This window comes from Carassius auratus, chromosome 38 (assembly GCF_003368295.1).
Source record: "Carassius auratus strain Wakin chromosome 38, ASM336829v1, whole genome shotgun sequence".
Taxonomy (NCBI): Eukaryota; Metazoa; Chordata; class Actinopteri; order Cypriniformes; family Cyprinidae; genus Carassius; species Carassius auratus.
In genome coordinates this window covers 353,189-414,136 of record NC_039280.1, presented here as the reverse complement: position 1 = coordinate 414,136, position 60,948 = coordinate 353,189, and the positions used below count along the sequence as shown (strand labels likewise).

General features: G+C 36.6%; 1 protein-coding gene and 1 long non-coding RNA gene across 2 annotated transcripts; one reads left to right on the top strand and one right to left on the bottom strand.

Moving 5' to 3' along the window:
• Window positions 1-15,428: 15,428 nt before the first annotated feature.
• On the bottom strand, window positions 15,429-29,526 carry LOC113056584 (uncharacterized). Its single transcript, XR_003277721.1, has 2 exons — window positions 29,338-29,526; window positions 15,429-16,191 (listed from the first exon to the last, which is right to left on the bottom strand). It is a non-coding gene; the product is annotated as an uncharacterized LOC113056584 (long non-coding RNA).
• On the top strand, window positions 24,163-27,056 carry LOC113056583 (interferon regulatory factor 2-binding protein 2-A). The gene is made up of 2 exons (XM_026223346.1): window positions 24,163-25,116; window positions 25,960-27,056. Exons 1-2 carry the CDS (start codon window positions 24,351-24,353, stop codon window positions 26,658-26,660), a joined length of 1,467 nt encoding a protein of 488 aa, XP_026079131.1. The 5' UTR covers window positions 24,163-24,350; the 3' UTR covers window positions 26,661-27,056.
• Window positions 29,527-60,948: the final 31,422 nt, after the last annotated feature.

The following is a 60,948-nucleotide window of genomic DNA, read 5'->3' as shown; positions in this document are numbered from 1 at the left end:
TATAATCATTTATTAATCAATTATCATTTTGACTTAACTCTTTTCTTTATTTAAAGGCTGAAATGGGAGGTTTTCAAAGCTTTATTTGAACATTTACATTAAATATTTGAACATGCTATTAAACTGTTGCTAGTCAAGTTGCAAATTGGTAGTGTTATTTTTATAATAATAATAATAATATTTATATTTTAGAATTTATATTTTATCTCCGCTTTTGTCCAACAAGAAAAAAAAAAATAAAAAAAAAATATAATAATAATAGTAATTAATGATTTAGTGAGAGTTATTTTAAGATAAATACTAGTTTAGTATTTACAAGTATTTTTAATTAGCTTTTATTTTGATATTTTCATCATTTCATATTTAGTCATTTTATGTGCTTTTGTCATTATTACATCCCCCCCCCCCAAAAAAAAATTTATATCTTTAAAAAAAAAAAAATATTCAGTTTTTAATTTCAAGAATTTAGTACTTAAACTTATTTCACTTAGTTAAGGCAATATTGTTTAATTTCTAAAACTTTTAAGCTTAGGTTCTTAATGTAATGTTATATATATATATATATATATATATATATATATATATATATATATATATATATATATATATATATATATATATATATATATATATATATATATATATTGTACTTCAGCAATATTTCAACAATAACAACCCTGTCAATAATCATAAACATTTGAAATAATCTGTTTTGCCTGTATTTTTTTGTTTATTTGTTCGTTTGTGTAAAAGTAAAAAAAAAATATATACAGTATTATGTTAAAATCAGCTGTTGTTTTCCCACCAAAATGATGTCACACCCTGAAGGATGATGTCATTTGGGTTCAGGGATCTGATGAAAGACTTACAGGAAAAACCTATGAACTTATGTTAAACTAGTGTGATTTAAAAAAAAAGGTAACTTTAATATTTTATCCTATATATTGTGTATGGTTTATGGGGACATGAGAATGTAGAAGTGAAAATGAGATGTTTGCAAACCAAAGCAGAAGTGAATGAGCTTGTATTCTGAAGCAATGGAGATGTATGTGCTTTCTCTTTCAAATGGGATATTTCTGTTTGAAATCTGGCGATTATTATGAAGAGCCATTTGCTTCGAGGGGAATTTCAAACACCCTTTGCATTATCGCAAAAATAGTTTTTGCCTGGGAAAACACCTGCGAGTCAGATGATGAAATGCACATGGGACAGCACATGGTTTCATAATTGCTCTCTCTCTATGTGTATGTGTGTGTGTGTGTGTGTGTGTGTGTGTGTGTGTGTGTGTGTGTGTGTGACCTCATGAGAGGCGAGCTGCCCAGAAATTCATAGCTGACTCATTTCTCTGTGACCGTTTATCTGCTCTGAAGAGAAATTCACTTCACAGCTCGCCAGTGAACGGGAAATGTCTGTGTTTTTGAATGTCTGCAGATTGAGAGTAAATGTCAGGCTGCTTGACAGAAACAGCACGGACCAAAAAATTAAAATCTAAAAATCTAGTTAAGTAAATGTGATTTGATGCAAAACTCTCAGCCATGATTTGCATCCAGCCTCCAGTTCAGGGTTCTGAGTGCTTTTTAGATCACTCAGAACCTTTAAAAAATAATTCTTACTTAAAAAATAAAAAAATAATGAAGATGAAAAAATAAAACCTTTTGAAAAATGAAATCAATCTAGATGATTTGGCTTATTGGCTTTACAACTGAAATTGTAATATTACATTTGTCATTTGTACTGTGTTGTACGAAGAGGGTTTGGGGTTTCTAGGGTGTTGCTAGGGTGTTCTGGGTTGTACTAAGAGGGTTTGGGGTTTCCAGGGTGTTGCTAGGGTGTTCTGGGTTGTACTAAGAGGGTTTGAGGTTTCTAGGGTGTTGCTAAAGTGTTCTGTGATGTGCTGAGGGGGTTTATGAGGTTTCTAGGGTGTTCTGGGTTGTACTAAGAGGGTTTTGGGTTTCTAGGGTGTCGCTAGGGTGTTCTGTGATGTGCTGAGGGGGTTTGAGAGGTGTCTAGGGTGTTCTGGGTTGTACTAAGAGGGTTTGGGGTTTCCAGGGTGCTGCTAGGGTGTTCTGGGTTGTACTAAGAGGGTTTGAGGTTTCTAGGATGTTGCTAAAGTGTTCTGTGATGTGCTGAGGGGGTTTATGAGGTTTCTAGGGTGTTCTGGGTTGTACTAAGAGGGTTTTGGGTTTCTAGGGTGTCGCTAGGGTGTTCTGTGATGTGCTGAGGGGGTTTGAGAGGTGTCTAGGGTGTTCTGGGTTGTACTAAGAGGGTTTGGGGTTTCTAGGGTGTCGCTAGGGTGTTCTGTGATGTGCTGAGGGGGTTTGAGAGGTGTCTAGGGTGTTGCTAGGGTGTTCTGAGTTGTACTAAGAGGGTTTGGGGTTTCTAGGGTGTTGCTAGGGTGTTCTGGGTTGTACTAAGAGGGTTTGGGGTTTCTAGGGTGTTGCTAAAGTGTTCTGTGATGTGCTGAGGGGGTTTGAGAGGTTTCTAGGGTGTTCTGGGTTGTACTAAGAGGGTTTGGGGTTTCTAGGGTGTTGCTAGGGTGTTCTGTGATGTGCTGAGGGGGTTTGAGAGGTGTCTAGGGTGTTGCTAGGGTGTTCTGAGTTGTACTAAAGAGGGTTTGGGGTTTCTAGGGTGTTGCTAGGGTGTTCTGGGTTGTACTAAAAGGGTTTGGTGTTTCTAGGGTGTTGCTAGGGTGTTCTGTGATGTGCTGAGGGGGTTTGAGAGGTTTCCAGGGTGTTTGCTAGGGTGTTCTGGGTTGTACTAAGAGGGTTTGGGGTTTCTAGGGTGTTGCTAGGGTGTTCTGTGATGTGCTGAGGGGGGTTTGAGAGGTGTCTAGGGTGTTGCTAGGGTGTTCTGAGTTGTACTAAGAGGGTTTGGGGTTTCTAGGGTGTTGCTAGGGTGTTCTGGGTTGTACTAAGAGGGTTTGGGGTTTCTAGGGTGTTGCTAAAGTGTTCTGTGATGTGCTGAGGGGGTTTGAGAGGTTTCTAGGGTGTTCTGGGTTGTACTAAGAGGGTTTGGGGTTTCTAGGGTGTTGCTAGGGTGTTCTGTGATGTGCTGAGGGGGTTTGAGAGGTGTCTAGGGTGTTGCTAGGGTGTTCTGAGTTGTACTAAGAGGGTTTGGGGTTTTCTAGGGTGTTGCTAGGGTGTTCTGGGTTGTACTAAAAGGGTTTGGTGTTTCTAGGGTGTTGCTAGGGTGTTCTGTGATGTGCTGAGGGGGTTTGAGAGGTTTCCAGGGTGTTGCTAGGGTGTTCTGGGTTGTACTAAGAGGGTTGGGGTTTCTAGGGTGTTGCTAGGGTGTTCTGTGATGTGCTGAGGGGGTTTGAGAGGTTTCTAGGGTGTTGCTAGGGTGTTCTGGGTTGTACTAAGAGGGTTTGGGGTTTCTAGGGTGTTGCTAGGGTGTTCTGTGATGTGCTGAGGGGGTTTGAGAGGTGTCTAGGGTGTTGCTAGGGTGTTCTGGATTGTACTAAGAGGGTTTAGGGTTTCTAGGGTGTTGCTAGGGTGTTCTGGGTTGTACTAAGAGGGTTTGGGGGTTTCTAGGGTGTTGCTAGGGTGTTCTGGGTTGTACTAAGAGGGTTTGGGGCTCCTAGGGTGTTGCTAGGTGTTCTGTGATGTGCTGAGGGGGTTTGAGAGGTGTCTAGGGTGTTGCTAGGGTGTTCTGAGTTGTACTAAGAGGGTTTGGGGTTTCTAGGGTGTTGCTAGGGTGTTCTGGGTTGTACTAAGAGGGTTTGGTGTTTCTAGGGTGTTGCTAGGGTGTTCTGTGATGTGCTGAGGGGGTTTGAGAGGTTTCCAGGGTGTTGCTAGGGTGTTCTGGGTTGTACTAAGAGGGTTTGGGGTTTCTAGGGTGTTCTGTGATGTGCTGAGGGGGTTTGAGAGGTTTCTAGGGTGTTGCTAGGGTGTTCTGGGTTGTACTAAGAGGGTTTGGGGTTTCTAGGGTGTTGCTAAAGTGTTCTGTGATGTGCTGAGGGGGTTTGAGAGGTGTCTAGGGTGTTGCTAGGGTGTTCTGGGTTGTACTAAGAGGGTTTGGGGTTTCTAGGGTGTTGCTAGGGTGTTCTGGGTTGTACTAAGAGGGTTTGGGGTTTCTAGGGTGTTGCTAGGGTGTTCTGGGTTGTACTAAGAGGGTTCGGGGTTTCTAGGGTGTTGCTAGGGTGTTCTGGGTTGTACTAAGAGGGTTTGGGGTTTCTAGGGTGTTGCTAGGGTGTTCTGGGTTGTACTAAGAGGGTTTGGGGTTTCTAGGGTGTTGCTAAAGTGTTCTGTGATGTGCTGAGGGGGTTTGAGAGGTTTCTAGGGTGTTCTGGGTTGTACTAAGAGGGTTTGGTGTTTCTAGGGTGTTGCTAGGGTGTTCTGTGATGTGCTGAGGGGGTTTGAGAGGTTTCTATGGTGTTCTGGTTGTACTAAGAGGGTTTGTGGTTTCTAGGGTGTTGCTAGGGTGTTCTGTGATGTGCTGAGGGGGTTTGAGAGGTTTCTAGGGTGTTGCTAGGGTGTTCTGGGTTGTACTAAGAGGGTTTGGGGTTTCTTAGGGTGTTGCTAGGGTGTTCTGGGTTGTACTAAGAGGGTTCGGGGTTTCTAGGGTGTTGCTAGGGTGTTCTGGGTTGTACTAAGAGGGTTTGGGGTTTCTAGGGTGTTGCTAGGGTGTTCTGGGTTGTACTAAGAGGGTTTGTGGTTTCTAGGGTGTTGCTAGGGTGTTCTGTGATGTGCTGAGGGGGTTTGAGAGGTTTCTAGGGTGTTGCTAGGGTGTTCTGGGTTGTACTAAGAGGGTTTGGGGTTTCTAGGGTGTTGCTAGGGTGTTCTGGGTTGTACTAAGAGGGTTCGGGGTTTCTAGGGTGTTGCTAGGGTGTTCTGGGTTGTACTAAGAGGGTTCGGGGTTTCTAGGGTGTTGCTAGGGTGTTCTGGGTTGTACTAAGAGGGTTTGGGGTTTCTAGGGTGTTGCTAAAGTGTTCTGTGATGTGCTGAGGGGGTTTGAGAGGTTTCTAGGGTGTTCTGGGTTGTACTAAGAGGGTTTGGTGTTTCTAGGGTGTTGCTAGGGTGTTCTGTGATGTGCTGAGGGGGTTTGAGAGGTTTCTAGGGTGTTGCTAGGGTGTTCTGGGTTGTACTAAGAGGGTCTGGGGTTTCTATGGTGTTGCTAAGTGGATTTCTGCCCCGCCCCACTCGTCACATAAGGGTTCACAGGTAATTATTGAAGTCTAACAAAGAAACCAACATTTTTAAATCCCAGACTGTAAACATGCAAAATAAGCACAATCACATTTAAGCTCAGAGAAGAGCTGAATAAAGCTGTCCACAGTGACCTTGTTCATCCTGTTCAATGTACCGACTCTGGATAAGAGAAGTAAACAATATAAGCATTCACAAGCCTTTCCACCTAAACCCACACTGATTCAAGGTCTTTATGGAGGTTTAGTTGTAGCCAAGCTAAAATAAGCAGAATAACTATCAAAGCAGTAAACCACGGGAGACCATGTTACTGTGATGTTACTACACTAAAGGTATTATTATTCCTATAACTTTGGTAGAATCACCCCACAGCCTCAAGAGAAAAACTGTTTTTATAACAGTAATCCACTCACAAATTTGGCACATATTTGTTTTATTTACAATGTAAATATAGCCGTTTTTAGTCTTTTGTGTTTCATAATGTGAAGCTGTTTTTGCACTGATGTCATGCTTATTATTCATTTGAAATGAATCATCTGATGAATCATCTGATATGATATGGTTTGTCTAAATTCCAAAATGAAGGCAAATAATCATATGAAATTAATCTGTAACTTATGTAATGCACTGCATTATAAAAAATAAAATATTTTTTTAATGATTTTTGTGTGACCAAAATATATTTTAGGAAATGTCCTTTTATCCTTACTTCTAATAATCCTGTCAACTAAATCAGTATAAAATAAGCATATAAATCATTAATTTTTAATATTTGCTGTTTTCATTTAGATATTTAGAACTTTAATTTGGAATTTGGAGACCAATCAAATCTATTAAATTCACATTGTCAAAATAAGATACAATTTTATACTGTAGTATTGTATGACTAAAATAGAATATAAAATTCTTAAATAATTTTAAGAAATATGTACTAATGCTTTTATTATTAAATATTTTTTAATAATTTCAGTTGTTATTAAAATACTTAATTAAATGAATAGTAAAATTTGGAAGTGGCTCATAAAGCTGACTAAACATCTATTTATTCCACATTCATCAAATTGGGCTTTTTTTTATACTAAAATATTATTTAAATTACCAAATTATATTTTTTTTAGCTAATTTTATAACAACCACTTTATTTTCATTTGATTATTTGCTATTTATATTTACAACTTACATTTTAGGTAATTATTTCTTTTTATTTTGAGACAATAGCTCCTATTGATTCCACATCGATCAAATCGGGTTCTAGTCTTTATTATAAAACAACAAAATAGTATACTGATAATTGCATAACTTATTTGTTTATTGCTTGCTTGCTGTGATGATAAACAATTAAACCCAATTAGTCCAATGTGGAATAAACCGATTTGAAAGGCTTTGTTTCCCACAGATAGAAGGCAGGTTTATATGAGTCAGACAGGGATTCAGCTCTACAGAGACTGAACAACAACAACAATGAAGAAAAAATAAACAGATGTAGATGTGTGGTGGGCTTTATATAACCGCAGTGCTGTTGGCGATTGTGCAATGCGGCGCTGCAGTCGCTGCTGATGTAAACAGAGCCGGCTCATGATTCCAGGAGACTCCAGCCATGAGCTTTGATGCAGATGGCCTACTTTCATAAATCAGCGGCGTGTGGGAGGAGGAGAGCGGAGAGAGCAGAACAAGGCTTAAATTGATGTTCCCAGCACAGCTGCAGGCCTCAGCTGACTTCACTGGCCTCGCTGGCCTCCCTCCCCCCCGCGTTTATCTGCTTAAACTGTGACCTTTCTGTTCCCGTTCGTGCCGCTCACAGTGGCCTGGCTTTAACTCGACCGCTCCTCCTCCATCATGCCCTCCAGATCCGCCTCATGCCAACTCCAGCTCGGCTTCTGCTGATACAGTGGCCGTTATTCACTTTCACTTCCTGTTTCCTCTTTATCGTCTTGCAGCCATCAGCAGTGTTTATTCCTGCGCTGCAGTACTTGTGCTTCACAGAAAGACGTCGAGTTGGTTAACTCTTCTTTTTTTTCCTCAGTCGAGCCCTCTCTATGTAAAATATTTACTTACAGCCTTCCCTTAATTAATTTGATACTTCAGAATTTAATTAATAGTAATATTTCAATAATTTCATGCATCTGCATGTTCAAGGTTCTCTGATTCAGGAATATTATAGTTACATTACCTTAACATTTCTCTCTATCTCTCTCTCTTTTTTTTTTTTTTAAGTTCATACTAAAAAACTACATTATAAATTAATAAAACTGAGTCTGGCACATGTTATAGACATTTAAAAAATGGTATAAAACATATACTAAAACATTAATAATTTTTTTTTTTTAATAAAAACATTCAGAATATTCATCTCAATGATACTAAAATTGCATTATATTCATTTTATTTATATTTATTTCATTTGTATTTATATATTGTTATATATTTTATTTTTTATACAGGGCTTCACAATTTGGCCCAAAAATATTGTGTGCTTATTTTGTCACTTATTGTGGCTTTAAATAACTTGACCATTACTTAAGTTTGAAGTAATATTAGTACAGTCTTGCTTTTCTTTTCTTCTTTTTTTTGATCAAATAAATGCAGCCTCAGTGTGCAGAAGAGACTCATTTCAAAAACATGAATCCAAACTTATAGTACAGTGTTTGTTTGTTTGTTCATTTATCTTAATTTCGTCAATGTTTAAAACTCTTTTACCCCCGTAGGTTGTTGTTCAGTCGATTTAGTTTTTTTAGGTTAGTTGAAAGGGTTTCCTCATCCTGTTAAAATCCCTTCAAGCAGCCTGTTCCTTCATGACCTCATCTTTCAGGATCATTTTCTGGAAGGAAACCGACAGCACAGACACCAGCATGACTTTTTTTGTGCTGTTTGAAACCCCTTCTGAATGCAGCCCTCTCCTCTGCGTTCAGCTCACAGATGTGAGTGTTTGAGGTAAATATTTGACATGGTCTTGCTTTAGTGGGTCTGTGTGTGGAGCTTCAATGCTTTCAATTCTTCATTGTCTCATTGAGGCATACAGAGCCGCCATAGACGAATGTCTGTCTTCAGGCTTATAGAGCTGTTCACATCTCTTTCATTCACGTGCCTTCAACCTCTATTTACATCTAGTTTGTGAACAGCTGGATCAATGGAAACGCTGAATGAGTGTTTTTGCTCAGGCAGGATTACTGTATGTGAACAAACAGAACAATGTTTCCTCAAATCAAACCCCTTTAAGGAGAGGTTCGCTGTTATTTGCTACTAGAAATGCTTGAGACTGTATTACACAACCCAGAGATTGTCAGTCATTTAAAGCATCTTGTGTGTTACTGAACATGCCGTCCTCAAGACACGGTCTAATTAGTCTGGCACTGATGTTGAAAAAACTGTTCAATATTCAGAAGGGCATAATTTCCATATTAAAGAGCAAAGCATTGAGCATGCAGATATAAGAGACCATGATCAGACTCAATCAGCAGCATATATCATAAATGTCACATGTTGTAAACTATAACATGAATTCCATTACTACAGAAGCCTGCGGACTTATATACAGGCATTTCCTGTCTATTTTTAGCTTGTATTTTAGACCGCCTATATGTTTCCTTCTCGTTGGGTACTTTACAGAAACAAATGCTTCCTTTTGTTTCCTGTTGACTGTGAAACTGAAAGTGGGTGTGTGGTTAAAGAAATTAAAGGTTCATTAAATCATAAAAAAATGTTAAGCCAAAAATTCGCTTGTTTGTGCTTGTTTGTAGGGCTGATGAACTAAAACTAAAATAAAAAATTAATAAAAACTGTAAATACATTATTTTATAAAATGAAAATTACAAAAACGCACAACAAAATGACTAAAACATTTAACTAAAATGAAAATATTAAATATCAACAAAAAAAATGAAATGTAAAAAAATATATATATATAAAATCTTAATCACACTAAATTAATGCTGCTCTGATGTGTTGGTTAATGGTCACAAAATAAATATGTAAACATATATATGTGTATATATATATATATATATATATATATATATACACACATATATGATTTTGACAAAAATGACTAAAAATATTTTGGAAATAATTATTTTTGTCAATATGAATCATTTGAGTCAGTTCGGGAGTTCAAAGCGGGTTCGCGAATCATTTGAGTCAATTTGGGGATCGCGAAACATTTGAATCACTTCGGGAGTTCATAGCGGGATCGCGAAACATTTGAATCACTTCGGGAGTTCATAGCGGGATCGCGAATCATTTGAATCCGTTCGGGAGTTCGGAGCGGGATCGCGAATCATTTGAGTCATTTTGGGGATAGCGAATCATTTGAAGCAGTTCGGGAGTTCGTAGCGGAATCGCGAATCATTTGAGTCAATTTGGGGATCGCGAAACATTTGAATCACTTCGGGAGTTCATAGCGGGATCGCGAATCATTTGAGTCAGTTCGGGAGTTCGTAGCGGAATCGCGAATCATTTGAGTCAATTTGGGGATCGCGAATCATTTGAATCACTTCGGGAGTTCGTAGCGGGATCGCGAATCATTTGAGTCAGTTTGGGGATCGCGAATCATTTGAATAAGTTCGGGAGTTCGTAGCGGGATCGCGAATCATTTGAGTCAGTTTGGGGATAGCGAATCATTTGAATAAGTTCGGGAGTTCGTTGCGGGATCGCAAATCATTTGAGCCAGTTCGGGAGTTCGTAGCGGTTTCGCGAATCATTTGAGTCAGTTTGGGGTTCGCAAATCATAACTGTATATGGATAGGCATTTTTAACTAATTTAGTAGCTAGTTCTAATTACGTTTTCCATGCTTGTTTAGGTGTGAAATGTGAACTTGTATTTTTTTGTTTTAATGATGTGCCTTTTAACAGTATCAAGTATTTTTTTTTTAACTAAACAAATCATGTACATGATGAAGTCATACTAGTGCGCGTGTGCATTTTGAGTGCGTTCTTTCACTGCATTATTCTGTGTATTCAAATTAATTTATGAATGCATGTGAATGATCACAAAATTCAAGATATGAACCCTTTGTGCCAAATTTCTTGTCATTATAGAACCTTTTTAGCATAAAAGGTTCTTTGGAGTTGAGTAAAGAACCCTATGGTTCTAAATAGAACCCCAATGATCCATTTTTTTCTAAGAGTTTGTTGTCAAATTAAATAAATATTAAACAAAACAATAAATATTACTATGGAATGATTTCTATTTATAGAAAAAATATATTATTATTTTATAAAACTTTAAATTCAATGCAAGTAAAATGCAGTAGTCATAATAAGCGAACAAAATAAAAAAGAAGTTTTGACTGCAGCATTAAATGTAGATCTACTCATTGTTGTGCCATGATTCTATTTACATGTTTTTATAGTGTTGTGCATAATAACCAATCACACACGAGTCATCGCTGAGCTTTTTGTTCGGAGTGCATGCTGTCTGACTGAACTCTGCTCTCTTGTGCATTCTCTCATCATAACAACAAAGTGCAGATGTACGAATGATATGAGCATGTGATTCATTCATCAAACAGTGTATAGAGAGCTCTACTGATTATAAGTGGAGTTTTTAGTGAGTGCTTAAACTCGCGCTAGTCAGTTCCTCGACAGCGTAAATGTTCTTTGCCTTGCTTTCTCTGTAGAATTTATTAGCTGTATGAATAACTTTAGAAGGTACAGGCAATTAATTATTATTTTTTTTATATATCCGTGAACATTTAGCATCATCAAGCTTCGCATTTGTTATCATTTTAAAAATGCGAACTCTAGTGCTGAAAACTTGCGCATTGTGCCTCTAAAACCTCAGTGAGCCCTTAAAGCTTATAAGCGCTTCTCATTACATCTTTGGGAAGATGCTGGGCGGTTTACGTTCAAAAATGCACGTCATTATTGACGGTTATTTGATTAAACTAGTTTATTTATCAATATTATTTCACTGAATTGTGCGTTTACTTCAGTGCTGCCGAAGGGGAAATTCATAAGGCCTGAAGTTTGTTTATAGCTGTGGTGGTTTCTACTATGGAGGAGGGGAGAGCTCACAGCTCGCAGGCCGAATGTCAGCCTCATGACTAACCTTCAGCCATATTTCCATTCAGCTGGTTTAGACTCAGAATGGAAACGAGAGACTTCCCCTTTTATGAGGTCAGGAGAAGGTGTTCGCGCTCTGAGTCATCCGTCATCCTGTGTGTGACTCATGCATGCGTTCGGATGAAGTAAACACACAGGCTCGCTGTACCATACTCCGCTATATGATCCTGCAGCGATGCATGGAGGCTTTTTCTTGCCACGCTGTGAATCGATTGGGCTGCTCACTAGACTGAATGGAAATGCGGCTAGAGGGGGAAATGTGTGTTTGTATGAGTGGGCAGCACTTTGCATCAGCAGATGGGAGAGGTCTGAAGTGTTGCCAGCGATTGCTAACCCCACCGTGGTACTGAGCATGCTCAGTGAGGCCCTGTTCAGTCAGTGACTGAGATCTGGTAAACACAGCCGCTCTGCCCTCTCAGTCTTGCCATATCGATATTAGAAGTGCTGTTCTTCTATAATATGTTTGGATGAGTTGCACACCTGTAGAAGTGAAGTATGCATGTCTGAAATCCCATGACCCAAACCTTTGTTTATGCAAGCGAAACTCTACTCTAAATGGCTATTAGCTCGGAAATTATGCAGGAAAGCATGATATTTAGTGATGTTTTCTAAACAAATAATCTAAATTCCTGAGAGCGCAACCGTGGATGCCCACCAAAGTATTTTTTTCTAGAGTCATAAACCATAAACCAAACAGCTCAGGTACAAGGTGAATTGCAACATTATAATCATTGATTTTGAGCGAAAAATAAATACTTGAAATCGGTTAAAGATGAGCGACTACAATCCCAAGAAGCCCTGCAAATGATGCAATCAAATTAAAAACGACAAAGATAAATCTATTGATTATAAGATGTGTATAAAGAAACAATGTGTTTTACATTTATAACAAAAAAATAAATTTTAAATAATTAGTTTGCCGCGGTTTGCTTGTTTCGGTTCTCTGGTTGGTGGAGATTTCTCTGTGAAATCTTGGGTAATGTAGTTTTTGCACCAGTTGTTCAGTGTTGAAAATAAGCTTCAATAATACAAACTATGATTTTAACGGAAGCATATTAAATCGATTTACAATCTCTGAGCTCATATCTGTCTCTAATGGCTTGTAAGTTGTTGTTCAGAATTGTTGAATGGGATTTGAGCTTCCAGATCCAAATGTTGTGCTCTATTTCCTCAGGGGTTTAAGGTTTGTTCAAATTCGTGAGTGATTAATAGTGATGTCAAATGGGATATTCAGGGTTAACCTTTTAACACCAATGATAAGCACAGGTTTTCTAGGTCAGTTGTGTTTGGGAGTGCAGCACCGCCCATTTGAGACACAAGCGAGAACAACATTTAGGAATGATCCGACACGAGTGAGATGTCTAATAGTATATAAAGAGCTGATGAAGTCGGATGTTTCTCCGTTTATCTCACATGTCTCCTGTTGAGTTTCAGGTCTGTTTATACTGAAGTCTGTAATCAGAATCTTAATATAAACCAGACATTTCCTCTGAATCGGAGCATAAATTTTTTTTATCGATTGCTAATCATTGACTCATTTGTGTCTGTTTTTAATTCCCCTGGTCTTTAATTTCAGGAGAAGAATCTGAATGATGCAGACAGAGGTGAATACGTGACAGACAGAGTGTTAAAGGCCGTCTGCCGTTGAATCGTTTCTTTATTGCAACCATGCTTTTCTATTGTTTATGTTCTGTTTCAACAGCCACTGAAACCCTTCGGCGGTTTGTGTGTGTGTGTGTGTGTGTGTGTGTGTGAGGGGGAGGGGGAGGGGAATGTGCTGCTTTGAATGTTTGAGCGATAACAAAGCGATCCTTCCATGAGGTCATGTGTTGCTGACAGGGCCTGTGGTTTAACTGGGTGGGGATTTTTCTTTTGGACTTCCCTTGTGCTCATATATCTACCGCTGGCCCAGTTTTTCTGGCTCTCTCACTTTCTCACTTTCACAGTAACTGTAAAAGCTGCGGTTAAGCTACAACCATGAGGCTGTACTGAGACATGCATGCCACCCATAAAAAATGTTTGTTTATTAGAGATGAAACCGCAAAGATAAACGGCATGTAACAAATATACACCATTTTTATACATGCAAACAGATATAAAAACATAAATAAATGTATAGGCCCATTTTGGAGAAGTCTAACGCAATCTCCCATGTCATCGTGAGAGAATTTTAATTTTATTTAATGCATTTCATGCAAATAGAAAAATGTAAATGGCATTTAGCTCTAATTTTGACAGTTGCGATATTTGCATAATTTAGTAAAATATATCTGTTGCTTTAGTTTATTTTAAACTAACAAACACCTCTTTATGTAATGTAGAAGCCATTTATTTTGTCCTAGTTATTTATTTATTTATTTATTTTAGTTCTGTCAAATCAATTAATTGCGATTAATTGCATCCAAAATAAAATGTTTGTTTACATGATGTGTGTGTACTGTGCATATTTATGTTTATATAAATACACACACATACAGCTGAAGTGCATGTTATTGTTTATTTAGTACTGACCTGAATAAGATACTTCACGTAAAAGATGACCCCATTCAAAAGTTGATTCTGAATACGGTGTTGTTCGCTGAATGATCCACAGCTGTGTTTTATTGTTTAGTGATAGTTGTTTATGAGTCGCTTGTTTGTCCTGAACAGTTAAACTGCCTGCTGTTCTTCAGAAAAATCCTTGGTTTTACAGCATTTTTGTGCATTTGAACCCTTTCCAACAATGACTGTATGGTTTTGAGATCCATCTTTTCACACTGAGGACAACTGAGGGACTCATATGCAACTATTTCAAAAGATTCAAACGCTCACTAATGCTCCAGAACGAAAAACCATGCATTAAAAAGGTGAAGATCAGGGTAAAAATGTACTTATGTTGTGTTCTGGGAAACATGTACATATCTTCTGTAGCCTCTGAAGGGTAGTACTAAATGAAAACATATGATATTTAGGCAAAATAAGAAAAATGTGCAATGTTCAAAAGTTTTTGGGGATTGAACTCCTGTCGTTGGTGTTGCAAGCTCCATGCTTTACTGTTTGAAGAACATCTAATGCATTAACATTCATGTACTTTTAATTGCTCTGAAGTGGCTGTGTGAGTTTCTTTGGTATGTTGTGTCAGTGTTGTTCAGGAATGAATTTGTCTCTCATAATTTTTCTCTGTCAATGTCTTCCTGCACATTTCACCCACGTTGCAGTTTAACAGCTTCCTTGTGATAAGAGCTGCAAGGTTGTTATGGTGGCTGGGACATTTTACTATTGTATACTCAGATGCTATTGTTTGTGCTTCCTTACATCCATCCACACACACACACACACACCGCTCAATCATATACAATTCACTTGATCATTTCCCTCTCCCATGGAGATCTAGATAAGCCACCATCCATACACAAAAGTGCATGTGGGTCGCATGAATAATGGATATGCTACTTGAACTCCCACTGAACTCCAGCTTTGTCAAATGGAGATCTACATGAATACATATCCTGCGATGTGCTGATGCTGTCGTTCATTCATGTGATGTGTGTGTTTGTCAGTGCTCTGGGTGCGACTGATCGGCTGACACTCTCAAACAAGGTATGCATGGCGTTTGTGGTCGTGTACGTCTAATGAGGATAGATAAACCCTATATACTGAGTCCTGGGAGAAAGGTGACTGGGGTTAATGTGTAAAACACTGGAAGCTGCAGGAATTAACTCTTCCCCGTAAACATCTGAGTCACATGATTCTTATTAAGCTGGAATATTTCATGTTATACGCTGAGCTTTGCTTTGTTGTTATTAAAAACGTTGTTAGCGGTCATGTGAGCTAGTATGCAGTCACAAAGCCACACTGACAGTGTAAAGTTGACAGTCTGACAGGAAGTACATTAGACATTGAACTGTTGTCTTTGACTTGATCCAAATGAGTCCATGTTAAGTGTAGAGCAAAGTGTCTTGGGTTTGATGCCACGAGTCCAGATCTTTCAAAGTGAGACTCTGTTTGTCTGCCGTCACTGATGATGATGATGATGATGATTACTGCCAAAGAACGAGGCACTTCAAACAATGTTTTAACATGCATAACAATACAATTATATATATGTTGACGTCTACATTTTATTACTTTTCAATCATTTGATAAAAAATTTGATAAGACAAAGGACAGATAACTAAAAATGTCATCCTCATCTTAAAAATCAAAATGCAGTATAATATACACTACTGTGGCAGCATGCTGTCATGTTTAATATTTTATTGGTAGCAGTAGGTGGATTTATTGCAGCACATGTAAACAAATAGCTGTGAGCAATCTGATTATGATTACACTGTTTCTGTGATGTCAAATCTCAATAACAAGATCATATTTCAACCACAATGCATGTCAAGTAGATCAAAACATATTATAATAATAAACTTTATTTCCAGACCCAGAGGGATCCATAGTACAATACACATACATAGAAGAAAAAACAAAACAAAAAACAAATAATAAATATACAAGAAGTAAAAATAATTACTGCACACGGTCCAAAACCAATAGTCTATTATCATTATGACTTATCAAAGCATTATCAAAGTGATGCATGTGTTTGATCTTTTAACCTCTGACCTCTCAGCATTTGGACCAAAAGTCCAAAGTCTTGCTGTATGAGAACACATTTGGCCTTTTACTCTAGACATGTATTACCAGCTCTTACGTCACTGTCTGATAACCCTGCTAAAGTGGGTTAACGCTAGTTAGAGCGCTAGCATGGGTAATGACAGCCATGGCTGGAGATGAAAGCTGCCAGAGAGAGATTATTCGTACACACCAGAACATTCTCTTTCAAGTGTCTCGCTCGATTTCGTTCTGTCACTCGCTTCTGAGAGAAATCTGCTTGAAAAAGTCCACACTCTGAAAGTCGACTAACAGCCGTATCCTGACACGTCTTCTTCTCTGCTTCTAGTCATTGGTGTAAGTGGCGGGGTGTGACACTGATTTCCAGCGGTTTCTGACGCAACTGAAAGGATCCAGAGAGAGAGTTCATGTTCACATATATCAGCTAGGACGACAGGAAATGATTTTGATACTCAGCTATACAGGAAGGCAATAAGTCATAAAGAAGATGACGTGGAATATTATATTACTGTGTAGAAAGATTTGTGACCTGCGGTGTAAATATGCTTTGCTGCCATTCCCATGAAGTTATGTAATAGTTAGTTATTTTTCGGAATGTTCTATGAATTTTTAAATCGTTTTTTATTTTTTGGTTTTTGCTATGCATACATTAAATTTAACCATTTTGCAAACACACATCGTCCTGTTTTAAACCTGTTTGTTTTTATGCAAACATTACAGGAGCTTTCGTAAACATTACACCATTAAAAGTTTTGTTTTGCTTTATTTTAATGATTATAATCATTATAATGATTATCAGTGCTTATGAAAACGTATAAAACATGACAGCGTATACAAGCTAATCTGTTATTAATCATGCATAACAATTACATGCTATATTCATAATACCGAGCTTAACAACATTTTATCATTTAGTGAACAGTTAGTAGGGCTGCACGATTGTGATAAAAATCATAAATGCCAATTATTCCATTGAAATTGTAATTGCGATTGTTAATTACGATTATCACAATTTACATTGAATGATGTTTATACCATTGTTTGGTGCAACTGCATGCCATATTTTTATATGAAAATAAAAAAAGCTGAAAACACTCTAACTGAAAAATCTTTGTGCTTTTCCATAGTATTAAGCCTTAAAAGTCAACTATACATCGGATTAGTATCTTCTTTAAATTATATAAAAAAAGTAAAAATATGAATGGTATTATAATATCATTCTAAAACTAAAATTTTTAAATATAATGCGTAGAAAGAAAGAAAAAATGCATTTTAAGCACACAGAATAACAAGTGGACTCTGAACGATTACGTAATTGTGGCATCCATAATTGTAATCACCGTTAGAAATTTGATTAATAGTGCAGCCCTAACAATAAGTGAAAGTAAGTTGTCTGAAACCTCACAAGTGTCCGTTGAATAATTTTTGTCTTTTATGACTAATTCCACAACGTTTCAGAAAGCACTTGAATATTCCAAAAACAACTTCAAAATATCTTTAAAGAATTATCTGTAACAGTGTTTCATAATTGATGATAGTTCTAAAATATACCTGACCTATATATTTACCAAAATATTGGTGCTACGTGAAAATAAACAGTACGATAATAATCAACACCACAGAAGTAGAGAAGAACCATTAAAAAAGTAAGTGAAACAAATCTTTGTTACATTGAGTTAAAAAAAAAAAAACATTTCTGAATCTTCTCTGAACGTTCAAAATGTCTTGTTTTAAAAACTTTTGGTTATGCATGAATTATTAAAACGTTTCAGAATGTTCGTTAAACATGCTGTTTTAAAAACTTATGTAGTCGTTATGGGAACATTCCATTTCATAATTTTCAAACATTATGGGAAATGTTACTTTTGAATGTTCAATGAACATTCCGAAACAGAAAAAAAAAAAAAAAAAAACATTAGATGAACATCCAACTAAAAAGTTTTAGAAAAATGTTCCATCAGTGTATAAATGTTTTTGTGCTAAAGTTTTGAGATGTATCGTATTAGCTAGGCTTAAGTCTTTTCAAGGTATTCTAGCCAAGCCCCGCCCACTAGATGATCTGACTGATGGATGTTCTTCAGGATAAGCTATATCATAGCTTTATACAAGGATTGATATGTGCTCAGTAACAAATATTGAAAGTGTTTACAATTATTGAAAGTTATTCTGATTACCATCAAATATAAGCAAAAATTTAAAACCCAGACAATGGCTAAAAAATAGTTTATGTGAGATTTTTAATGATCAGATCATGTACATGCTCAGTGAAAATCAGCAAATATGCAAAATGTAGGTGTGACTCTCTCTGTTGGCATGACCTGACAGGTTGTCGAGTTAAAAGGAATAATCATTGTAGAATAAATGCAGTCATTTTTGTCAAGTAGTTTAAGGCTGAGTAAATAGTAAAGCCTGGAAAGTATGAGCTGAAACTAAAATAAGCACTGTTATTGTTACGACATTTATGATGGTGAGTGCACATTACAAAATGTTTCTATGGCAAAACTGGTTTCTAGTGATTCACTCGCTGAAAGCAGGCTTGTTCCATTAATGCATGTGAAACCAAATGTGTGAAAAGTCAACACCACACACACTTCATTTACATAGAGCTGTAGCTGTCATCACACACACCTGCCAACTCAACCCCAGTCACGTTACATGCAAGTTTGTGTATAGATCTCATTTACTTATAAATCTGGGGAAATGTGCTCAAATTTAAGTAGCTTATTTGTATGTTTTTGTTTCTTGATTTCTATTCATTATTTTTATTTATCTGTTATACATTTGTTATAGCTTGTTTTTCTATTCATTCATTTTACTTTTTTTAATTATGTATTTTATTATTTGTTTTCAATTTAATAAATTTAGTTTGAATTGAATTTTTTACATTTGTGTTGTTGAATTTGTTTGCTATTCTTTTTTTCTTTTTTTTTGATTGTTGATTTATCTTTTAGTAATTAGTGAATGTATGTATATATATATATATGTATATGTATATGATTTTTTATTTTTTTTTAATAAATAAAACAAAGAGCCTCGACTGGTCATATTACGCATGAATCTAACTGGATTCATTTTAAATAGCATGTTTTTATTCCGTTTAACTGCTAACCACTTAAAATCTTGGCCTTAGCTATGCTGGCTATTCAGAGACCTTATTTTGGCTGCACAACCCCTTTTTACTCAGACGTGTATTTCCTGTACAAGTCAGTCGAGCTCAATTATCACAGTTAAATGTGAGTTTTTCAGAGGGTATGTCATGCTGTATGTGCAAATGACAGGGGATTTTGACAGGAAACCACATCTCTTCTCATCTGGCAATGACAGCATGCTTTTCATGAGCTACAGCAAAGACAACATGAGAGCGTCTGTTTTGCCAGAGCTGTTTTAAGAAGAAAACCTTTCAGTTTTTTCATCTTAATCTCCATTATTGATCAAACTTGAGGTTAGTGATGTGATCAAAGAGTTGATTTCAAATGTATCAAGTTAAAAAGAGCCGTGCTGTTACTTTGTAACCGGACTTCGGAATGTTTGCTTGTAACATTCTAAACAACTCCTTGGCAACACCCTAGCGACTGTTAACAAATGGTTTAGTGTTCTATTTTTTATTTTGCATCAATTTCCCAGCATTTTCAACTCTCCTAACAGGCACAATTACCAGACTAGACCTCCCTTTTCTACTTCATCATGCTTTATATATATATATATATATATATATATATATATATATATATATATATATATATATATATATATATATATATATATATATATATATATATAAAACTGTTGCACATGTGGCACATCTGGCACTCTGCCTGAATCATTACTTATTTTTTATGTTCGGCTCGCCGTCACCATGGAAACTGCTGCATGCTTGGCAGCGAGCCTTTAAAGGAGACGGGAGAGCGAGATCGGCCGCGTGCAACAGAGAGGATTGCAAGCTCTCAGGAATTGGCCTACATCCAGTGTAATCATGGCGGGGAGCTGAAATGAGGCTTTTGGCAGCACACCAGGTTTCAGAGAACAAAGATGTGAGCCACTAATGTTGGCTGCAGAGCCCGCTTGGCATCCTTTACCATTTCCCAGCAGCCCCTGCCACGGCTGCCCTGCCAAGCCGCCCTCCCTCCCCTGCTGGGACTGCAAAGAGGATCTGAATACAGAAAGAGAGTTGTTTTTCTCCAGCTCCTCTGCTCCAATGACATCACCCCTCTGCAGCCTCCAGCCCCCAGATTCCAGACGCCCGGCACATTTCTCCTGCTCCTCTCTCCCAAGCCCTCCATTTTGACTAAATTCCTCCATTTTATAATTGCTGGACCTCCTCGATGTCGCCAAATATGTGCTGTTTGCACCGACCAAGTGAGAGCGCTCCGAGTATTTTTTGACCGTACGCAATGTACACAGTTCATAACAAAAACATAAATATATGCCTGTTTAGAGAATATCCAGAGTTTATTAGTAATTTGCCAAAGCAATTTAGTTATCTCTCTCTCTATCCATGTATGTATGTATATATTCTTACGTATGCACATACACATAATCACACACATACATATATATATATATATATATATATATATATATATATATATATATATAGAGAGAGAGAGAGAGAGAGAGAGAGAGAGAGAGAGAGAGAGAGAGAGAGAGAGAGAGAGAGAGAGAGAGAGAGAGAGAGAGAGAGAGAGAGAGAGAGAGAGAGAGAGAGAGAGAGAGAGAGAGAGAGAGAGAGAGAGAGAGAGAGAGAGAGAGAGAGAGAGAGAGAGAGAGAGAGAGAGAGAGAGAGAGAGAGTTTCAGCAAATCTGCTTGCCATTGGCCCCAAAATACTAATTATATTCTGAGAGTATATAAACAAAATGTGACACATTGCTTTAGTTCCTCTATTGTAAGCCACTTTAAGTTGAAAAACATTCATCTTTACTAGATTTATGCATTTAGCAGATACTTCTGTGCAAATGAACAAAAGCCAAATGCTGAAATGTAAATGTATGCAGTACAGTAGTGGGGTAGTATGTAAATAATTAAGGCTATTTCTGGCTTTTTGCAAGTGTATATATTCTCTGTTTCTTTCTGTATTTAAGTGCATATATGAAATAAGTGGTTTATGTAGCCGACTGCATGAAATGACCCTAGACGGCTCAGTGATCCCAAAACTGAGGTCACACAATAGACTCGTAACTCGCGACGAAAACATTCTCAGATGAATTAGTGCGCTGGAGAGAGAAAAAAATAGCAACGCAGTAAACAGGATGTTGCCTGTCAGTGGGGCTATCCTGGTGAGCGCAGGGGTTGCTATGGTTACCATTTCCTGAGAAATTCACAGCCAATCAAAAGGAGGAAAGGAGATTTTACAGACTGTCTGCATGTGCTAGGAAACGCAGTGACATTGTGTCAGCGGGTTCACTCGACACACTCCAGCGAACCCAAAAGCACAAAACACGTTTTATAGTTGAGACTGGTGTTGTTTTATGCCGTCTGCGTCTCTGTAACTGCGTCTGGGTCCATTTCCGAGACCTGAAATGAACCTTTTGTAAACATGTTTTACAAGCTTTAAAATGAGCTTTGCATTTGTGACTTATATAACAATGTCAATATTTAATTTGTGCTGTTTTCATGCACAGTACCACGTCCTTGAACATCTGTAGCGGATGAGTTATATAACACAGAAAATGGGCCACGTTATGGAAGAGGGAAAGACAAAAACACAAAAGCCTGTGTGAGAAGTAACACATAAATGAATAAAACATTGTGTGTCTGAAAACAAAACACTGATACGCTCTGGTATCAGTATTTCCTTCTCGAGTCAAACCTGAATAATAAAACACGTTTGGTTTTGATGGTTCACATGTTGTGTTTCTGGAGCCTATCTGTGTTACGTCTTTTTTCCGACGTGTTATTTTAACTGTGTTCCACAATGAGGCATTGCTTCAGAAGTGCTGAGTCATGAGCATGTAAATCTGTGTTTCTCAACTGGTTTTGCTTCAGGATGTGGAATTTTATTTTGTTACGCAGCGCCAAAATTGTAAATCATACAAATGTGAAAAAAAAAAATAATCTAACACTGTGTCTGGAATGTATTAATACGTCCAAAATGTGATTATTATTATTATTATTATTTCAAGATGGATTATGGTTGAATTAAAGTCAGATTTGAGATTAATCGTTTGTCGGATACGACTAGTTACAATTTGAAGGAATCAGATTTCATTCATTTTAAATGGCATATTTTATATGCTGCTGACTCAACATAACACCAAAGTTGTAAAATATTAAAAACATTAATATTCCCAAGCTGCATTATGATGGAGTCAAAACTCTGATTGGAGATCTGTCAAATTATGAATGATTATGAGTTGATTAGTTCTATATAGCATATTTTATACAGCACCAAAACTGTAGGTAAACCAAAAAACATCAAACACTGAACTTTATATGAATCCATTTTATTTGCATAGATTTGTAATAACAATTAATTTCAAACTTTTCATAACTTAAGTGTGATTTTTCGTTTTCCAATAACTCATCACACAAACACATTGCAGTCGACACAGAGCATGTTTATTTTGGTTCATATTTCCTGTCATCCAGTCTATGCATATGCATTATTATTGTTTCCATTCAGCATTCTTTTTCCCTCTTTTGTTCATGACTGACCCATTTTTGAGTCACAGTCTGCCAGTTGATATAGAAAACAATATCAAGCGATGACCTATCTCTGAGACGTTGCCCTTGAGTGACACAGCCATGTGAAATACGATCGGCCTACCCAGAATGCAAACTGGAGGAAGTAGTTGTCAGGCCGGAAAGAAAAGGTGATATTTACAGTTTCTCTGGTACAAAACACGCCCAATTCCAGGAGGAGGGTTGATCATAAGCCTTGGCTGCGGGCCAGCAGATTAAATGTTCGTTGAGAAGGGCGAGGCGGGCTGTGGGTACGTGACTAAACAACTTACTTCCTCTTTCCAACGTCACGAGGGCTTGCACAAACACATCCTGCCTTGTGTCTGCAGATTTCAGACGCATTGCTTCACCCAAAGAGCCCTGAAGCTGCACTCAACTGGAACACAGCCAAAACAAAAGGGAAGGACCTACAGAGTTGGTTCTCCTCACACTGTGGACATTTTGTACCCAGTGACGTTTATTACCATCTAACCGAGAACAAAAATGTCAGGTTTTGTGTGGTGGAAGTGAAAGTGTGAATGTTTTATTTCAGGAGTATGACATATATGATGAAGAACGGAAAAATGTAAGCTGAATTTTGAGTCTGAATGGCGTGTTGGTGATTCTGTCAACTATTCGCAACTAGGGGGATCTCCAGAAAAGGCGAACAGTAGACATATTTTCTTGCTATTTTAATGCAAGAGTGAACCCAGATCATCTTAGATCATCTTATTTTAGTCTACATCAGCCAGCATCTGAATTTCCAATAATCATAATAAATTATAATAATTAAATTATGATTAAAAACAATTATTTATATATATATATATATATATATATATATATATATATATATATATATATATAAATATTAACCATTAAACTTTAGTTGCAAAATACGTTTTAATTAAATATTATGAATAAATAACCACACCTTTTCCATGATTTCCAAGTCGTTTGTGATTTAATGTATACGAAAAAAAAGTTTATAGTGCATTTTCTTGTTGATTACCAGAAATGCAATCCACTACATACACGATTTCATTAACATCCACTTTCTCATGACTGTAAATCGCAATTATCTCATATTTCCATTTTTTCCGAGATCATGGAAACCAAATTCGTATGAAATAAAATAAAAAAATCCCGACGTCCCTTTCGGTAAGGATTTGGCTGATTTGCATATACCGTTCGTCGTACGTCAGCGAGTCTGGTCTAAACACAGCTTTGAATTTTGAAACGTTTCCAACGCGTCTTTGGTGAAATCGAAAGCACTCTTTCGCTCATTTCCTACTTCTCGCAACGATTCAAGTAGAGTTAAATAAAGGAAAAGAAGACGGGAGGGGGTGACGAGAGCAGGGTTGCCATGTGTTTTGTTTTTCCGCGGAATTGTGCAACTTGAACACTATAAGCCGCGGGTTGAAGCGACCCGAATAAAGGTAATATAATACATAATAATAAAAAATATATTTTTGTTTTGAGGATTAACGATACTGATGATGGTTAAACGCGTCATCACACGCACAGTCTTATGAAAAGTGTTTTAAATAGCACTTGGGAGGGTTTTGAGAAAACCTGGCAACCCTGGTCGAGAGAGCGCTGTCACCGCGCATGCGCCGGAGGGGGAGTTCTATCGAAGAATCAAGTAAATAGAATGGGAGCGTCTGTGACGTCACTGCTCCACATTGCGCTCCGGTCTGGACGCGGTAGTAGAGAGAGAGAGAGAGAGAGCGAGAGAGCGCGAGCCTCGTAGTAAAGCGCACACTACTATGAAGTTCTGTTTGTAACTCAATTATTACTCGAGAGGAGCCTACCTCGTTTTCCCGCGAACATTTCTGACAGGATTGTGCTGTACTTCGGAGGGTTTTCCAGCTATAAGAGCGATGTCGTCCGCGGCGGTTGCTGCTTCGAGGAGGCAGTCGTGTTATTTATGCGACTTGCCCCGCATGCCGTGGGCTATGATCTGGGATTTTACCGAGCCCGTTTGCAGGGGATGCGTGAACTATGAAGGAGCAGACAGGATCGAGTTTGTCATTGAAACCGCGCGGCAGCTCAAAAGAGCTCATGGATTTCAGGACGGCAGACCGGTGGGGAAACCGTTATCTGGGAAAGAGATCCAGGCGATGAATCACGCGTCTGGAGACCCGGGCTCGCGCCCGCCGCAGCCTTTGGACCGCTACCCGCTGTCCACGGAGCGTCCACCCAGACAGGGTCCGGAATACCAGTCTGTGCGGCAGGCGAACGGCATCCCGGTCCCGAACGGATTCTCAAAACCGGACGATCCTCCGGAGCTCAACCGCCAGAGTCCAAACCCGCGCAGGACTAGCGGCGTGCCGCCCAACTTAGTGCCTCTGGTGAACGGCAGCATGGGTCACGCGATGAACGGCAGACCCGGACTCAGCACCGCTGATTTCGGCGGGAACAAGCGGCCAGCCTCGGTCTCCAGCACGGAGCACGACAAGGACAAGCACCGACCGGACAGCATGACACCGGAGATCAGCGACAGCCACAAAACTCGCACAGACGACTGGATCAAGGGCAAGACGTCCCGGGATTTAATGACGCTCAACGCGTACGACAGCAGGTTTAAGAAAGAGCACATGCAGCAGAGAATCGTGTACGAAACCAACGCTCCTGCCTCCAAATCAGGTACATTTTTTAAATATTTTTGGTATGCAGAAATACGTACATATGTATATTAATTTTGTATTGTTAGATATTATGTGTGACCCTGCACCACAAAACCATTCATAAGGGTCAATATTCTTAAATTGAGATTTATGCATCATCTGAAAGATGAATAAATAATCTCTCCATTGATGTGTGGTTTGTTAGGAGGACGATATTTGGCCGAGATACAACTATTTGAAAATCTGGAATCTGAGGATGCAAAAAAATTAAAATCTAAATATTTAGAAAATCATCTTTAAAGTTGTCCAAATTAAGTTCTTAGCAATGCATATTACTAGTCAGAAATTAAGTTTTGATGTATTTACTGTAGGAAGTTTAAAAATTTTCTTCATGGAACATGATCTTTACATAATATCCTAATGATTTTTGGCATAAAAGAAAAGTCTAAAATTTGTCCCATACAATCTCGTTTTGGTTATTATATATATAGACTGATAGATAGATGCATTCAGTTCAATACAATGCTACTGTAGTCTCACAAATGGCGGCTGCTTTGAATGAGAGCACTATGGCATGAGTCAGCTGCAAGAAATTTTCCGCTGATCAAAGCTCAACGTGTATTTGCATGTGGTGCATTTGCAGTCAGCCTCATTGTTACGTCTGGCACTACAATGCATCACTGCGTCTGCCACATTGTCATCGTTGCATGAAGACGCATTGTGTGCTGTAATTAGAATTAGCTGCAGGTCCAGTCTGGCCAGAGGAGAATGAGAACTGTTTCCCTGGTTAATACTTTAAACACCGCTTTGACACAAAAGGTGACTTGACTTGTAATTCATGCATGCTCATGCTTTTTTGCAGATCGGGGCAAACATCCCAAGAATCTGAAGAGAAAAGCTTCACCGGAGCCTGACGGAGAGGGCGGCACCGCCGCCAAGATTAACGGAGACGGACAGCAGTGGCTCCCGGCGGGAGACGGATTGAAAATGCCCCCAGTGCCACCGCCCAGCTTTGCCTCTGTGCCCTCCACGGTATCCCCTCACCCTCGCACCACCCCGCCGGAGGCCTCCGCTCAGAACGGAAGTTCGCCCATCGCAGCGCTCATTCTGGCCGCGGACAACGCCGGCGGAAACAGCTCGCCCAAGGACGCCAACCAGGTGCACTCGACCACACGCAGAAACAGCAACAGCCCGCTTTCTCCCAACCAGCGACGGCTGGCGCAGGGCACCGTGACGCCTCACGTTCCGGGCATGGATCAGGTGCATCCGCAGAGCATCCCAGACTCCTCGGTTCCCAACAGCATCCCGCTGTGCTGCACGCTTTGCCACGAGAGGCTGGAGGACACACACTTTGTGCAGTGCCCTTCGGTGGCGTCTCACAAGTTCTGCTTCCCTTGCTCCCGGGAGAGCATCAAACAGCAGGGTGCGACCGGAGAAGTGTACTGTCCGAGCGGCGAGAAATGCCCCCTGGTGGGCTCCAACGTACCGTGGGCTTTCATGCAAGGCGAAATAGCCACCATTCTTGCAGGAGACGTCAAAGTAAAAAAGGAGCGAGACACTTGATTGTGCTTTCTTTTTTTAAATATTCTTGTCTATATAAATATCTCATGCATACCATCCAGACAGAAACTAACGGACTTGTATATAAAGGACATGAGGGACATGCATACTTGGTAAACATTGCTGTAAAAAAAAATTTTTTTTTGATTTTTGAATATATTGTGTTTCTATATTTTTTAAAGATAAAAGGTATGTACTCATTATAACGGACTACGTTCTACTTTGTCGATGTTTAACGATTTCTTGATGTACTTCTAGGTATGGTGGCAGTTCCTGTTAAACGTAGAATGTGACTAATGCAACTCTACGAGCACTTGGCAAACATTGGAAAACGCTTCTATCTGTACTTGTATGCACTTGTTTAAAATTTGCCAAATACATTTTCTGATCTTGTATTAATGTAGAGTCTCTGCTTGCTTCTTCTGGGGATCTGAGCGCTGGAGCGGTTGCTTTCACTGGCTGTGTGCCATTGCATCAAATGTATGTCGTCTCGGATATGTTTTTTAATTATGAAGTTCAACCGGGTCACGCTTTACGTTACAGGGTTTGTGTTTCGGTGCATTTAGTAAACGCTATATCCTGGTTAATATATAATTCTAATTTTCCGGAGTAGCTTGTTATTGCAGTTGTAGGTAAAGCAATGACGTGTAACATGAGCACTGCCGTGTAAATCATTACCATAACCAGTTCTCTGAGTGGTGTTTTGGGTCGTTAGGTAGAAGGGCTTTGTGTATTGTGTGCTGCAGGAAATTGCCTCGTCAGACATGGGTGGAGCTGGGTGAAACGACTTGCATGTGTTGACTAATGCTGAAAAACCATACCATCTGTTTCGTCATCTCAGCTACTCAAAGCTACTCGATTTAAGAATTTAAACCTGTTTTAGAAGTATATTTCATATTTTGCAACAAAATGCAAATCTGATTTGTTGCTCATTATCTTGGTGTTATATAACAGTGCAGTGTTTTGGAAAGCATGAGTACAAATCTTTCCACACAGGCCTCAAGAGAGATGCGATTATTATGGTAGTTTGTAAAACAACACGTGGTCAATTCCCGAGTCACCGTCCCTGGTTTACTCTTGATTAGTATCAGGCTGTCAGTAGGAGCCTATTTTAACCCGTGAGATCTGTTTTAGCTTTACATGGAGAGTGTTTGGTTTGAGTTTGCATGTTAAAAATATCTACTCCTGCATTTATTTATAGTAGTTTTCAATGCATGCATTATATTTTTCTACATAGTATCAATGCAAAGTTACATAAAACAAAAAGGTAAAACAATGCAGTGAAGTGGTTTGACCATGAATGTAAACTCTCCCAAAAAGTGCTTTAAAAATGCGATGAATGTGTTCGCTTGTGAAACAGCGCTTGGTCACATGCTCAACTCTGGAATTCCAAAGTCACAGTCCCTATTTTACACTCGTTACCTTGACTATGGGAATTTAACGAGGCCTGTGTGTTTTTGCATCGTGTTTTTGTTTGAATTGGCATGCTAAAAAAATACCCACAAATGCATTCATTTCTATCAGTTTTAAATGCATGCAAACATTTAAATGGTTAGTAACAGCAGTAGTTTAACAATGAGATGAAGTGGTTTGGCATACATTCATATAAAGCTCTCCACACATGCACAGAGCCTCAAAAAAAAAAAAATGCAATAGATGTAAAACAACACTCGATCATATGCATAACAATGAAATTAGAGTCATTCTCCCTAGTTTACTCTTGTTTGTTTTTAATACCACACAATTAATTCAGTTGGCCATGTTATCAAATTAAGTTGGGCATAAAGGTTGTTTTGGCTTGAATTATTGCAGTTTTAAATGCATGAATCCAAAAGAGCATCAGATTATGTACAGTTACATAACAGGAGTATGTGTGTAGTGTGACGTACATGAATATATATCTCTTCCCAAACATGCTCAGAGCAAAAGAAATGCAATGCATGCGGTAGCTTGTAAAACAACACATGCTTAACACTGGAATAGCTGATTCACTGTCGTCTAGTTTACTTGTGTTTTGTATCTTGACTGTAGTGTTCTGAAGGGTTTGAATATAAGTTTTTTTTTATATATATATATACCTTTATGCATATTTTTTTAGTTTTAAATGCATGCATGGGTTTAGAATGCAAACAGTTACATAACCGGAGCCATACAATAATGCAAAGTGGTTTGACATCCAACAACATAAATCTCTTCCCAAACATACACACAGCCTCAAAAGTAATGCAATGAATGTGGTAGCTTGTAAAACAACACGTGCTCACATGCTCAACTCTGGAATAGCCATGTTTACTTATGTTAGTATCTCAGCTGTAGTAATGTATTATTGCATGCATTGAGTTTTTTTTTTGTCTGAATTACCATATTTAATTCAGCCTTTATTACATCTGTAAATGCATGCATCCATTTGAATAAGTATGTTAAAAATGCATGCATGATGGATTTGAGCCTTTATAGTCCTAAGGATAAAAAGTAAAAGTATTACTAAATACCGCATATTCCTTCAGCATTTCAACAGTAACATTTCTCAACCCACATGAAACCTTAAGCAAGGTTCATTCAAAGATGCTTTAATGCATTAGTGGTTTCAGCAGGGGCTGTTACTGGAAATGCACGCTCAAATAGCAAACCGCTCATTATTTAGTGCAGGATTATTAGGAATGCGTAGATGAAGCCATACCGTCTCCACCGCAGATGGATATTGTAGTTGGGACGGCGAAAGGAAGATCATGCAATCCTGACTCGTCAAGGCATGACAATGCTAATTTAGGAAGATGAGAAATAGGGAGTGTGGAGCATTGGACGTCTCAGAATATCTCTGTGCGGTCTGGCCCATGGATATATTTTCCACGGCTTGCAAGTTTGAAACATAAACAGCTGTGTAGGCTTTGATCAGCGTCTTTTGCGAGTGTTGAAGTGACCTTTGCTTCCTTCCTCCCAAAATGTACCATCAGACTGGGCTTTGAGCTTCCTTTTTGGTGACGTTGCTTCCATTATTGGTTCTTTTTGTGTAGGTGAACAACAAAAGTGCATGCATAAATGTTATCGACTTTAATCCAGTTCTGTGGCATCTTGGAATAGTTTCTTCTAGAAGAAAAATAACAGATAAACAAATCACATCAGCTGTTACTAGTGATTGCATAGAAAAGTGTAACTTTTAAATTGATTTTAGCCAAGCTTTGCACAAACACATATTGTGGCAGTGTTATTTCTAAAATCATTACATTTTTGCTCTTTATTTTTTTTAAATGCATTAAGTTATTAAAGCTGTTGTGCATTAATATCTGCTGTTAAAGTGAGTTGTTTTGGCAGCGCTCTTTATGAACATGAACGTGCCGTTGCCTGGTTATGCAGTCGTGTTGGTTTATTAAGATCAGGGAATATCAATCCTCTGAGTTTTAGTGCCTCTTGACAGCATAAAGAAAGCACTGTGCCGCTCTGGGAGTGCTGTATTTTTAGCCGGTACCCAAAACGTTACACCACAGATTTCCTAGTGCAAAATAAACTCTGCTGCCAGTGCATTGAGGTTTCTAATGTTCATTTATTAGTCAGATAAGAGTCTGTGTTCAGAGGTTAATCAGTGTCCTGCTTATGAAAGCATGCTTGAAATGAGGAAAGCACACTCCGGTCTACTATTAAACCAAACTTGGCCTTCGAACCCAGATACTGTGCTGTTATCTGATGCAATAAAACATTGATATTTCAGAGGAACTCGAAGGGTAACCATGAGTGACCTTTCAAAAAGCCTGTTTAGCTGGTTAACACAAGATAGATTATTAGATAACAGATAACCTGATTTAGATGAGAAATGTGAGTGTTTTAGCTGTTGCAGAAGGTCACAGCAGCTTTTAAATAGAATAAACAGACTGAATGCATATCATATTTCCATCCCCTAACTGCTGCACCATCAGGAATGTTGTTTTCCTGACGTGTCACCTAGCAAGTATTTTACAAACCAATTTGCATTTCGCAATTCAGCACAAAAGCGCCGTGTCGCCCCGTTTGGCTCGCTGCCTGTAAGACACTCCCAGCATGCATTTTCGCCAGACAACATCATTAATCAATGCATTGACTCTGGTTTGGGATGTTGTGGCAGTTCAGTTGCATGAGATTAAATGGAGATGTTTTTAATTGAAGCTTTCAGGGAGAATTTCTGATGGCATGAGTAACGTCTGCGCTGTGGTCAATGAGTAAAGTTAGCATGCTTTTTGTTTTGTTTTTGTGGGTCAAATTATCTTAGAAAGCAATCTGACGAGATACTGATCTTTATACGATCTGGTTATTGTGTTTTATTATGAAAAAGGCCATGATTATTGTGAATATAGTCAAAGCTGAAGGGCCATTCAGTACCTGCAAAACTATAATGCGACTAGAACTAGAAAAATATCAAGAGGCACAATATTTCACTACAACATTAAGCAAATCCAGTCCTATCCTTTCACCAAATTCATTTATAACATACAAATAATAATATATTTTACGAAGACATACCTGAAGATGCGATAGTTGCAGGAACAGATGAATCGATTCAATTGAGCGAGTCATTTATGCTGTAACCGCTCTGATTGATTCTTTGATTCACTAGCACTATTTTTGCTTTTTATCACTTAATAAGAAGCACCACATATTCAACTGTCATCTGTTGTAGGGACTACTGAACAGACATTTAGAAGTTGATTTTAAAATGCAATGTATTTAAAATAAATATAAATCTCTGTCAACCCGTGCATTTTTACAAACCACAAGTGTGTCCCATAATGAAAAGTTCTACACACACTTGTGGTCTTCATGCTTGCTTGAACACTATGGCCAAATACAGGAAATACATCACATGAGTAATCAAGTGTTTGGACAGGGACCACTCTGGTTGTTATGTCCCCATGTCCTCTTGACCTTAACAGTATGATTTGTATAAGTCTTATTAAAACCTCTCTGTTGAGGTGATGTGTTGTCAAGAGGAAGACGGCAGGAAGCAGTGGAGCGTCTGACGCACTGAACTTCAGATCCTGGAAAATCCCCACAAAGTCTGTGAAACTGAACATCACAGAGCTGGAGCAGACGCTTCTCGTCTCGTTCCTGTTTACACTGCTCAGGTAATAATTACTGCCTCACTCGGCTCAGGCCACAAACACACCTCAAAAGTGTGAAAATGCAGGTGTGGGTTCTCAGCCAACATGCTGCAAGTGTGTTTCCGTTGCGCATATTTATTGTGCATGACAGAAAAAAATTCAAACAAAAGTCTCCCTTTGTGAAGAGTTGCTGAAAATACAAAACGTACTTGCATTATGCATTAAACTGCATTTGCCTTCACACACACACACACACACACACACACACACACACACACACACACACACACACACACATACACATATATATATATTATAGGTTTTGCAACAATTAAAAATTAAGTTTTATATATATATATATATATATAAAATTAATTTTATTTATGAATGAATAAAATATTTTATATGTATTTTTCTTATTATTATTTGTTTTTAATTGTATTTTTTACAATTCTTTCAAGTATATCAAAATAAATCCTACACTTAATCTATTAATCTCTTGAGATTTGTTTATATATAAATGAATGAATGAATAAATAAATATTACATTTCCTTTTTCGGTGGCAGAACGGACAATATATTTACAGGTTTTACTTTTATTTAGTTCATTTTATATATATGCAACAATTAAAAATTAAGTTAAATAATATATATATATATATATATATATATATATATATATATATATATATATATATTTAACTTAATGTTTAATTGTTGCAAAACCTACTGAGCTGCCTACATAAAATGTAAAAACTATTGGTCAAAGATGAAAATACAATAACAGGAGAACAGGAAATCTTTCTACTTGAAAACGCTTTACTTGCTGTTTTTTATTTACTTTTTTAATATTAGTTATGAAATATACTAGCTGTTTTTGAGTGGAGTGTGTTTCAAAATAAATCCTGCACTTGATCTATTAATCAGTACATTTATTAATATATTACATTTATAAATAAATAAATATGAGATTATTATTATTTTATTTATTAATAATTTTTTGGTAGCAGACTATATTTATACCCTTAATTTTTTGATTGCATTTTATATTTTTATTTATTTTGTTTTATTTTGTTTCGGCAGAAGAAGAACTTGCACCCCTTGTGGCGAGTCACTGAAAATACAACACATCCTTCCATTGTGTTTTGGATTGCATTGGCGATAACTGTCGAAATCAGTGCATTAAATGCGAGTTCTTGTGCATGCATGTCTTTCTGTCTGTGCTCATGCACGCTCTTTCACAAAGACTGTTGCCATCCAGAATTCACTAATTCTAGGCCACCTATTCTGTGGGATCTAGGCCATTATTTATTTCTTTTTTATAATGGAATCTGGTCCACATTTGCCAAATCCCAGAATAGACGATGCACCGGTTAATTTAGGCCTGCCTTGGAAAAACAAGGTCGCCTGCAAAATTCGGAATCGAGGACACCTTGGAATCCGTCTCTTTTCATCAATCAGTGCATCCCTTTAGAATTCGACCCCACTTCAGGCTCTAACGAAGTCTTTTCCTCCCGCTGCTCAATGGCTGGGGCTCTGACTGCCAATTAGGTTGTGTGGGGCATATAAGAAATTCCCCTCTGATTGCAGGGTGGACGAGGATATTGAGCTGGGGTGGGTTCTTCCAGGGTATTTAGCCGCTCTTCCACATAAAGCCCCAAATCAGTAATTTTACAAAACATTAAAGAAGAGAGCACATGAAAGGAACTGGGGTTTCGTTCTGTTATTAGCTCTGTTTCTAAACCTACTCCACTGCCTACATACAGCATAAAAATGATTGGTTGAAGATGTAAATTAAATTACTGGAGTATGTTTTACCAGAAAGAACCTTTTCAGTCTTTCTGTTTTATAACTGAATCTTTTATTCAGTGTTTTACTTGTTTGTTTTTCTCCATTTTTGAGTGGAGAGTATCTATTAATCTCTTAATTTATAAAAAATACACTAAATTTAGTGCCAAAGTATATGGATAAAATTGCAAAGAAATAAAATAATAATTATTAAAAATTAATAAATAAATTACAAAAATAAACCATGCATAAATAAAATAAAATTAAAGTAAATAAATTAAAATGAATTAATTACTAGGCTTGCATTTGAAACACTTTTAATTTGAAACTGTTAATTCCAATTATTTTACAAATAATTACAAAGGAATAGCAAGTATAACATGGAATTAAATGTGAATTTTTGAAATAATAAAACATACTCCAATAACTTTTATTTACATTTACTGAACAAAAAATACATAAAATTAGTAGGCTTATTAAACAAACACAAAAATAGTGCAGTGTAATTAAAAATGTATTATTTTAACAAGCATCCGCATGCCATTTTTTAGTGTCACTAACTAAGCAATGTTTTAACACCAAATTCTATAAAAAATAGTGAACTTCGGTGTACAAATGCATAACTTGTTGCCTACACGCACAAAATAAATAAATAAAAATGCTAGAATTGCTGAAGAAATCAATAGTAGATTTCACAAATAATTACAAAGAAGTAGAAACTAACACATTGCATTAAACATTAAATTTTGAAGTAAAAACTGAAGTAGTATTTTCTGTTGTGAGCCTCATGTACTGTGTGTTTTTTCTATTTCTATAATAAGGATTGACCTCTAAAATCCATCTATAACCACATTAGAAAATCAGGCTTTTAAAAATAGAAATTAGAGCTCAGTCTTCTATACACGCCATGTTTCTTTTTGTAGACATCAAAAGCGCCTGCGTGCTTCCAGTGTTTCCATTTCCAATCTCAAGGCGCTGCCAAATCCCAAAACTGGAGCACTGAATAAACGGTTCCCGTACAGAACAGCTGTTTTTAACATTAATGCTGCACTTGAGCTGAGGACTGAATGTGGAAGAGAATATGCTTTCCGCTAAAAGTCTGTTGCTGAAAATCCTGTGTATGTTTTGATATGAGTATGTGCTGTTTCTGTATGAACTAATGCTAATGACTAGTTAGTGTCTGGAAACTGACTCTTTTGGACACATACTCGCTCTAAGCGAAGATTTCTACTGTTAGACCAGAACTGATGCCTGAAGATTGACGTCGCTAATGATTTTGGGGCTGATTTGACGAGATTACACTACTGTATGTGGCTTAAAATAACTGTGGGACATTGGCTGTTGAGCGGTTGTTGATGTCAGATAACACTGAGATGAGCTATTCCTGTCCGTCAGCTTCAGGCCACGCTGGAACCGAAGAGAAGGTAATAACATACAGGAGATTGCTTGTCCTCTTCTATCAGGGACAGTTCGGCCCTCGGGGACAAGTGCTTCATTCAGACCGGAAGATCTTTTTCTGTTCAAAAGCGAACAATAAAAGAGACAGTGTTATATTTGGAGACAAGTTTCAGATTTGTGCATATTCTGAAGGAAATGTGGGTTCTGTTTGCCTGTGCAGTGTTTTTTAGTTTTATTTGTTGCCTGTTTTATTGTAAGTATGAACACTAAAAAACAAATACATCACATATCTTTCATTAACAAGTGCACTACCAGTCAAACGTTTTAACTGTAAGATTTTTAGGTTTTGTTTTAGAAGTCTCTCCAAGTCTGCATTTATTTGATCCAAAGTACAGCAAAAACAGTAAAATTCTAAAATATTTTCACTATTTAAAATAACTGTTTTCTATTTGAATATATTTTAAAATGTAATTGATTCCTGTGATCAAAGCTACATTTTCTGTATCATTAATCCAGTCACATGATCCATCAGAAACCATTCTAATATTCTGATTTGCTGAATGTTTAATTATTATTATGCTGAAAAAAAGCGGAGTATAATTTTTTAAAGGTTTCTTTGATAAATAGAAAGTTCAGAAGAATTATTTTCTTTAGAATTAATTTTGATCCATTTAAAGCATCCTTGCTAAAAAAAAAATAAAAAGTATTAATTTCTATAATTTACTTCCTCCCAAAAAATATAAAAATAAATAGTAATAATTATCTTCAAAGCTTTTGAATGGGAAGACTTTTTATTTCAGATAAAAGCAGATGTTTGGATCTTTCCATTCATCAAAGAATCTTGAAAAAATTCACTTTTAATTTTTAGGTTTTAAGTTTTAAATATTGATAATAATAAATAGAAATATTAGAATGATTTCTGAAGGATCGTGTGACACTGAAGACTGTAGTGATAATGCTGAAAATTCAACTTTGATCACAGGAATAAATGAGATTTTAAAATATATTCAAAAAGAAAGCAGTTATTTTAAATAGTAAAAAAAAGCACAATATTTTAGATCAAATAATACAGGCTTGGTGAACAGAAGAGAATTCTTAAAAAAAAAAAACTTGGCTGGTGTATGCTGCTCAAATCAAAATATAGAACTTTGCTTTAAAAAGAAGACTGAAAGTAGAACAAAAAACAAACAAACAAACAAAAAAAAACCGCACTCAGCTTGCCAGCATAGTACTATTATGTAACCAGCTGGGATGAACCAAAAAGCCACAACAAGCAAGATATCAAAGACAGTACATCTGCTGTTCCTCCTTCAGGGTCAGCAGGGTTCTGCAGCATGTTCCTCTTCCTCTCGCAGCTTTCAGAGCAGGAAGAAGCGCTCGTGGAGCTCTGTCAGCGCATGCCACTAACAGGTGTGCTCTCAAAAGAAGCTCTCGAAGCCTCAAGAGCATTACACAAACACAAAGCATGAAGAGAACCCAAAATAGCGGCGTGTGGGCGGAGCCTCTGGAGCTGTTCACAGGTGTATGAGCTCAGATCAGAGAGCTTCTGCTGAGATCACAGCTAAAGAACTAAAGTACACCATTGCTTGCGTCACTTCTCGAGAGTTTCCTAACTTGAAAGGATAAAACCTAGAACAATGTTGAGACTAAGCTTTTACAAATTACTAAAGAAATATATAAAGGATTCTATTCATCCTTATTCCAAACCTGTATGATGTTATTAATCAGTCTGAATTAGAATTTAAATTTGAGTGCATTTTGAGTTTTGAATAACCAGTTTAAATTAGAATTTTGCTTTCAAAATTTGATTGATATTTAATCTAAATTGAATTTAGTTAAATTGAGTTAGAATTTTGAATGTGAAATGAATTTTATGTTTTAATTCTGAATTTAAATCTGAAATTAATTTGAGTTTGAGTTTTGAATTTTACATTTTAATTCTGAATTAAATATGAAATTAATTTGAGTTTGAGTTTTGAATTTTACATTTTAATTCTGAATTAAATGTGAAATTAATTTGAGTTTGAGTTTTGAATTTTACATTTTAATTCTGAATTAAATGTGAAATTAATTTGAGTTTGAGTTTTGAATTATAATATCTGTCATTATTTTTAACTTGTATGCTGTTACTGAGCAGTTTGAATTTGAAGTTTTGAGTTCACATTAAAATTTTGAATTAAAATTTGAGATTGAATTTTTAAAATGAATATGAATTCATCTATGAATTTTGAAGTTTAAGTTTGTGATTTGAGTTCAAATTTTTAAATGTAGTCATTATTCTAAACCTGGATGCAGTTGCTGTTATTGATTAGCTTGAATTTGAGTTTGAGCGTTGCATCTGTGTATGCCGATATTAACCAGTTTGAATTAAAATTTGAGTGAGATTTGAGTAAGAATTTTGCATTTGAACTCAACAAACTCAAATTTAAATTTTGAAATTATTTTTAAATTCAAATATTTCCTTCTGTGTTGGGCAGAATAACCACAGTTGTGTTTGGAATAATATCAGGATGAGATCATGATGCTTATTTTTATTTTTTATTTGTTGTGTGTGTGTGTGTGTGTGTGTGTGTGTGTGTGTGTAACCTATTCCACGAATCATTCCTTTGAAGTGAGGAAAGAGCTCGGACAGGTTTAGTGATTGCAGGGTTCCTGCTGAAGGAGTCAGATGAGGGTGTGTGCTGAGAGATGGGTGGTGTCACTGGGTCTGGGCGAGTTTTGCTCCAGTAAGCCTCGGCACGCTGCCAACAATGCAGTGGAAGAAGAGAAGGAGAGCGAGAGAATTCCCATGTGCTGGCATAAAGTCTGCAGCTGCTTCTGGAAAATGGTGCACTCTGCCCCAGTATGCATGACGCGCATCACAGAGCTGCCCTTCCTCAGCCGCTGACAGCTCTCTATCAGACGCTAGATTTACACAGAGAGACCACACTGGGAAATAATGGGTGCAGAAACACATGCATCTCTTCTCCAGGTCAAATCACCCCAAAAATAAAACAAGAAACAGACGAAACTATATCCAGTTTTAAGGACCGTGAAGATTGTTTTCATTGTGACATTGTTTTTGATTTTTTAATATATATATATATATATATATATATATATATTACTTTGTATTTACATTTTTATTTTAGAAATTATCTTTCTTTTCAATAGTGACTAAATTAAAGACTAAAGTTGTGTGTGTATGTGTGTATAAATATTTATGTGTAATTGTCTATATATATATATATATATATATATATATATATATATATATATATATACACACACACACACACACACGTATACACATAATATTTATATACGCACACACATATATATATATTTACATATTTTTATTATTACTATTATTAAAATTAAAATATATATTAAATATATTTTTTATTATTTAAATTTTGCCAATTTTATTTACATTTATCTTTTTAAATTAAAATTTAATTAAATTAAATTAAATAAATTTTATATTTTTTACTTTATTTTTATATATATATATTTTTTTACTTTTATCTTTTTGAAAAATATTCATTATTTAATATTTGCTTTTGCATTTTTTTTATTCTAATTTTTCTCAGCTTTAAAATTGTAATTACAAGTTTACTGTATCACTGTTGTTACAGTGATTGACAAAAAAATTTTTAAATAAGAAATCGAGTGCAGATCATATACTTTAAAATATTTTCCATATCTACTTAGGTTTTTGGCTGAAATATAACCCTGCCATATTCCCAAGATGTTCCATGAGATTCACTCATCCCAGTTTGGTGAGCCTCAGGGAAGTCAATGAAGTCCTGAAGTCTCCTTTCAGACTGACATTCATAGATACCCTAGTGAGCATCACAGACGTTTGGCATGCTACATGCATGACTCTTCTGCGTTTATTGGATGTGTAAAGATACTCTGAGACATTTTTAAGTGATTGATGTCTCCCCTGTGCTTGGTGTTTGGGGATCCTCATGTGGTTCTGTGCCTATGTTTACATTACAGTTTCATTTATAGACATGCATCATGGACACTTTATTAGTCAATTGATACACTTTACCCTTTGATCAAATAGTACATTTATCTATTTTGTAGTAATATTCATACAAGTTGATTTGGGAGTGCAAGTAGCATTGGGTAACCAGTAGGGTAATAAAAATCTACTTTATTTTATGGTTAATTATACTGTATATTCTAACGATAACAAAATAGCTCTTATAACACAGTTTACTTTTCAAGTAATTGTAGCATTCCATCAGTGTCTCATCAATGGATGCTCTTCAGTGAATGGGTGCCGTCAGAATGAGAGTCCAAAAAAAACGTCTTAATGATGGATTTGTTTCTTACTAACACAAAGTTTTTATGCTTCACAAGACATTAACTGATGGACTGGAGTGGTGTTGATTATTGTGATGTTTTTATCAGCTGTTTGGACTCTCATTCTGACGGCACCCATTCACTGCAGAGCATCCATTGATGAGACACTGATGCAATGCTACATTTCTCTCTCATCTACATCTTGGATGACCCTTAAATTTAGTAAATTTTTGGGTGAACTATTCCTTTAAAGTACTTGAGGTCACATCCAGGTTCATCTGAGGGAGAAATTCTAGAAGTCCGCTCATGTCAGCTTATCTCCAGCGGTACCTGTGGTATTTTCCAGGCTGTGAGTGGAGCAACAGCTGCTGCAATGTCTAAACTTGCCAAGGGACGCAGATAAAACTGCTGATGCGGCCGGATATTTTAAGGCCTTAGGAGGAGGATGGTGGACATGGTGGGGCAGAATATTGGCTCGGAGATGGTCTTAACTTCAGGATTACCAGATCTGTGTGTCTCTGTCACACATTCCGCTTGGAATTCTCGGAGAGGTGGGAATACTTTCCGTGTCAGGCTGTGAGATATAGAGGCGTGCTGGAAAACTGAAACCGTGGCAGGAAAAAAAAGATCAGTATGTTGTGTCATGGTTGCCAAGAAATATTCTTGACACCCAAAAAAAGAATTTGGCATTCGTGAAATGTCTGTACTAGGAGTGAATCTTAGTGATGCCAGTGCCAAAATATGACAGTGTTAAATAGAAAGGTTGTGCAAAATTCACAATTGAGTCAGAATTATTTGTCCATCCATCCATCCATCGAACATGCCTTTAAAGACTTTTCTAATAATTAATTTCTTTGAATTTCAGGTCATTTTAATTCAGCTTTTTTTGCAGGTAAATTTGCATTGTGTTTGCTACTTCAATTCCGATTCAGGAATTTAACTGGAATTTAAAATGCATTTTCAACTCAATTCTGAAAGGCACACATCCGAGCTGAGTAATACTGAAATCTGTATATTATCATCAGAAACTATAGTGCTGTCCTCATTCTTCAGTCTCGTCATCCATTAGTTTGTCATCTGAGAAAGTATCTCACTCGAATTCTTATGAGAGCAGGGAGGGGCGTTACATAATTCATCAAAATTACCATGAGTTGCACCAATAATGATTCGCCTGAGCTTTGTTATTCATGGTCTGAGTAACAGTGTTTTGTCCTCTTTAAGATTCTCAATTACAAGTAATCAGCCCTGAAGCCTGGGAAAGCTCGTTAGAGATGACATGTTCAGCCTTGCTGTCATATCATTCTCCAGGGCTGTTCAGACAACTTTGTTCATTACTGAAATCGGTGAGTTCAGTGCTGGCATTGATTTAGTAACACCCAAAGCCCTGGAGTGCTTGACATTGTGTAATAAATGCAAATGCAATCAGCCAGACAGAGCTGAAGGTGGATGTAGGGAAGGGAGTGCAACTGTGATTTTGTTATTTTATGCTTGTTATGCAATAAGGTTTTGGTTTGGCCATGTGACTCAAATGTCTCTTCAAATGCAGCATAACTAAACAACGGGTTGTTTACTATGAAACAAAGAGCTGTTTCAAATGACAATAGGACTGACACGTACACAAAAACACAGGAATCCCTTTGTTCGGGGTGGGACAGAGCGCTGTTGTTCTGAAGGCTGTCAACACAAGCGTGACCATCCTGCCCTTTTTGGCGGAAAATAATAGCCTGATATTTTTTGTGCATATTTGAAGGCTGAATTGGCGTTCTTTCACTCTGCTGGCCGCTGCTGCCATTTATGATCGTTATGTTATGAGTATAATAATAATAATGGCTGCATTATGTGCCATTGCTCCACAGGACACATACGTCCATTACCAGCAAACAACCTAACATCAGTGAAGAGCAGAGATCCAGAGCGACTGAAGAGATCAGATACAAACCACTCAACAACTGACAATAAAACTATTGCTATCTACCTCTCCACTAGCCATCATCCATCCATCCATCCTTCACCCATTCATCCATCCACCTATCCACCACCCATTCATGCATCCACACATTCATCTGTCTACCCATCCATCTACCCACCCACCTATCATCCACCCATCCTTCACCCATTTATCCATCCACCTATCAACCACCCATTCATCCATCCACCCATTCATCTATCTGCCTGTCTACCCAGTGCACCCACCCACCAACTCATCCACCAATGAATCCATCCGCCCACCCATTCACTCATCATCCATGTATCCATCCAGCCATCCATCACCCATTAATTCATGCTCCACCCATTCATCCATTCACCTATCCACCACCCATTCATGCATCCATCCATTCATTTATCTGCCCATACATCCATCTACCCACCCAACCATCATCCTCCATTCCACCACCTATTCATCCATCCACTCATCATCCATCATCCATCCATCCGCCAATCCATCACCCATTAATTCATCCTCCACCCTTTAATCCATCCAACTATCCACCACCCAATCATCCATCCACCCATTCATCTATCTGTCTGTCTACCCAGTGCAAAAACCCACCCACCCATTCATCCATCCGCCCACCCTTTCACTCATCATCCATCCATCCACCACCTATGAATCCATTCTCCAACCATTCATTCATCCATCCATCCACCTATCCACTACTTATCCATCTACTGTATCTTGCCCATCCACCCATCCATTCATCCACCCATTCATCCACTCATTAATCCAATGCACCCACCCACCCACCCATCATCCATCAACCCACCAATCCATCATCCATCCATCCACCACCCATTAATTCATTCTCCATCCATTAATTCATCCACCCATCCATCCACTCATTCATCCAAAGCACCCATCCATCATCCATCAGCCCATCCAGATTTTATTGGCCAAAGCCCGCCTGAGACCGTTTGACCGACATGTCAAGCAACTAATCAAAGTTAGTTTCGTTCATCATCACGTTTCGAGGCGTGGAAATGTCGCCACAATAACAGACCGGTGTGTACATATGTTAAAGATTCTATGCCGCAAACTTTAAATATTTCACATACTTTGGAAAACCCAGCGTTTAGTTGTTCCTGATAAGTGCTCATCATCACAGTTGTAAACACAACAGCTTTCTTCTTCCATGAGGGAGTTTGGCGCAACGGAATCTTTGTTTCCTGGCGGAACATTAAAGAACGCAACACAAACATTTTTCAAAAATCCTGTAGAATTTAAACAATCTGGTGATGACTTCGACACTCCTGAAGTTCTTCCACTTTTGTGTCCCATATGGATCATAGGCTGAGGCTGAGACTACCAATTCAGCTTCTTTTCATATAGAAACACTATTCAAATAATGCTCTCCACTGATGACATGATGTGAAACTGGTTGTGAGGGCAGTTTTTGTTGATTTTAGGATTGAAATAGAGTGCGAGCACCACAGCCACCTCCAGAATGACACAAATAGATGATAGGTGCTGGTCTGGTTGAGGGCATTGCATGTGGGTCGCAGTTTGTCAAGAGGAGATTGTGGAGGTGTAACGCGGTTAAGGCAGAAGATTACCCATAATACACCACATGAGTAGCAGAAACTATGGGTAGGTGATAGAGTAAAAGCATTGCTTTTAGCTACTTTAAACAAGTATGATGATGTTGCATTAAAAATTCCATTGTTGCATGCTTACATAAGTGTATTACTGGCCTTACAGCAAGCATCTTGACTTTATCATCATTATCTCAGCAGAGCACTTTGCGTCTGTGGGATGTGATTGATTGTTGACAGCAGCTTCAAAGGCAACAACAAACGCCATGTTGCTTTGAAACGGAGGTGTCGCCAACCAGAAATAGCACAGAGCTCCACTTCAGTGTGTTTTAGCAACCTGGCTCTGTGTCAGACAAGCTCGCTGTGTTTTAGCAACCTTATTGTGTTGTTTGTAATGCGTTGGTTGCTCAGAGACCTTTATTCTCTCACGTGTCTCCGTTTCAGTCACAAATATACCATGCAAACCATTCCTTTATGTCATGAGAACCAATAAAAGAGACTGATTCCAATCAGGTTCATGCAAGTCAAGCCTGATACTGTAATGAGCACATGGATGACAGCTGGGATTTCTGCCAAGTGAAGTCAATGTTGTGTCAGGACAGATCTAGCGACTAGTTTGTCTTAATGGGCTCATGTTAAAAGCAATCACATTTTATTAGTCTTTTGAGAATCATTTTCAGCCCTGATTGTTTTATGCGACTCTGTCCCATAGCATGCATCTGCAAGCAAATGTGACTTTAATCAGTTGGCATTGTGAGGAAGGAAGGTGTAGAAGAATCACAGATGGATGAATTTAGTGATAAATCCGTCGAATTCACATGAGATGTCATAACTGATAGATGATTCATCCGGATGAAGCATATGTGTGGCCGATGGAGCGAGCAGAGCAGAGCTGCTCTGAGGATGATTGGGTTTGTGTGGTTGACAGTTCAGTGAAGATGCTGCCGCTCCTGGATCTCCAGAGCAATCAAGTGTTGCAGAGATTTCTTTCATCCCAGCAGTTTTCTTTCTGATCACGGTTATTATAGTTTATGCACCTTCTGCTTCATCTTTGTTATAATACTATTTTTATATGCACTTTTAATTTGCCAAAGTGAATGCATGAGCTGATAAATGTAAACATTCAATGCAATGCAAGTGTCTCTGGATAAAAGCATCTGCCAATGCATAAAAATGAAATGCAATTTAGCCTACTAGTTACTTTTACTTTTAAAGGTTATGGCCAATTTGAACATTTATGAGCGCAAATCTTTCGTGATTCGTGATCCCGCTCCGAACTCCCAAACTGATTCAAATGATTTGCGATCCCCAAACTGACTCAAATGATTCGCGAACCCGCTTTGAACTCCCGAACTGACTCAAATGATTCGCGAACCCGATTTGAACTCTCGAATTGATTCAAATGATCCGCGAAGCCGCTCCGAACTGGCGAACTGACTCAAATGATTCGCGATCCGGCTACGAACTCTTGAACTGACTCAAATGATTCGCGAACCCGCTTTGAACTCCCGAACTGACTCAAATTATTCGCGATCCCGCTGCGAACTCCCGAACTGATTCAAATGATTCGCAATCCCAAAACTGACCCAAATGATTCGCGATTCCGCTTTGAACTCCCGAGCTGACTCAAATGATTCGCGAAACCGCTCCGAGCTCCCGAACTGATTCAAATGATTTGCGATCCCCAAACTCTAATAATTTACAAAGTATTAATATACTGTAATATTTTTGTTGTTGTTGTTGTTGCTATAAAAACAGACCTAAGCCATCAATAGCCTTTAAAATGGCTTAAAATGCATTATATAAAAAATAATGAGACAATAATGATTGGATAATAATAACACTGTTAAAATACATAATGTAGGCAAATACAAAATAAACAATTTATATACATGTTATTACAAATGCCATGTGATTGCTGCTGTTACACTTACAGGACGATCAAATCCTTGTTTAGGCTACTGACCAAACATTTCATTCAAATATTCACTAAATCTTTCATTTTTGGACACCTTTTTGCTATAGATGACACAGCCTTTATAATTTCAACAAAAAACGTGCATCTCACAACCCTTACAAAAATAAACCATGGTTTCATCATGGTAAAACTGCTTAGTTTCCTTTTGCATGATTTCTGAATCCTTGAGACTATCAAATAAATTAGAGTCATAATAAAGTTATAGCCATAGGTAAATGTCGAGAGCTACAATTGTGATTTGTAAATAATACAATTTATTCATTTAGTTTTTTATTTGATTAAAGTTCTTTTTTCACCCCTATAGTAAGTGTTTTTTTTCCATCATCATATTTGAGGAAGGGGGTCACAACAATACAATCCTGCTTAGTGCACCCATTTGACCTGAAGGTGTTGTCTCTGGGAATGTGTGCTCTACTACACACACACACACACACACACACACAGCTCTTCACTATATTGACACATGATGTAGGCTTCACATGTGCACGTCAGCACGCTATGAGAGGATTTCACCATTTCATTTGATAAAACTATCGTCATTCATTCGTATCGTAAACACAGACTGGCAGAAGCGATGTCTTTATGACAACATGTCAAAATAACATTTCTGTATAACTTTGAAGAAATTCAAACAGAAATATAGTACTATTGCACAGTAGAGTATGCTATACTTCAAGTAGGACTATTGGCTAATAATAATAGTTAATTAAAAAACACAGAAACTCTGTCTACAACTCACCAAAGTAAAAGTTTGGACTAACTCAAAGAAATTATGTAAGAAATTGCACAGTAAAATATACTTTAAAAAATATATACTAAAACATTATTTTAAAGGAATATCACACAAGTTTTCATATAATTTTGCCAAAACAATAGCACCATATTTTTCAAAAACAATTTCTAAAAGTACATTTGTATTTGTACCTATAATGTTTATTTATTTATTATTATTGTCAGCTAATTAAACCTATGCTTTAGGAAATATATGCATATAACATCTAAGGCTAAATGTAGCTCTTGACTGGTTGAGTTAGATGGTGATTAACACTAAACAGTAGAAAGTCTCCCCAGCTGGAAATGTCATTGGCTGTTAAAATCTTGTGTTTCTTATAATAAATTGACATATTGATAACTCTGAACCTTTTATAATGCTCTTAATTACATGTTGATGCATACTGTATGCATTAGTGAGTGTGGTGGTGCTTATGGGGTATGGTCACTTATTCCTTATATGAACTGTTTCAAATGCAAGACATTGTATGAGATTAAGTTTGTAAATGGCAGCCTGTGTCCTTTTGTAGTGTGCACATATATTTATCATCAAATTGTGATAACTGTGACTAAATTCAGTATATATACGTCTGCCATATGTTGCCACCCCTCAATAAATTCCTGCCCCCTTCTCGCCACCCCATCAATATTTTTCTAGATCCGCCCCTGGTTACTTAGAATTAATTTTAACACTGACAATATACATTTTTTAAATGTCTTTAATCACTTTTAATTTTGTGTTTATTTTACATTAATTCATTTGTTTAAGCCTGCTAGGATTAAAAAAGAAATATTATAATCTTATTTCAGTTATTTTTTTTCACATGATTTTTTTTTTTTTCACAGAGTAGCATTTTTTTATGTTTTTAAGTTAATTTAATTGTATTTGTATTTTTTGTTTTATTATTTTATTACTTTATCATTATTTTATAATTTTTATTTTATTTTACAATAATAATGTCCCTTGTCCAGATGACGTCAAATAGTTATTTCAGTCACTTTTTGAGCAAAAATCACATCTTCTGGTATCTTCAAGAATATTGTTAAGTAATTTATGGTTTAGTTTAACTCTGACAATACCAAATCTCCTTTGTTTTAATTTTCTATTTTTTTTGTATTTAATTTTTGAATGCCTTTTTTGGTCTTTGTCTGGTGGGAATGTACTTAGAGTTAGTTCTTTGTAGTTTAGTTTGACTCTGACAACATTTTTTAATTTGTTTATTTAAATTTTAAAAACCACTCAACCAATTTTTTATTTGTTTGTTTATTTTGCATAAATGTTTTTTATGTATATTTTTTATCACATCCTCTGGTTTCTTCAAGAATATAGTTAGTTTTTACTCTTACTACAACAATCAGAAATTAGAAAAACATTTATTGTTTTACTGCATTTAACTGTTTGTTTACTTTGCATTCATAAATTTATTCCAGCTGGCATTTTTTTTATTGTTCAATAACCCTGACCCTGATGACATCAAGCAGTTATTTTGAGTCACTTCTTGAGCAAAAATGCATTGCAACGTCACATCTTCTGGCTTCTTTAAAAACATGACTACATGTATGACAGTATTTCTTCCTGTAATGGTGTACACCGCATGCTGAAAGGCTGTCAAAGACTCTGGAAGAGATTAATTTTGACCTAAAATAAGGACTAGACACAGCCCGAATGTCGCGACAGCGAGAGATAGTCTCACTTTAGGCCTGAATGTCTTTGTGTATGCTGTTTTATGTGCTTCTGAACTCACTTATTCAGCAGTGTGTGTGTGTGTGTGTGTGTGTGTGTGTTTACCCAGCAGATTTCTCTGAACTCTTACAGCTCGTCCTCAGAGTCACAAACATCTGATAGACAGAGTCATTTAACGCTTGAAGGATGCAGACAACTCCTTTAAACAGCAGTCCTCTTCAGGGAGACACAAACACACAAGTAAACAAGTAAACAAGCATCCATGCACCAAAGAATGAACACAGTCCCAAAACTTCCACATTTGCATTTTAATGGAAATGCATTTAAAAATGGATCGCCCAGGAAAGTTTCAAGACTAAAAAAGATGTTTTCTTTATTTGGATTAACATGCACTGGTGAATCGCTCACAGTAAGAGCAGAAAGTTAACAGTGAGGCAGTTTGATGTCATTTGTCGTGTCCTGGATTTCTGTGTTTTTCATCTGGCTCTAAGAGGCCACCGCTGAGCTGAGGTCAAAGGTCATCCGTCCTCTGCTCTCAGTTTCCTTGCGTTGACCTCCTGTGTTTTTCTGGAGCATCAGATGGTCAGTAATCTGCTGACAGCGCCTGAAATAACTGCTTGTGGACAGTCATTCAGACGGCTGGGACTCCCCAGATAAACACTAGTGCTAGCCTTAAGCTTTGTGTGTGTGTGCGTGTGTGTGTGTGTGTGTGTGTGTGAGAGAGAGAGAGAGAGGCCGACCATACTGAGGTTTCCAATGGCTTCTTGACCCTCAACAAGGACATACATATGAACTGAAATGGTTTTAAATCAATTTGAATCGAGCAAACAGGATTCCCAATTATCATTTGAAATCAAGGAAACAAAATTAAAATAAGATAATAAAAAAAATGTAAAGAAACCTTAACTTTAACTTTAATTATTTTTATATGAATTACTCATAAACAAAGCAAATTAACCAGACATATTTAATTTAATTAACTTTTTATTAAATCAAATTAAGTATACAACTGCATTATTATTATTATTATTATTATTGATGTTGTTGATGAAGATGAAAATAATAATATTCATTATGATAACGACAGTGATTATTATTATTGATGGTATTAATAGCAACTACTCACACTTAACTTTTCCCATAAGTCTGTGTTATTATAAGAAATTTGTGTTTAAATTCTAAAATAAAAATATAAGATAAAATTTCACTAAATTCAAACTAATTTGATTTCATTTGATTATAATCAATATTAGTATTATTATTACAAGTTCTAAAATTTTTTTTTTTTTTTTTTTTTTTTTGGTGCTGTGTGACCAAATGTAAATGTTTTGATTTGTTAATTTTGTAACTTGGTATATTTGGTCTAAATTGATTTTTTTTATTTATTTAGCAAGTGCTGGAGAAATTAAATCCAATTCAAATTCCAACTGAACATTCCGAGAGTCGATTCGATTCAACTTCGCACTCATGAAAGCGTGTGTCAGTGAATTTCTCCGTGAACATGTGCATTAAAGCGAGCGTCAGGTTATTGTTGCGTTTAAGCTCTTGTTGAGACTGCGTTGCATCTCTTCTCTCTGTTATGACGCTGTGTTCTTCTCTGAACCTCACAGAGATAACAGCACAGTAAAGCGATCCACCAAGGATCAGAGGAATTGAACTCTGGAGATGCTTAGTCCCACCTCTAAAAACAGAAGGGCAGATAACGCGTGACTTATCAGCTCTGACTCTGGTTCAACAGACTGTGCACTCTGAGCAGACTTCACATATGGAGCAGTGACTCTTCTGTATGGGTTCATATTTATTTGCCAAACTCAGTTCCAGTTCATTTTTAAGACAAACTAAAAATGTGTATACAAATAAACTTTTTCAAACAAATTTATACTAATTTTCATTATGTACCATTATAGTATTTAATAATATTTTCAGTGACCTTTTAGTTTTTTTAAATTATTTTATAATTAATATATTTATATTATCTTTATATTTTTCATTTTTATTAATTTTGTGTTGTTTTGTAAATTTATTTTTACAAATATTTATATCTATCTATCTATCTATCTATCTATCTATCTATCTATCTATCTATCTATCTATCTATCTATCTATCTATCTATCTATCTATCTATCTATCTATCTATCTATCTAATCAATTTTTGTGCAATTTGTAATAATTTTGTTGTGCATTTATTATTCATTTTGAATATTTCTAGTTAAATTATGAATATGTACACTTCTTTTATTTTTTATTTTAAATTTAACTTTTGATAGTTTTGTGCTTTTGACATTATTAGTTTTTTTCATATTTTCTGTTTTGCCTTTTATTTTTATTTCAGCTTTAGTAATATTAGTACTTCTTTAGTACAAATAAAACTTACTTTGTTTTAATTATTTCAAAATGTCATGTAATTTATAGTTTTTCATGTAACTTTTTTTCTTTTTTTTATCTTTATTGTAGTATCAGTTAACGATAACTGTGTGTGTGTGTGTGTGTGTTTGTGTGTGTGTATAGATATATATATATTGTATTTCTGTAAATAATAAAAAAATGCTGCAAAAATAATAATTTTTAAAGCGTGCGGAGTTGTAATGCCAGATTTGACACAGATTTGTCATTGAGGTCTTAATGCCATCGGTTCTTTCTGAAACCAAATATGATGCACTAGTTTGAACAGAAAACGAGATTTGAGGGATAAAGGGATTTTTTCCGTGAATAACAACCTAAATTTCAGTCTGAACTTCTTTGTGTTCCACAGAAAACTGATTTGCTATGATATGACGGTGAGTAAATAATGACTTATTGTCTTTACGTCTGGTGTCGTGCAACAGTGTTTTGTGCCCAGGTGCATCATGGGAAGCCTGGGATCTGATGGTTGGGTCTTGTTTTGATATCTTTAGCAGGAAGAGAGTTAATAATGAGAAGAGTTCGAGCCGTGTAACTGTAGCTAAAGCAAATGATCTGGAAATTTGGCATTCACTCACTGCAACTCCTGCTTTCTCTCTGATCGTTTCTCCAAGACGTCTTGCTTGAACCCCCAGTTATGAATTATGTATCATAAAGAACAAACACACAGAACGGCCTCTTGCAGAGATGGTAATATAAGTCTGTTTTCTTCTGCTTTTCAGCTTGCTTTGCGAACTGATGCAAAGAGTGTTAGGCTTGGTTTCCTTCTGTTTTCAATTCTTCTATCGCTCTTTCTATCATAGCGACACCCTAAACCACAGCTCATGAGACACAAACCACGCTTCCCACAATGCAACTGGCTACAAACACATCCTGAGGCTTCATGTTCATATTCAGGATAGTTTAGCTTGGCAGCATTATGTCAAACTGTCAGTAGTTTAGCATGTGCACACACTGTATTCAGCGCTGTATTCAGAAAGAGTTCATTGACCACAGTCTCTGTGCCAGTCATAATAGTTTGGAGGGAGATGCTTTTTTATTAAAAGAGGCTAGATGTGTATATTTGGCTTTTGTGTTATCTCATAACTGTGAAACAGAAAGCCATAGTTAAGAAGCAGAAAGTCACGACTGGACAATTTCATCTTCATTGACATTAGATGTGCTCAAGCGTGTAAATATAGAAGGAAATATACTTCTATTAATATAACTAATTATAATTATTATCATGTGTCAATGTGTATTATAGGAAGATTTATTATCCTCCGGGTTGTTTTACTGAAATAGATCAATAATTCTAATCTTGACTGTATTTACACACGTAGCATTAATATGTTGAAATAGGTATTATTTTTGTGTTTTAATTTTAAACATTTAGTTTGTCATTTTTATTATAATTATTTCTAATGTCTATATGGTTTTTATATGCATTGGCAACATACTGAAATAAAATAAGTTATTTAAAATAAAAGAAAAATAAATAATAAACATTTAATATTTAATATAATATAATATTTTTTTTTAAATAAGTTATTTTGTATGTTTAACTTTATTTTAATTAATGTTTTAGTTTTATTTAAAAAAAAATATATATATATATATATATGTGTGTGTGTGTGTGTGTGTGTGTGTGTGTGTGTGTGTGTGTGTGTGTATAAAAGGCATTAAAATATATACTTCTATTTTTAAAATACGAATAAATTTTAAAGGCACTAAATATTTTATTATATTTAATATATTTCAAATCCATATATATATCCTCCATATATTTTAAGCCAAGAAAATACATTCACATATGTCACAATCAAACAATAAATAAAGAAGAATCTAGTTTTGGAGTCTAGTTTATTTGATCCACATTTGCATTCAGTTTAAATCTAGGCTACTTTAAGATTGAAAATGTCTTTTCACGCTCCTGAAATATATTTTAGGATATGAAGATTGAAACTAATTACATGTAAAATTTTCAAAAAATATATGTAACTGAGCTTCACTGTTTGCAACATGTTTAGCATATGTGTAAAATATATTTTAATTTAGAAATCAATATTATATTTCTTGCCGTGTGGCCAGAAAGGCAATAATTGTGTTTGTGTACGTGTGAAGGTATCTGGCCTGAGTTGTGTAATTGTGTAACGCCTAGCTCTCGTTTTTTAAGATCTGTGCTGTGCTGAATAAGCGCCGAACTGTTAAACAAGTCTGTCTGCTTTAGTTGACACAACGCCTCTCGTGCCAGCACTTGTCATCCACGTCCTCGGGCTCAGATCTGCGTCTGAACTCTCTCTGGACGGTTAGGAGAACACCTCCTGATGCTCACTGAACAAATACCATTCATCTGAAGTCATGCCGAGTGTTGTGTAACTCCGTGAACATCACTGCAGGCTCAAAGTTAACCCTTCTGTCACTTAAATTAAACACGACCTATACCTGAGTTTTAGGAGAAACTCTGACTGACAGAAAATGACTAACTTTATTTGCAGCTTCTCTTTGGACTCTATTCACAACTATTCCTTCGTTTGCAATGAAACTAAATTAGTTTGCTTATAGTTAGCTCTTTAAAAATCTGTTTTGTGGCCCTAGTGAAAAATAAATCTACTTAAATGTATACTTAAAAGTATACTACAAATACATTTTAATAGTTAGGCACTTAATAAAATGCCCTTCAGTTGTACTTTTAGTATACTAACTGGTATACTTAAAGTTTGCTAAATTAATTCAAACCAGTTTTGTAATTAATGCACTTTAATTGTGCAGAAATACAGAAATACAATTAAAGATATAATTTGATTGTGCTGAAGTGAGAACTATCACAATTATAGTTCAGATAAACTTTCAATATTTAGTATTCAAAGACAGACAGTATATATATATTATCAAAAGTGACATTAAAACACTTAATATTAATAAATGTGCATTATGCACAAGTAGTACATCAAGTTAAGTTTAATTATACTTTTTATATCAGTTAGTCTCGAGTTATCCGTCAGTGAACATGTTAATAGATTTGAATAGGGGTGTAACGATACGCGTATTCGTATTGAACCGTTCGGTACGACGCTTTCGGTTCGGTACGCGGTACGCATTATGTATACCGAACGGTTCGTTGGAGTATTTAATTATATTTGAAAAAAAAAAAAAAAAAGAGAGAGAGAAATATAATGATATGCGTTCAACAAGGTAGCCCAATAACCCAAACAACGTAACAGGCAACGCCCCTGACACTCCCGAAGAAGAAAAAAACACCATCTTATATGTTTATGTTAGGCTACTCAGCAGGCGCTCGCTCACTCAGTACACGCTGAAGGCTCGTTGCAAAATAGCCAATGCGTTTAACAGACTAGAAATGAGAAGATCCTCCAATAACCAACAGGTCTGGTGTTTGGGTGCACTTTGGATTCCCTTTAAGCTATAATGGTGATGGCAAGAGAGTGGTGGATAAAAAAACAACGGTATGTCGCATCTGCAACATGACAGGGTACACCAGCGGGAATACAAAAAAAAAAAAAAAAACCAGCGGGAATATCTGGGATATATGCGTCAGTACTATCTGGGAAAAGACGAAAAAAAGGAGAAACATGCACGCAGCAAACTATCCCTGCAGCATTTAGACACTATAGCTTACAGGGAATCCAACCCAAACACCAGACCTGTTGGTTATTTTAGAATCTTATATTTCTGGTCTGTTAAATGCATTAGACATTTTGCAAGGAGCCTTCAGCGCGTGCTGAGTGAGCGAGCGCCTTAGGGGCCGTTCACATATCGTGCCTAAAAACGCATGGAAAACGCTAAGCGCGTCTTTCTCCTCCTTTCCAAAGCGCTCGGGCAGAAGCGCTCATGAGGCGTCTGTCTTTGCTAAGCAACAATGACGTGCTCTCTCCATGAGACGCGGAAATTTCAGCGAAGGATAAATGGGTTTGCAGCTCTAAAAATCGCTTGCAGTAGCTCTGCTACTGAATTTATTTCAAAATTGCAATCCATATACAACTATGATCAGCTGATCCTTCATCTTGGCTGAGCTCTCAACGTTGTTACGGGAAAGGATGAAGCTGATTGGTTGGTTCTTGTCACATGACCCGCGGTGCGCTTGCGGCATTCTGAAAAGTTGAGATGTTTTTACATTTTGCTGTATCTAAAACGTATCGAACCGAACCGAACCGAACCGTGACATCAGTGTATCGTATCGAACCGAACCGTGAATTTTGTGAACCGTTACACCCCTAGATTTGAACTATACTTAGTATGAAATACATGTATTTTAAATATATGTATTTTTACTAGAGGGTGGTTAGTTTATTTATTTATTTATTTTTAAGTTTCAGGCATGCAAAAATGGTAGTTTAAAAGTCAAAATGTAATTTTTAACAACTCTAATACGTTATTTTATACCATGAATGTATCGCCGTTTATGGGTTAAATCAAGTAGAAATTGCTCTTTAAGGTCACACTTGCACTTTTTAAAGCAGTTAATCTGAAGAGCAGCTTTTCAGCAGATTGTATTTAGTTTTTAGAAAGCCAAAAAATAAATATAAAGCCAGGCCCTTGAGCACTACTTCCACATTTAGTTTTGACTTGTTGCCAATGTGTTTCATAAACTGTGCTTTTGTTTAAAACGAAACTAAAAAAACAGAGTTTAGTCCAGCCTAAGCCAGTTTTCTGGTCTCTTTTTGCACTTTTTATCTGCTCACAACAAAGCATCTAAAGCTAGTTTAGTTTAGCAAGAAACCTTACAACATAAATAAAACCCGGCCTCTGTAATCTCGTTTCCACATTCAGCTTTCACTCTCTGAAAATGTGTTTGTTTGGTTTCACAACTGTGCCTTTTTTTTTATAGTGAAACTAAATTAGGGAGTGTGTCATTAACCCATAACCCATAAATAAATCAGTCAATCAGATCCGCGAACTTGGGTTTTCAGCAACACCCAAAATAACGAACCAACTAGAATCCAGCCTCTTTAACCTTGTTTCCACATTGACTCATTGCCAAAGCGTTTGTTTGTTTGGTTTCACAACCGGCCTTTTGTTTGAGACAAAACACTGTCAGGTTAACCTCCTGCTGTTACCGAGAACAGTTGGTTGGCTAAGACTTTACAAAGGCGGTTGAAGGAGAGTGCTATGAGAACTGGCATGTCATTCGCTTCACATAAACGTCACGTTCTCCGAGGTGTTTGTCACCTGAAGCTTGTGTATTTAGTCACGCCTGCGATGCATTCCTGCGATCTCAGTACTTGAAGCACATCCTTTAACCAGGTTAACTGTAAGCAGATTACTGACGGAAACGAAAAGCAGAAATGCACACATGCTCAGAGAAATACACACGAAGGGAAGTCTGAACACAGAAGGGTTTGACAGCTTTGAGCACAAACCACCACTTCCCTCTGTGTCGTATGACTCCGTCGTTTGCCGAGCATTTGTCACGCTGTGGTTTCTAACTGACTTGTTTATTTCTCTCCATCTCTCGAGTTCCTGAGGTCGTAGTAAGACTGACGCAGGCCGTAGCGAGAGAAGCACAGCGTCTGCTTCACTCAGAGCTCTAGAAGGAAAGCAGAAGTACAGTAATGCACGCAGTTTCTAACTTATGTTGTGAAAAGAAGAAGTCGAACGGAATCTTCGGCTGTGTTCCAAATCCTATAGAGTGTGTTTTTAGTCGTCACATTCTTTTGGCCACATTCCAAGGCCTGTAATTCATTGCAACAAGCATACTGAGAACAATAACAAGATAAAAAGGCATCATAAGCACACTTATCATTTGAAGAGTGTTCGTGAAGAAATATCAATGCTCAATGTCAATGCTTAAAAATTGAGATTTATACAGCATCTGAAAGCTGAAATTATAAGCTTTTAATCGATGCATTGTCTATTAGGAGGACAATATTTGGCTGAGATGCAAATATTTTAAAATCTGAGGGTGCAAAAAAATCTAAATGTTGAGAAAATCATCTTTAAAATTGTCTAAATGAATTCTTAGCAATGCATATTACTAATCAATAAATTAAGTTTGCGTATATTTACAGTAGGAAAGTTGCAAAATATCATAATGGAACATTGTATTACTTAATATCCTAATGATTTTTGGCATAAAAGTACATACATACAATGTATTTTTGGCTGTTGCTACAAATATACCCTAGAGACTCAAGACTCAAGCTCCAGGGACACAAATATGTTCTTTTGGCCAAATTGTAAGGCAATAATGTAATGTAATGACATCTAATATGGTGGGCAATGTAGGCCAATTAAAAATGCAATGTGGATAAACATTATAAAATAGTTCAATATAATTATAGAAGAACTATCTTTTTTTAAATATTGGTGTATTTTGATGTTTATCAGAGTGATGCATCGATAGCTTAGAGATGTTAATATCAAACTCTAGTGAAATCAGTTTTTATTTTGATCATTTTTGTTTTCAGTTAGTATGCTGTCATTTATAAATTCACTTATGAAGTCAATCAATGCCTAAGATAGTTACTTACTGTAAGTGTTGTTGGTTAGTGTGCTGCCTATGTAGGTGGTATTTTAAGGCATTGTAAGTGCACTAAAGAGTGATTTATTTTTGTCAAATTCTCAGGATCATATTGCATTGAATAAAAGCACAGTGAAAACAAAAAGAAAGAAGAAAAGAGGATTAAAAATGTGTGTTTTATGCTGAAAATATTCTAAAATCGTTGGATTCACTTATACAATATATTTTTTTTAGTTGTATTTGCATCGCATGTTGTTGCAACTTTCGCTTCAAAGTGAAGTCAGTCATTATTTGGTTTTGCAAGTTTTCCCATATGAGGGCTCTTTTCAGTTAGTATGATGGCTATGTACAGTAGGTGGTGTTTTAAGACATTATAAGCACGCTTATGACTTGAGGAGTGTTTTAAGAGGAGTTATTTCGGTTCATAATGCATTGAAACAAGCACAGTAAAACGCAAAACAACATCAAATATGGTGGACAGTTTGGGGGGAAAAGAAAAATATTTACCACAGTGTATGTGTACTTGCATTGCTTGTTGTTGCAACTTGGCATCAAACTCCAGTGTAGTCAGTCATCAGATGAGTTTGTCATCTGCACCAACAGATGTTCAATCGCTGTAGTCTGATTGGACGAATGGCTGTGTTGTTGAGTTGAAGCTCCCTTAAGGTTTGTCTCCGACCTGCCGCCACATTGTTACTCATCTGAAGAACAGGAGGGGTAGATATCTGAAATGTCACCTTGGGACTGCTGGGCATCTGCTGCAGAGACAGCCTCGGCGTGATTGCCAGGGAAACTATCCTGACCTTGTCTGACAGTAACGTGGGCGGCACACGAATGTCCTCATCCGCGCCTCAGTGACATTGTTTCAGCTCCATCCGCCTCGCGCTGAATTCATCATGAGGTCGACTCCAGATGAATGCTTATGTAAGCCGCCGCATCCGTCTCCAAGGCAACCAGCTGCACAGAAGCACAAGCCGCCTGGCAACTGGCAACTAGTTTCCATGGCAACTGGGGGAATCAGAGCAGCATCCTTCTGATGATGCTCTTCAGAGATGACAGCCTTCGGAAACGCAGCACAGCTTTAATGTGTCAGAAAATAAGAAAGTAGGTTACGCAGAAGAAATCTACAGCTCAGGGCTGTGAAGCGACTGACGGTTCTCACTAATTGACTCACGATGCAGTGTTTTATAATGCATTACGAGGTTTTGGTGAGCAAAACGCTAACGCGTTAGTATAGGGTCCAATTCACACTAATAACTAGTTGCTTATTAGCATGTCTATTATTAACATATTGGCTGTTTATTAATGCTTATAAAGTACATATAATGCATGACATCCATACTCAATACCCTAAACTTAACAACTACCTTATAAACTATTAATAAGCAGCAAATAAGGAGTTAATTGAGGCAAAAGTAATAGTTAATGGTTAGTTAATAGTGAGAATTGGACCTTAAAATAAAGTGTGACCCAAAACTCACTTTGAATAATGTTAATTTTTGAATAATGTTCTAGTCCACAATAAAATGTATGTGTGCGGTCAATCCATGATTCTCAACTGGTGGGTCATGACCATTTTTAAAAATGTTTAGTTTATTATATAATGTTTAGTAATTTTTTTTTTTTTGAAAATTGTATTAGTTTTTTAATATACTAGATTTTTTTATTTCTAGTTTTTATTATCTTATTACATCAACTTTGTAAACTAACTGAAATAAAACATTTGCAGTTAATTTTATAGTTGATGTTTATTTTATTTCAAGAGTTTCATTTTATTTCAGTTTGTTATTTTAGAACTTCAGTTAAACTAAATGAAAATGAGAATACATATATATATATATATATATATATATATATATATATATATATATAGTTTTAATGCTTTTAATTTTAGCATATTAACCTCGGTCATGATAAAATAAAACAGGGGAAATTAATTTACAAGGATTAGTTTAAACATTGGCATAGGTATTTGTACACCATTGAGGGCATATTTATGAATAAAAATATTGATTTTAGATAATAAAATACCTAAAAAGTTACTTATTGTCCCTTTAAGTGATATAATGCAACTTAATATAGTAATTGAGAGTAATGGACTGATGCAACACTGAGCGCTTGAGCGATGCTGTCATCCTCAAGAATCATGAACAAAATTACTCAGGGTAAAATAGGGCTTTATTAAATACAAGCTACTGTGATTCAATTCAATATTATTAATACGAACAATATTTAATCTAAATATTTATAATAGGCTTGTTTTAATTTTTATTTGAGAAACTGAAGCAGAACCAGTTGGTCTAATGTCGATGTGGTTAAATTTAATAATTGATTCTGTCACTTTCATGTAGTTGTTTTAGTACTTTACATGTTTTGCTGCTGGCCTCTCGGCTCAGTGTTTCCGTCGTGCCGCTGTGTTCTCTGATCTGACAGACAGCAGACAAATGTCTGTCTCCAGGGCTCTTTCTCCTCCCGTTACGCCAATGACAATCTGCTAATACACACAGAAGCATCCGTCTTTTAGCAGCAATCTCATTGCATCAGCACTGAGCAGTTTGTGGTTTTGGCAGTGGCTTTTTTTCATTAACCTTGTGCAACTTCCTAACAGTGTGTAACTGTAACAGTGGCTGAATCCCAACACCAATGTCTTCACTCACTGTATTCGTGCTGGATACACGTTGTCTGTTTTATTTGTGTATATATCTGCTAACTCACAGGTTGGCCTTCAAGAATCCAGTATGTCATCACTGCAGAGCTATAGATGTCAGTATATTGCATCGTCTCGTTCACTGTGAACAGATAAATGACTTATCACATGAAATTTTGCATTGCTTTTTTAGGATGTTCCATTAACCCTTCTGTTGCTTTTTAACACAAAAGTCATAATAATTTCTGTAAACCCCTTCCAAAACACATTGAAACACTGCATGCAAATTCATGACCCTAAATGAGAAGAAGTCACCAAATTTCACGAGGAAATAAAAGTTAAAACTATTTGCAATCAAAAAAATAAAAAATAAATTTGACCCCAACAGTAAAGACTGTATTCAGCTTTTCCTAAACGTAACTTTGCATGCTCATCCTTGACCTTAAATGAGGGTAAGCCACAAAATTTCATGAAGAAATAAATAGTTCAACCAATTTTCAAGCCTAAAAAATCGAATGGGGTTCAAACTGAACTGACTTGACTTTGCATGCACATTCATGACCCTAAAGGAGAAATAGTCACCAAATTACAGAGAAGAAAACATAAGAGAAACACAACACAAGACGAGTATAAGATCATGCATGTAAATCAGTTGAACAAATGGAAATGTCCCTAATGCATCTGTGCTGTTGTCGTTGCTTCAGAGGTTTTGTCTCGGTTCAGCATTCGGTGCGTCCTGCCCGCACACGGCAGAAAATAGCCCTGGCAGCAGCGTGCACATCAAAGCCATCAGACACGTAATCCCCCATGAGTCACAGCTCAGCAACCACAGACGCGCTGATCTCATGCCTTTTATCTCCTTTAGCTGTTTGAACCCCTGTCTGTGATTTGATTGGCTGGCCCATGTTGGCCAAATTGTAGCTGAAGGTCACAGATCTGTTTCTCATGATGGGCCGTTGGCAAGCAGGGGAAATCGGAGCTTGTAAGTGGGTCATGTCCACTGCTTTACACAACGGACCTCTGTAAAAGCTTAATTCGTGAGCTACCGAGGGGAAGTTCTTGACTTTTGGAGCAAAATAGCAATGTTTAAAGATCATTGCATCCTTTTAATTTGGAAACGAGGTCTTTGCAATGAGGTTCTTTACAGTAGTGGGTGGCTGATGGCTGAGATATGCAATGTAATGAGTTCCTGTGGCTCAGCATTGCGTTAGCAGCACAAAAGGTCGTGGGTTCAATTCACAGGGAACACACGTACTGGAAAAAAAAAGTGTATAGTCTGAATCTGCTAAATTTAAATGTAATGAAGGAGAAAAGTTTAGTATTACATTCTTACACTTTATTTTAATATATTCATTAATTGCATTGCATTAGTTAGGGTTAGGATTAGGGTTTGGTTTAGGATTACTTGCATGTTATTATGCATCATGTATTGTTATTATTATGTTATGAGCGTAACAAGGACATCTTCAAATAAAGATTCATTTTACAGTTTTTAATTGTACAATATCTGTACTTACAGAGTTTCTCATCCATTAAACTTAAAGCTTGTTTTTTGTTGATTCAATTTCAATTCAATGAATTTTCAAGACACATTTCTAATTCTTTTTATTTGTATATTACAAACCATTTTCCATTTACCTTTTCATTTTTTTTAATAACGCAGTCAAATTAGACCATAATTTATAACCCTATAACATTATGCCAGAATTTTTGTTTATTAATAATTTACTAAACTTATTTAAATGTAAGTTTTTTTTACTTTTAATTTTAATCATTAGTCATTTTTCAGCATTATATTACATTGTTCAACCATAAACTTTTAAAAATAAACATTTTTATTGATACTAATATATATTTTTAAAGAGTTTTAAACTTAAAGTGTCAAAAAGATGCTCTGCTTAATTATAAAATGCTATTTCACTCATTCACTCATTTAATTTTAATATAACTTTTCGTCACTATATTACAACATTTTTCATCCATTAAACACAAGTTTCTATTATAATAATGAAAATTATAACAATAATTAAATTCAAAAAGTGTCAAAAATGTGCACTGGAACTTTGACACCATTTTATTTGACTTGATTATTAAACAAGTATTTATTTATTTCCATGTTCATAATTATACCATTTTTTTATCAATCCTAGATTTAAAATAAAATGTCAAAAATTGGCCCCACTTTTTTCTTAATTATTCGTTAGATATAAGTTCTTATTGTTACTTTGATAATTGTTTTAGTGTAGAATAGACAAATACCTGACATAC

Excerpts from the sequence above, each read along its gene's own strand:
- LOC113056583 (XM_026223346.1), top strand. The coding sequence starts at position 24,351 with ATGTCGTCCGCGGCGGTTGCTGCTTCGAGGAGGCAGTCGTGTTATTTA. Across the intron at positions 25,117-25,959 it reads CGCTCCTGCCTCCAAATCAG|ATCGGGGCAAACATCCCAAG; the intron begins GTACATTTTTTA and ends GCTTTTTTGCAG.